Raw genomic sequence first — 72,089 nt, 5'->3', positions numbered from 1 at the left:
TTTAACGATTGTTCTTGCCGGGTATCGTAAAAGGGACCAGTTACTTTAAATGACTGTATTCGAAATTCGTAAAACTATTAGCCAAGTGTCGATACAAATTCACCTCTTTTCACATCATCCATCATTCACCCAGACTGTTCTACATTTTTCATAATTTTCCATCATTGTTGGATTTCATGTGAAATCTGCACAGATCCTCCTCATAAGGATAATTGATTGGCACTTTCAGAAATAACAGGGAGCGCATCCAGCCTCAACCTGCATTACAGCTAATGGACACACATTTATGCAACTGAGCAAATGTAACGAACCCAGGGGCAAAGGTAATATAGGCAATATAGGCACTTCTGTTCAATTCACATAGGCAATAAAGGCAATATAGTGTATAGTCGGCTGAGCAGTGACCAATCAAAATTGTTTTTATTGAATTCTGCAAGATCTTGGCTTATCAGAGACCTTCACTGCGTATGCAAATTACTGTGAATCTATGCACTTTGCATCTAACTTTCGCCTGTTTTGCAGTAGCTTTCTCTTTGAAATGAGAGTTTCCATTCTGTAAATGCTCGCATTCGCGGCACAAGTAGCACTAGGACAGGGGATGCAGGCTGGATTGGCGCTCCTGAATTCGCTCGCCTCATTTCGTCGGATATTAAGAATTCATTCCCGTCTTTGATGTGGAGCTCAGTCCCAGGTGGCGGCCCGTCGGCCCGTGCCGCCTCTGCTTGGTGGGCGCCACCGACTTCACTCTCTACCGCGAATCGCAAACGAAACATCTTAGGGCTTATCATCACTATGGAAGTAACAGCGTTTCTTTTCCCAGGATTCCTCTCTATCTCTCTCTTATCTTCTCTGTCTCTATCTTTATCTCTCTCTCTCTCTCTCTCTCTCTCTCTCTCTCTCTCTCTCTCTCTCTCTCTCTCTCTCTCTCTCTCTCTCTCTCTCTCTCTCTCTCTCTCTCTCTCTCTCTCTCTCTCTCTCTCTCTCTCTCTCTCTCTCTCTCTCTCTCTCTCTCTCTCCCTATCTTTGCCATTCCTCGCTCTCTCTACCTCTACCGTCCTCCCTGATGCGAGTCTCTAGAATAAAAAGTTCCAGTGTCGCGGTGTTCAGCATCCTTGATGTGTTCATTGTGTTCTAGTGCGCTTAGTCGCAGCCGCGCCTCGGCATCCCAACTACCAAGGCGATCGATTCAGCAAAAAACGACGGTCGCAAATTATGCACCCATCGTTGGCGTGCGGCGATAATTTCCTGGCGACGCTTGGGGAATGTTTATCTAATTACTGGCGTCATCCTACGCCGCCTCTCTGGACCGACGCTCCCTTATCTTTAGCTTCAGGAGCCGGTCGCGGGCTCCAGCCTCTCACCAAGCACCATAGTCAGACATGGCTAATAACAGTGGTGGGTCAAACACTAAGCCGGTGTCATTACCCTGTTAGTTAAGATCTTGATGGGTAGATTATGTCATTGAAATAATTGACTGACGTTCTTAACACTGCGGTAGCAGTCGCCCATTAGTTTTTTGTTGTTGTTGTCTTCCCATTTGTGACTTACCTATGTTACAAGGTTCTTCGTTCGCATCCCGGATGACATAACTATTATAACACTTCTAATGTCGGACATAACGCGAAAGACTGTCAATAGCTCCACATATAACAGTTAAACTTACAACGCAAAATATGATAAGCTATGTGATGATAACTCCATACAAGCGGGTTCGTGGACGATGGTGATTGATCATAGCGGCCGGATCCATTCGCAATGCCCATTTGGCAGATTATAGATGTGTTCAGTTGCATCTATATTTACTACATATCCATTTCTATATCAATTGATATACATATGTCATGTGAGACTTTCTATTTCAGGCTGCCATCAATCATTGCTATACCAATTATTTTCGTTTCATTAATACCTACCATAACCATTAATACCATAATAATATCGTATAATATTAATGTGTATTATCCACAGCTGGAAACTAATTTTACCAAATGATCGATGCTAGCGTGTCGAATCAGCATATGCAGCAAGCCAAAACAGCAAATAAAGAAGAACTTTTATCAATGTAACATTGATTTTCACTTCGTCGGTGGTTCGTGGATGCATGACTATTGACATGCTCTGCAAATTCCGCGAGAGCTGCTCGGCTGCCGATCTCCGTCCCAAACAACAGCGCCGGTCTGCGAGCGTTGGCGACTGTGGCGCACAGCTGCGTCATTAGTGACGCCACGCGTCCAGACAATAGAGCCGCCGAAAACAATGAGAGGCGCGCAGGACTGGCTCGCTGCCTCATTAGACCTCCCAGCTTCGGACAGAGCTGGCCGGTGCAGAAAAGTTTTCAGCGCAGTTCAATCAGCTTCTGCGAGTCTCGGGTGGACAACAAAAATTCGGGAGAGACGAATGTGATCAATACGTTTCTTTGATCTGATGTACTGAAATGAATACAGGCTCAACAGTAACACGTAAGTAAGACTGGGGCCATTGAAATATTGAGTTTTCATTTACACAGCCCAAAAAAGAATAACATCCTGCATTGACTTGTAAGTACCATGTCGCTTGATGCTGGCCCGAGGAGTCACTCCAAGAATGTATTACGTAAGCGCTAATATCTGGACGTCTTTGTTGGGACCGGGTGGCCTTTCCGGCACATGTGAAGAGGGAGTGGGCACCGGGCCCGCACTTGCCTGCACTTTGATCCAGAAACTCGGCCCGAATACCGATCACAGTCGGGTGAACAGCGGCGCTTCAGCTGTCGGCGACAGCTCGGCTAGGAGACGGTTTCAGGGGCCGCGGCACACGGAGCGGGCCACAGGTCACCGGGCGGGTCATAGGTCACCGAGTGACCCACAGATCACAGAGCGGCCCACAGGTCACCGAGCGGCAGGCAGATGGACTCCTCTGCAGGTGAGGCCAAATGGTCGCCAAATGGAGAACTGACGGCACTTCTGCGGCCGTAATGCCGTTCCATTTACGTGGAGACGACCGGAAGGCGTGCGGGTAGGTGCACTTTCCTCCAGGCAAAGCACAACTTGTAATGAATTTGTGCGCAGCCCCGGGCTTCCTGGGTTTAAAATTAGGAACTACAGAGCTACCTCCATAATGGGACGGTTAGCCAATGTTCCGTTGTGAGTGGGGCGGTAATACAACACACGCAAATTCTTTCAAACAACAGCGCATGGTAGCTCGCCTCTCTTTTTGTTTGTAAATAAGATGTGAATTTCTCATATTCGGTCAGCTGAGGTCAAGTTGTTATGTTGGGTAGTGATTCCCTCGTCCTAAAGAGTAGAGGTGTCAATCGGAACTTGAATCTTCGGAATTCCGATTTTGTCCAATGTCCAATTCGGAATTTGGTTGGACAATGGCAGCAGGCTTTGGACAACTTTGGACAATCGCTTGCTACACCTCAACATTTTTAAAAGAAGTCTTGTTTAACATTGAATGGCTATTAGAAAGCTCAGCCAGCTCAGCTTTCGATATGATTAACACTTTTGAGCTTGTAACGGTACATGAAAAGCAAATCAAATAACAGTGCTGAGTGTAAACTATTGCGTAGGTGTCGGTCATCTTTGGACAAATGGCTAGTTTGGACATTTTTGGACGGACAATCGACGTAAGCATTGGACATTGGACGGACTTGGGATATACGTTTTCTGAAATTGACACCACTACTAAAGAGACGTAGTTTATTCTTTCCCCATTTTAATGACAAAGCCGCAAGACTGGCCTGGCTCAATGAGCGACCCAAATTATTTGCTAATGCTGCCCACATATGCTAATGCCAATACCGTTTTTTCAATGGTTTTAAGTTTTTTCTCAGTATAGTTAGCATGCATTCAAGGCAGACATGGGAAGGTCAAGGTAGGTTAATCACATGAGTGAGCTAATCAACGAACAAAGCAACAATTCTAAATTCCGGCAACAATGTCATTTGTTGACTAATCGACATTAACAAATATGTTGCTACAACGGTGGCCTCACAGCCAAAGGGCAATGTGCATTTGAACAACGAGCTGCACAAACAATATTTGCACTTCATTGTATAACAAAAGCAATTTAACAAATTCAACGTGCCTTCACTTTCATAATCATTTTATAAGATAAATGGTGGCTCTGCCGCACAAACCAATCATCGATGCTGCACGAATTTCCGTCATTTCTCCCGGTGAAGCTACCTTGTGAAACATTCGACACTGGCCAGAATACTGAGGACCGTCGGGCCGCCGACGCCAAATCGTCTCCTCTGCCACTGTATCGGCTAACCCCGCGGGGAGCTCCTGCACGCCGCGCCGCCACTGGAACGTGTCAATATTTGACCAGCTCCCCAGCTCGGTGCCACACGGGTACGCCGCGCCGCGCCGGCCGAGCGGGCGCCGGCTGTGCCCGGAGCGGTGAGCCGGGTGCCGCCGCGCCGGGCGCCCCGGTCCGTACGGTGCAGCTCGGGTGGGTCGCGTGCGCCGCCAGGATCTAATGAGGACTGGCGAGACGGATGACGCGACCAGCTGGCGCTCATGGCAGGGGCGACCAGGAATATGTTTGGTGGGCGGCGGCGGCAAGGCATGCGGGTCACGTGCGAGTGGTGCAGCATAACGTGACACTCAGCAGATGACGTGCCTTTTATGCTGCTCAACATTTTACGACTCTGCCTGTTAGTGACCGAAAGTTCTTCTTATGGTTTCTCTGAACAATCTTCCGTTGAATGATTTTGGCTTGTTAAACGTGGTGTACAATAGAACGTAAACACATAGCTCAGTGATGAAGCGCGATTGGAAAAAGTCCACTTTTGGGCCACGCTTTTACCATCCCAGGAGCTCTGAACTTAATTACTTTTCCACCTCTAAAATGGCTAATAACTTATAGCAGACAAGCACACGGCTGTTTTTGTATCCCACAGAGCCGCTTGCTTCGAAACAAACGGCTGTGATTTGGCCCGTAAGGGCGGTTTGCTCAGACAAACAAGACACTATCGCACGTCTCAGCACGGCATCGCAGACTCCGATGCAACCGAGGGCGGATTCGTGTATCCGCCAATGTGTATGGTACAGTCGTGTACAGGTTGATGGTCCGCTACTCTTTATCCACCGGGTTCCTATGGCTCAGCATTGGCAGCAGCCGCCTGGTACCGGTAGGCTGTGCCGCATGACCCGAGAGTGAAGCGGCACAGCCTACCCACACTGTATGACACCGGCTCGGGTCGCATGGTAGAGCGATTTGACCGGACGCTGCGTTACACCGGCTGGGGGAGGGGGGGGGGGGTAAGGGTCAGGCCTGTCTATTTGGCTCGGCTCGGTGGATGAGGCGGGCTGGAGTGTGGTGTGGGGCGGGGGTGATGTGGGGAGGGAGTGAGCGGACCTGGGGCTGGGTGTGTGTGGTCACTTGTCGCATAGAACCGACCGTAATCCACCCTCCAAAAATTTGCTTTAGAGATATTCACAAAACCCAGGGGAGTTCAAACACCCATCTCCCAAGTGGAGTGCGGAAGGACAGGTAAGGGTCCATACGGTCTCCTCCTGAATTGCAGCAAAGAAAGAAAACAGACCTGTCACCAGATCTTTCTGATGACAGATCTTTCTGAAAAGTGGACTAATCGCATAGCCTCGGACACAGAAATAAACACCCAGCACGCGAAGCGTCTCGAACCGGGCCTCTCACTACCGGTCAGTTCGACAGTCTAGCACTCCCCGGCCGTGGCTACACCGGATGGTGGCCACGGCCGGGGCAAAGTCTGGCCGGGCGGGCGGCGGGGCCGGGAGGTCGGCAGCAAAGTCAATGAATGTTTTTGTGGTTCCGGGCGCCGGTCGCTCTAGCTTGGTGGAATGATGATGGATCATTGGCAAAACTTTTAACGTGGAGTCCCGGTTCGAGCCTCATCGGGGCTCCGGCTACTTTTCCGAGTTAGGATGTGGTTCGATTTTAGTGGTTGCGAGCCATTTATACGGTTTTATATCTACATGTCGATTGTCGATTGATTGATTGCTCCATTCATTCGTTCATTTAATACATGTCGACATTTAACATACGAATTAACATCCAGGATCAATCCGATCAATCTACCATTTTCATAAGCGCATTGCCTAAATATCATGCATATATGTGGCACAAGACCTATGGTTGCCTCGATACCGTGCCAAATCACGTTTTGCACAATGCACAAGTAAATTATATTCGCTGGGTCTTCCGTGCATTTTGCTTAGCAAAAACAGGAATGCAATTGTTAAGCGACGCAAAATGTGCAATGCAGCAAGTGACCACACACACCCGCCCAGCCCCCATTGTCCACCGACACGCCCCACACCACTCGCCAGCCCACGCCAACCACCGAGACGAGCCCCTCCCCCCGCGCTGGTCTGACGCGACAGCTGGTCTACAAAGCGCTCCACCCGGCGACCCGAGCCGATGTCAAACGGCGTGGGTAGACTGTGCCGCTTCACTCTCGGGTCATGCGGCACAGCCTACCGGTACCAGGCGGCTGCTGCCAATGCTGAGCCATAGGAACCCGGTGGATAAAGAGTAGGGGACCATCAACCTGTACACGACTGTACTTATATTGTGTGTTTATGAGCAATCGTTATTTCTTATTTCATCGAGCGGAGCGGCCAGTGGTCCAGAGCATTAGCCCTCCGCAGCATCAGAGCATGAGTGCTCTAGTCTGAGTATTTACCCGTTTATTGTTCTTTTCTCAACAACCACAATTCACATTCAATATGTAAGATAAAAATGTGCAATGTCTGTGTATTGTGTAGGTAATTGCTCATACCTGCTAGTTAATTATTTGCTATAAAAAACGTGTTGCATATTGAAATATTGCATCGATTTCAAGTGTGAGTCCAAGCCGAAATCCGCAATTTGCCTAAAACTGTGCAAGACGGATGCCTTGCTGCTGGTGATGGTTTCGGAAGCCATTGACGAAAAATCCCACTCCGATGATCCTAACAGTCCCTAGACACAAAATCAGAATGCACAAGCTAAACACTAAACCTTAGGTGAAGGATATGAAATCATGATTATGGGTTCTTGAGAAAGCATAAGATCACTTTCGGCCCTAAATAATCCGTTTTTGTTTTACCGCCGCTGACCTGTAGTGGTAAGGTCACGTGCCGCTCTGAGAAAAGGTGACTTTTATGAAAAATTCGAAACAAACAAGCTGTAGAGGCTCACGAGTTTGATACTTGAGCTTGTTACGGGAGTTTTGACCTCCCCACTCTGGCCTTGTGGCCGTTGTCTTCGCTCCGGGCGCCGCGACTGCCGCTTTTCCTTGGCGGGTGCTGCAGTGGCCGGCCGAGAACAGGACCATTACGGCTCAAACTTATCCACGCACGGCTTCGATCACTGGCGCCGGTGACGACGACCGGCGCTCGTCGGTCCGTCACCACCCGACGGGTGGCGATGGACGGGGCGGGTCGGAGGCGAGGTAGGCGAGAGGTACGTCCGCGGGTCGGGCGGACAGGGAGTGTGGCCGACTGTGTGTAACTGGGCTAGTGAATGAGGAAGGGAACATGTGGACTGTCACGACTCACATGGCAGCCTTCATTGCTCTGTCTGCGCTGTACGTGCATTTCGTTTCCTCCCCGTGTGTGAATTGTTCCATTGTCGCTGCGACACATCCTCAATCTTCATTTCCCAAATGACCCGCCTTCCTTCCTCCGGCTCCGGAGAAAAAACCGGCTCCGGCTCCGGCTCCGGCTCCGAGTAAAATGGTCCGGCTCCGGCTCCGGCTCCGAGTCAGTACATCCCCTAACTATGTGATCAGTTAAATACGGGTGGAAGAAAAAAAGGCGATTGCATTGGTACACGTCGCTTCTGTATTTGCATAACAGCAGACAGGAGGTTCATTGCGTACTCTGGGACATTGGGGATACGTTTTCAGCTTTTTTCATTCACTTGATGGCCCATGACATACCACATGTTTTACTGCCTTGCACTGTCAAACCGAACTAGGTCAATTCATGTTTTCCTCTTAAAAGTAATGAGCCGGAGCCCCCTTCTTTGACAGCTCCGGCTCCGGGTCCGGCTCCGGGCAAAATATGCCGGCTCCGGCGGCTCCGGCTCCGGCTCCAGCTCCGGCTCCGGCTCCGCACCCCTGGTAGTTAGTGTTTTTGCAGTTCACGTGTTTTGTTCCGTCAGAGTCATATGTAACCTGTAGGTATTTCGTATTCCGACATTTTGAGATCAAGTGCTTTTTCCTAAGTATGACATTGTGCTGTGTGACACAACCCTCGCAATGATATGGCATATGTTTTAAAGCAATGCATGTGTTTTAGAAGCATCTGTTTCGGTTGAGCTTGTTCTTAACACGTCATATTTGGCTGGTGGATAACCGGACAAAAGATCGTAAAGCAGAAGATCGTAGGAACTTGACCATATGCAAAAGATAGTAATGGATAAAGATTGTGCGATATAATGTTCGTAAAGACAAAAGATCGTATTCGGTAAAAATCGTCAAGGAAAATGATCGTGTGCCAAAAACTCGTGTGGCATAGTACGGCATAATGATCGTATGGACAAAAGATCGCATGCGCGAAAGATTGCCAGTGAAAATGATCGTGTGCCAAAAGATTGCATGGGATATATATCGCACAGTATAATGTTCGTATGGACGAAACATCGTATTCGCAAAACATCCTCAAGGTAAATGATCGTACACGATATGATCGCATATGGCATCTAATCATAAATATCGTACAGTCAAAATATGGTATTCGCATGGTGCAACCCAGCTCCAGCGCATACAAAGCTGATCAATTTCTGTGTCAATTTCAATTTCTGTGAGCTTAGATTGCTCAATGGTGCACCTAAAAACATAATAAAAACCTAAAAGCATGGGGGACGCATCCCCCCCCCGCTTTCGACGCCGATGATATTCACTCATAATTGTGAGCTTCTTGATATAATTGAGAGCATGGGAAGCTTGAAAGTTGGTGGATAGCGTGACGTCATAAATATCCCTAATTTGTATGACTCGGATTTTTTTTATAGGTGACCTACGTGTATAAGCATATGTACTATGTAGGTGTGGATTTGTACATCACTGGGCGTGCTTCAGCACCCCCAATGCTACTGCTTGTATGAGCACCCCAAATAAGACTTGAGCACCCCCACAGGGGCATCCCACAGGCCACAGGGGCACACGCATGTGGCGGTTGTTCGTAAAATATTTTGCGACTCACACTCTGTATCCTACTGTCACTTACCTACAATATTATTCTATACGATTATTTACTTTACGAACTTTGTGTTACGATCTTTTGTCATACGATCTTTTACAACATACGATCTTTATCTTATGATCATTTACCCATGATCTTTTTCATACGATCATTTGCCTTACGATCTTTGGCTTACGATCTTTGGTCGTGCGAACTTTTGCGACATACCGACTTTATCTTGCGATCATTTTCCTACGATATTTTCCATACTATCTCTTGCTTTACGATTCTTTGCTTACGATCTTTGGTCGTACGATGTTTTGCTACATACGTTCTTTATCTTGCGATCATTTTCCTACGATGTCCTTTCATACGATCATTTTTTACGATATTTTGCTAACGATCTTTTGTCGTACGATCTTTTACAACATACGATCTTCATCTTACGATTATTTTCCCATGGTCTTCTTTCATACGATCTTTTCTTTTGTCTTACGATCTTTTGTCGCGTAATCTAGTGGGTTGGCAGGGATTAGAGTCAAATGTTCCGCGAGGTGGCGCTGCACACAGGCTGTAGGTGACGCCAGGGTCCAGGCGTTGTGTCAATGCTGCATGGCCATGGCACCCTATTGGGGTAACCGGACAAAAGATCGTAAAGCAGAAGATCGTATGGCAGAAGATCGTAGGCAGTTGATCGTATGCAAAATATCGTAATGGATAAAGATCGTACGACATAATGCTCGTATGGACAAAAGATCGTATTCGCTAAAGATCGTCAAGGAAAATGATCGTATGTCAAAAAGTCGTAATGGATAAAGATCGTACGACATAATGATCGTATGGACAAAAGATCGTATTCGCTAAAGATCGTCAAGGAAAATGATCGTATGCCAAAAAGTCGTAATGGATAAAGATCGTACGACATAATGCTCGTATGGACAAAAGATCGTATTCGCTAAAGATTGTCAAGGAAAATGATCGTACGCCAAATGATCGTATGAGATAAAGATCGTACAGTCAAAATATGGTATTCACATGGCAGGCACCGTTCCGTGCTTCTATCCTAAGGATACTGAAATCCTTCTCCTCCACGCCGCAACCTCCCTCCGGGCTGGACAGGCAACTTTATCTCATGCGGGCTGCTCCCTTGGAGCGGCACCGCTGCTCCCGAGGGAGCGCATCCCGTAGCCGGGTGCAGTGAGTGCCTTGGGGCTGGGTGGCCTGTCCTCTGGACGGGCTCAGCCCCGGCGACTCACTAGGGTGCCTGCCCAGACCAATGTCTCCCCCTATATCCCGCGCCCCGCTGGGCTATTCAGCCATACGAGCCCTGCTGGGGGGGGGGGGGGGGTGGGGGGGGGGCAGATTCTGCCCCCTGTCTAACTTCCGAACCGATGGTCGTAGAAAGACGGGGAAAACAGCAATCGAAAGCTCTCAACAATGCAGATCTAAAGAGCCCAAATTTTTTTGCTTAAGTAGGTCAGAGGTCAGGTCAAGGTCAGGTCAAGGGTACAAAATGCAAGTTTCTACAGTATCGGCCTCGCACTGTAGTTGCCGAAGAATGGTCTGAGACTGATTGCCCAAAACGTGTTCTTAGACTACCAAGACAATATTCTTTGCAAAAATGTCATTCAAAGGTCAAGGCCAAGGTCAGGTCAGGTCAGGTCAGGTCACCAAAAACAAAATATAGAAAAGGGCATGTGCGACACATGTTTTATGGGTCATTTTACTCATAGAATTCAATAGGCACAATCAATAAGTGATATGGACCACCTCTGGATAAATTTGGGGTCGAGATCAGGTCAAGGTCAGGTCAAGTGAGGTCAAATTTTGAAGTTGGTTGTTAAGGCCTAAAAAGGTGTCTATCTGATGCAGTTTTTCACGGAGAATCGAATGATGCTATTTTTGTTTCCGTATGAGGTCTAGAACTTCCAAAAAAGTCATTTTTTCAAAAAATTTATGTGTCGTGACGTCATACAATTTTGAATAACTCTCACATTTTTGAACTGATTCTTCTAAAAATTGGTGTGTAGGTGCACATAGAATACTTCTCTGACATATATTCCGATTTTTTCGATACCCTCAAAATTTTGGATTTTAAAATTATTTTTGCAAAAAAGTCAGTTCTTTGAAAAAATTTGGGCCAAAATCCAAAATTTTCAAAAAACCGAGATAGCCATTTGTTAGGCACAGTAGAATCACGTATAACCTTTTTGTTGCGTCTTGATTCCTTTAAAATTGAAGATTTTAGCGGCGTTTGAAATTTTGCCGTTTTTGAGGCGAAAATGGCGAACATGACGTCACTAAAACGTCAATTTCTCAAAAATTTCCGACGGATTTCGCTCAAAATTTCAGGGATCGTGTCAAATTGATGTATGATAAAGTACTGAAAGTTTCACGTCGCTGGCGTAACGCGTTTAGAAGTTATTAGCGAAAAACTGGAGGGGGCAGATTCTGCCCCCCCCCCCCCAGCGGGGCGCGGGATATCCTATCATCCTCCCGGCTCTGAAATGGTCTCATTGGACCGAAAGGGCCTAACCCAACAAAACAAAACAAACAAACAATCACATGGCACATGGTGCAGCCCAACTCCAGCGCATACAAAGCTTATCTAACTTACTATTCAAACAGAATCCGTCTGTCTGTGAGTCTGTGTGTCCGCACATCGTGTAGTGGGTTCAATTAACCTCGCCTACAGGGCAGACGGTACAGCGTAGGAGGTTGAAATTTGCACACCTTCTAGGTGACAGAGCGGGTCAGCGCCTTTTCTAGGTTCCGACTCGCTGGGGTGCACGGTTCGCGCGTGGCGGGCGCCGGAAGAACGCCAATGAAATTTTGATCGGTTCGTAGATCTTCATTGAGAGCCGGGGTCGACAAACTTTGTGGACTAAACGCATGCCGATCGGTGGCGGGTGCCTCGCATTGGCGGATGGGCAAGTTTTAATTTGAATGAAAAGTGGCGAAAAAATTGTTGATTGTCGCTAAATGGGTACAGTTTGTGATGAAATTTCCAAATACATCGCGTTTGCCGCAAGGCGCCACATTGGTCACAAGGCGTCATTTTTGCCGCAAATCGCACAGTTTTGTCAAATATGGTCCGATATGGGTGTAATTTGGTGCAAAGATGCATGCTCAATTACCGGTTGAAAATGTTCCGTGTTTGCCGCAATGCGCCACATTTGTCACAAAGCTCCATTTCCGACAAATACAATTAAGGGTAATGGAATGGCACGAATAGGAGCAGGGCTAGAAGCACTTTTAGTCTAATTAAAAAAAAGAATATTTATTGGATCCAATTATTATGCGACCTGACATGAACCAGTGGTAGGTAGTGGTAGTGGTAGGGGTAGGGGTAGCGGTAGGGGTAGTTGTGGTAGGGGCAGGGGTAGTGGTAGGAGTAGTAGTAGGGGTAGGGGTAGTAGTAGGGGTAGGGGTAGTAGTAGAGGTAGTAGTAGGGGTAGTGGTAGGAGGTAAGGGTAGGGGTATGGGTAGTGGTAGTGGTAGAAGTAGTGGTAGTGGTAGGGGTAGGTGTAGTGGTAGTGGTAGGGGTAGTAGTAGGGGTAGGGGTAGTAGTAGGGATAGTAGTAGGGTAGTGGTAGGGGTAGTGGTAGGGGTAGTGGTAGGGGTAGTGGTAGGGGTAGGAGTATGGGTAGTAGTAGTGGTAAGGGTAGGGGTAGATGTAGTGGTAGTGGTAGGGGTAGGGATAGTGGTAGGGGTAGTGGTAGGGGTAGTGGTAGGGGTAGGGGTAGGGGTAGGGGTAGTGGTAGGAGTAGTAGTAGGGGTAGGGTAGTAGTAGGGGTAGGGGTAGTAGTAAGGGTAGGGGTAGTAGTAGGGGTAGTAGTAGGGGTAGTGGTAGTGGTAGGAGGTAGGATAGGGGTATGGGTAGTGGTAGTGGTAGGAGTAGTGGTAGTGGTAGGGGTAGGTGTAGTGGTAGTGGTAGGGGTAGTAGTAGGGGTAGGGGTAGTAGTAGGGGTAGGGGTAGTGGTAGGGATAGTAGTAGGGGTAGGGGTAGTGGTAGGGGTAGTGGTAGTGGTAGGGGTAGTGGTAGGGGTAGTGGTAGGGGTAGTAGTAGGGGTAGTGGCAGGGGTAGTGGTAGGGGTAGTGGTAGGGGTAGTGGTAGGGGTAGTAGTAGGGGTAGGGGTAGTAGTAGGGGTAGGGGTAGGGTAGAGGTAGGGGTAGTGGTAGGGGTAGTGGTAGGAGTAGTAGTAGGGGTAGAGGCAGTAGTAGGGGTAGTAGTAGGGGTAGGGGTAGTGGTAGGGGTAGTGGTAGGGGTAGTGGTAGGGGTAGTGGTAGGGGTAGTGGTAGGGGTAGTGGTAGGGGTAGGGGTAGTAGTAAAGGTAGGGGTAGTAGTAAGGGTAGTGGTAGGGGTAGTGGTAGGGGTAGGGGTAGTGGTGGAGGCAAAAGTAGAACAGGGGTCCGGACTGATCCCATCAGACGAGAGGTGACCTATGTGACCTGGCCTGACCCAGAGTGACCAGGGCTGACCCCTATGACCCGTCTTGACCCCGTATCACCCAACTTTCATCCAACGAAGTCCTCCGAGCAGTATTTTTTAAATTCTCTTCACATTTCCGTCCATATCTATGCTTCTAGACGACACATCGACATGAATCAAACACCATTCGAAAGCAAATTGGCTGGTGCCGCAATGTTTTCCTACCACGCAGCAAAGCAAGTGGCGCAGCCGCTTGTCTATATTACTATTTGAGGAGGGCGTAGTTTCTGTCTATTACAAAGGTCGCGACATGGTGCTACGTAGCGCGGGTTACAGATCACACCGTTGCACCTACCGCGCTGAAATTTGCGCAACTCATAGAACAAGGATGGACAACGTGCCTTTGAGCGGTCTCGGCTATATCGGATCGATAGCGAGCGCGTGGCGCGTGCCCAAAAAGTGCAAATTCACGTCATAGACTTTACATGTATAAATCGGCTGGCAAAAACGGGCGAAAATGGCTAAATTTGCCCGACACGGGTCCGTTCCCCGTGCAATATCTCGGTAGCCGTGCGCCCGATCGGCACGGGGAAAACAGCATCGTGTAGAGAATCGAACGGGCAATCGAATAGTGTGCGGTGCAGGGGTGGCACGCGCCACGTGCAAGTGTGAGGGCAATTTCATTTCAAAAAGTGCCATTTCAAACGGATTTTGGATTTTATTTTATTTTCCCGTGACCATCAGACTGAGAGAGTTGAAACAACGTCAATTGCCAAGAGAAATGTACCGCCTCTCATGGAAAAATTGTGGACAGCTAATTGATCAAAAACAATGTGGAAAAATCGCTGAATTAAAATGGTATTTGTCCATAATGTGCCACTAAAAAGATACACGGGATTTGCTGCTTAACCTGATACGCTTGATAATTGAAAATGCTATCATTAGAAAGAGCATTCAATTCTCTCCAAGATCCAATCATCACGTTTGCATGACAAGCAACAGTATTCTTAAAAATATAAATGTTTTAAACCTCTGCAAAACGATTTTTAGCGAAAATTATCTACGCCTTTTGCCGGACACCAAGACATACCATCATCACCCTCAAAATCCATCAGCTCAATCTCTACTCGCCTTATAATGTATAGAAAGATATATGAGGAAATGAGGGCAAGTTTTGTGCTACAAGGTGTCGATCTGAGCCGCGACCCTCTGGCGGACCCAGACCTGGCTCCATACCTCATGCGCGGTGTTACTCAGTGTCCTGACTTATCGTGTCTAGCTCAGCCTTAGCTGTAGTTATCTGTGCATATTTGTATACCTATTTGAGGTGCATGTTTGTACTGTTTTCTTTGTTTGAATACACTCAGCGATTTGTTCTACGCCTTTCATTTGTCTTAAAACTACGCACCTCAATTATAAAGCACATTTGACAGATTCTGAAGTGGAAAGCATGCTTATCAGACACGGGCACCTCGATGCGGTGGATATTTTTTCCACAAACCAAAACGTTTAGCCGTCAAAAAGCAATCGACCGAAATGGATAGATAACCCAACCGACACAAGAACAACCGAACACCCGCCGATCGAAAATATCCCTTTTCGCGTTGCGGAGCACGCGGGTCACCCTAGTCAATTTCTATGTTCGCTTAGTAAGTGGCTGTCGTAAGCTCGACCATACATTGATGTTATTTCAGAGCTTAGATGGCTCAATGACACCTAAAAGCAACGCGTTGTATATGTGCCGAATAAATGAATGTATGTGCTGCCGTTTTCATGTACCTATTTGAAGTGAATACAACTAAACCCATGTTCCTCCACCCCCCCCCCCCCCCACCGCCTGGAAGGTTAAAATGTTGCTTAAGCGGCTGAAGTAAACGGCGTTAAAAATACTTTTTCCTTCGCACTGTTACATTTTCATGTAGAATCGTCATCGCTTTACGAGTCATCAACAGATGTTTATCGCGTTATCACTATCGAAGTCGCAACCCTCCTAGTTATAGGATCCTAGTTTCAATCCAATCCTAGTTATAGGAGTCATTGTTATCGAAGGCCGGTTAAAGATGTCAATTGTCCATTATTGGTAATAACCACAAACAACTTGTATGCGATCATTTCTTTTGACAAAATGCAAAATACAAGCCGTTCAAACGACAAACACCCGGCCAGTTTCCCCGATAGCCTGCCTGCATCCTAACGAAAGCTCAATGCCCGCGGCCCGCAGACCATATCATGCCACTCTGTTCGCTCTGGCAGCTTCTAGTTCTCTGCTCATACTTCCAGCCGTTATATTGAAAAGACTTCTAAAAAGACTCCTAACGAAAGCTCAATGCCCGCGGCCCGCAGACCATATCATGTCACTCTGTTCGCTCTGGCAGCTTCTCGTTCTCTGCTCATACTTCCAGCCGTTATATTGAAAAGACTTCGCTTCGCTCGCTGCGCTCGCTCGCTCGTAACAACACTATTCTATACGATTATTTACTTTACGAACGTAACGTTACGATCTTTTGTCGAGCGATCTTTTACAACATAAACCTTATCTTTCGATCATTTTCCTACGATCTTTTTTGTACGATCCATTGCTTTACGATCTTTTGCTTACGATCCTTGGTCGTACGATCTTTTGCGACATACGATATTTATCTTACGATCATTTTCCTACGATCTTTTTCATACGATCAATTGCTTTACGATCTTTTGCTTACGATCTTTTTGTCGTACGATCTTTTACAACATACGATCTTTATCTTACGATCATTTTCGTACGATCTTTTGCATACGATCAATTGCTTTACGATCTTTTGCTTACGATCTTTTTATCGTACGATCTTTTACAACATACGATCTTTATCTTACGATCATTTTCGTACGATCTTTTTCCATACGATCTTTTGTCTTACGATCTTTTGTCACGTAATCCCCTATTGGGTACACCCTAAAGTACCACGGCACATACCGACATGTATCTGGTGCTGGCTATTTCATTGTCGTGTGTCCATTGTCCGGTGGCATGTGCACACATACTATACTTATATTCAGAGGCCTGAGCGAGAAATTGATGGGGTGCAGGGGCCAGGGGGCGCTTTTAACTTTATGGCCTGCCTACAGCATTTCCAGCGTAGCGGAAAACTGTAGGTACGATGATGTCTTCGCGATTGGAAATCAACATACTTAAATGTCTGACCATTGCTTTACGATGATGCCTGTAATTGTACACACCTACCAGTTGATGGTTCTTCAACTCTCGGGCATTTGTGATTCGACACAACGTTTATAATTAAAAGCATGTGTATGGCTCCGAGCAAATGGATGCGGGAACTGATCCCACGGATCTTGATTTCAAATCCGGTTGAATCATACATTCATGATGATGATATCCGCGACAAATAATATATATTTGTCGCGCGATTCATCGGAATCATGGATTCGAATATGTTTTTTGCCTTCAATTCCGGTGAGATCATAGATCCTTGCTCAATTGAATCCAAGTAGAAACATTCGAGGTTCACCTGCTACAATTCGCAATTGTTCTGTTTCAGGGATATTATGTGATTACACATTACACAATACACATAATACCTAAGTCAAGGTTTTGTTAGACATATTGACATGAAACTAGGGATGTTCACGAAAAACTGACACATTTTATTTCCGAATTACGAGAAAACACTTGCCCTCAGCACGGTGATCATGCTATGGGCAAATAGAGTGGACTTCTAAGTTTTTATTGACATATTTTGGAACATGTCATTTTCGTTTTTAAGAAGTTACAGCGTATTTTGCAGATGATGAGGTTTTTGGAGCAGTGCACGACTCAGCCCGAAACAGGAAATTATCCCCCGTTTTTGGGCACGTGCCTGGAGAATTGCAACACCTCTCACTGCACTCGTCGGGAGTTTTGATGTCCTTTGGGCCGCTGCTACAGACCATGTCACTCACGTGACCCCACAGGAATAGTCCACGGTGTTGAGGTAGAGCGAAATGGCCGGCTATGGGTGAGAGGTAATGCGCGAGACAATGCCCCCTCCCCCCTGTTCTCGTGTGAGACCGATAATCGCGGTTACTGTACGTGGGGTGGCCCTGACGTGCCAGAACCACCAAATGGTGTAGACGTCGACCCATTTCCGCTACAGTAGCCAACAGAAGCCGTTAAAAGATGGCACGGTACCACTCCACAGTGACTGCCAACATGCGGCCATGGTTTCTGGCATCAGCACTTCCAAGCCTGCCAATTTTGGCATTCCTTAGGAATTTGCCCACAATATGCTTATAGTATAAAACATAATCCATCGAAACATTAATATGCCAAATTTTAGACTAATTCGTGGACTGGTTCAGTCGTGGTGGCAGATGGTAGCCGCGAGAGCTTCATTGTTTTTCCGCTAAGTTTTGTCGCCAAGTCAAATTTCCCCATTTTAACGCTTTCTTATTTATTTGAAAACTCGTGTGATGCTACCTAAAGGCGCTATGCACATACAAAACTTTTTTCAACAGGCTTTCGAATGGCATGTAAATCAAGTCTCCGTGAGCTCTCACATGCTCACAAAGTCGTTTTAAAATGTGTCAGTTTTTCGTGAACATCCCTGTACATGAAAATGTGGTTTCACAGGTTGCATTATTGGAGATCCACTCGGATCATAGATCCCTTTCTTGATATTTATCTTCAGATCCCTTGAGATTTAACCCTCGCATGTGTACCTACCCTCATTTCTTTAGATTTAAGAAAGATTTAAGAAAGATTAAGAGAGATTAGATTTGAGAGTTTTAATCCTGATTTCTTTATTCAAGGCAATTAAACGTGTGGTTATGAATGACATTTACGATTCCTGTATATTTTTCAGACAATTATCAAGCAAGTTTCATGTACGGGCTGCGGCAATGCTAGCAGCAGCAGCACCATCCAATCGATACAGAGGCTGTATCTAACCTCTGAACAGTGAACACATATGACTAATGATAAGTTATGGTAGCCAAGCATGGGAACCCGTGGCGGGGACAACATTGGCCTGCAAAAGCACATCATAAATAATTTGACAACATCGCGATCAATTAGTTCTTCGAGTGCACTTGAGGACAATGGCATGAAACTGAGGATGCATTTTATATAAGCCACAAAATTACCCTAACGTATTGAAGCCCATAAACATATAGCCATAATAACAATAGCATCAAGGTATCAATAACTTCACCTCTAACTGGGCTGTATTGATGGCAATAATTAAAGAAAGAAAAAATCCAGACTTATGAAACTGAAACAGGCCAGCCCAATAGCATAAACGTAATAGGTATGCATGGTATAAGCACAGGTTTCGAACCTTACAAACATCTGATCGAACACCATGGTAACTTACAACATACAACAACCATACGCGTCAGTAAGCAAAAGCGGACGGCGAACTATTGAAGAGGGATCTTATAATTATTGACTATTGACAATCATCATCACAATATCACACATAAGACTTTCAAATGAAGGTCGCTGAACCACGCTGGGCACTAACCATAGCGCCGGCAGGTGGCTTGTGCGTGTTTTTTTTTTTAAACGTAGACATACTCGTATAAGCTGCAGACGCGCGCAGTGGGCGGTGAGTCTAGCGCATACATTTACCTTATCAGAAACCCAGAACAATTTCTTTAAGGTGACGCAATCGCAGAACGCTCCTTACTTGTGCCCGTCGGTAAGAATTATATGGGTCGGGAGTGCTCGTCAGGCTGATCCCAGGCGTTGACCGAAGGACCCAGTATGGCGGACGCCTGACTGGCACTTCCTGTAGCCAGTTGGGCGACCTGGCCTTGCTGTAGCTTCCCAGCTCTGCCACTGATGGCGAAGGCCGGTGGGGTGGGCTGGTTAGTCGGCTGATTGCAGCAGAGGCCGCATCTGAAGGTCTTTCTGAAGCCATCGCGGAGCTTGGTATTGGCCATGGCGTACACCCAGAACTCGATGATGATGAGGGCGAGGCGGAGCTGGTGGATCAAGCCGTTGACTTGTGGCATCGAGTACGTCAGGCTAATGCGGCGTTGCGCCAGCGCCAGAACGTCCAACAGCAGCGTCAGCAAGATCACGCGCATCAGCTTGCGGAATGCTCGGTAGTTAGCGAAGAAGCTGTGCGACTCGAGATCGCGAGATATTTCGCTGCGTCTGGCGCAGATGCGAGCCTTTTGCTTCATGCCGACAAAGGCCGTGTAGATAAAGAGGCCGGAAGCGACGGAGGACAATGTTAGGATCTCCACCTCGAAAGTATTATAGTAGATCATGGGCACGACCGTCTCGTAGCGACAACTCTTCAGAGGCTGGCTGCCGTTGGCGTCAAGGTTGTAGCGGTCGACGGCCGTCTCCAGGTCGAAGTTGAAGAGCACCATGCCGACGCCGAGGTGGACGCTCACCGCCAGCCAGGTGACGGCCAGCAGCAGCCGCACCACGCTCTCCATCAGTTCGTAGTAGCGCAGCGAGAAGCGGATGGCGATGAACTGATCAACGGCCAGAAGAAGGTGCGACATCTTTATCCCTATAGCGGCGGCGAAGCTGCCGAACATGACCCAAGCGCACGAAGTGGATTGCTGAAGCGGGAACAGCATGTCCACGAGCCCGATGGCAGCCAGCGTCAGACCCAGCAGGAAGTCGCAGATGGCCAGGTTGGCCACCAACAGCACCATCGGCTCCTCCCAGAGGATCGAGTTGAGCGCCACCACGGCTAGAGGACAGGCGAAAATGGCCATCAACACGGAACCGACGGCCATCTTGATCAGGAACAACATGATGAATGTCTATCGTTACGTTATTAAGACCTTTTCAATGTAGAATGTCTCAGGAAGCTGTTTTTGTTGCTGGTCGCTGTCGAATATTGCTGGTGTGCGTCAGGGACGTTAATTCTTACCCAACCTCACTACGGCCTGTGGTGATAAAGAACGAGCGGGACCGTACGGCTCCTGTGGAGATGGTCGACGGTCTGCCAGTCAATGATAGTCCTTTTCGTATAAATATGGCCAGCGATGCAAGCCGATCTTGCCCGAACATAATGTCAAGCAAAGGATAAGAACGTCTTTGAGAGACTTGACTCATATCGTAGATTGAATATGCGGTGAAAAAAGAAAAATGTGCTTCTTGAGCCTTGTTGACGATATTGTCATTCTAGAAGATTGCTTTTCTTGTTCAATAGCAATTATGTGATGGTCTCAGAAGTACACCTTTCTGAAAGTATTTATTATGTGACTCTAATGCAGTGCCTTAGGAACCTGGATGATAAGCCGGTTAGCCGTGCTGCCATAGACAAATCAAGTAATTGTAAAATGCTGCGACGGCAAAAGCCATCTTCGTATCGATTAAAGCTTGACATGAATTAGCATCCTAAAAATCAAATAAATGCGCTCAGCATTAGTGATGTCAATTACGGAAAATCGGAATACCGATACCAAACCAAATACCAACCAAAACCGTGGAGAAATACCGAAACCAAACCAACTTTGGAACATGAGAAAAATACAAACTTTTTTTTACCTATTTGTTAGCCTCTTAAACATTAGCGAGGGTTCATGATACCCACAAAATACCAAACACATTAGGATGGAAATACCAAATACCGAGTTGGTATCGGTTTGGTATCGGTATACCAAAAAGTTGGTATCCGATTGACATCTCTACTCAGCATCCTCAATATGTCTTTTACTTACCGTGGGCCAGGTGTTTTTTTTTCACTTTCGTATGGGCGCAGCCCTATTTTTGCTGGTGCATTATTTTGAATAAAAAACAGCGCGAAAAGTGACTTGTGTGATGCGTCCTTTGCAATCTGACTCACTGATCCTGACTAGGTTGCAGCGACTTCATAATGTAGTACATTCAAGCTCCACGACAAGCATTCAATATCGATAGAAAATGATTTAATGACTTTAATCGTAAACATCTGACATTTGTCTTTTCTTATGCAAAAGCTCAAAACATTTTTTATCTGAACCATGTGACAGTCGTGAGCACTTAAATTAATAATTATGACATTGATTAATCAGCTCATTCATTTCAGATGCAAGAGGGGACTCGAACGCACCCGCATTCCATTTGATTCGGAACAATTCCTGTGGAACGCAGGCTCCTACTTTCAAAACATGTTTTATCAATTGCACTGTTCGCATCGTTCGCATCCAAGAAAAAAAACTGATCCGAGTTCATCCGTGATCGGTATGAAGGCTAGGAACGTCATGCCGTGCGCGATTCGCCATTGCACAAATGCCAAACCCATGCCAGTTCAACGGAAATCCCAAACCAGCGCTAAAGAGGCCCAGCCAGCAATTCGTCCGGGATGCGGTTGGGGACGGTCGGGATAGGCTCCGGATGCCCCGACTTGTCCCTACCGGGTTGGGTAGGCTTGGGTTGTCCCAATCGATACCGGACCTCGATGGCCGGCGGTAGGGGCGACTCGGGATTTCCGGACCGCATGCTTAATCGGTTGGGACGCGGTACGGATAGCCCAATCGAATCCCATGTTTAGACAGGCTTGTGATTTACGTTGTTATCCCAACCGATCTGAGAAGGCGCTTCGGGCACCATATCCGGTGGCCCAGAAAGCCTGGAAAAGCAATCAGATGGGCCGCGTGCAGGCAGACGCGTCCTCTGAGCGCAGCGGCCAGTCTAGCTGCCGCGTTGGTCAAGTGTCGATCCCTCCTTTGAGCTGCTGCCTTAGGATATTGCTTTTGAACTGGCTCTAGCAAGCGGTCGGTTCAACTGTTGTCGTTGCAGGGAAATCAGTCCGTCTTTGAGAACAGGGTGAGTATAGTGCACACTTCATCCGTGATGTAGGGAGCGGGAAAGCTATAGGTAATATAACCCTCGCATGTGTGCGGCGTTTGCCAGCTTCTAATGTGTAGGGGGGGGGGGGTCGGTTGGACCCCCCCCCCTTGCCGTTTGGCCCCTGATCGAGCTAGAGCTTCGCGGAAAAAACGAGCGTGTTGCCCGTGACGAGAGGAACCCGATGATACCCGATTTTAAGGTCCTAGGTCATTGGGTGACCTTCCAGGTCAGGTCAATGACCCAAAGTCGGGAAAATCGGGACCTGTTAGAAAGTCGTAAAGTGTGGCTGCTAAGGGGTTTTTCGGGGTGCTGATCACGAATATCGTGTTAGTTTTGATCACAGATGACGTCTTTAAGCATTTAGACCAGGTCGGGTCAGGTCAGGTCAGGTCAACCAGTAGGCATCGTGACGGGTATTCGTAGTACGTGTCAACCGCCTCTGACAGCTTCGTAACGTGTTACGAAGGCACCAAAACTACTTCGTAAATGTTCAAATGGTTACTAAATTCGAATTCAGCTCCAAAAACTAGCCTAGAAACATGTACAGCTCGAAAAAGTGAACCGAGGTCACCCGAGGTCACCAAAGGTCAATGACCTGACCTGACCTTCAGGTGACCTTGACACCCACCCTAATGCATGGAAGCAACATCAAATCACATGTTTGAACGTTTGAAACCACGAAAAGCTTGCAAACGCGCGGCTAATGCGACCCGACATACGCAGAATCGCGATTCCGGCCAAACATGGTCTCGGAAAAGAGGTCACAGGTCAAAGGTCATTTGGGTCAGGGTCATGAAATTTTCAGGGTAGGTGTAAAATTGATCAATGTGAGGGTACTGAAAGTTTCGTCGCGATCGGCCGCTTTTCACGCGAGTTATTCGCGAAAAACCATGGGGGGGGCCATCCGACCCCCCCCCCTACACATGCGAGGGATAAATCTTTTTATGTTCTTTGTGGTTGTACGGCATGTGAATTACACTCGTGCTGTCGCATGTTTGATCAGTTATCATGGACAGAAGATGTTTGGTCTCATTGTCAAGTGTGGTTGGTTGCATTGTAGGTTTGAAACCTGAATTACCAGGCATACCACGTGAAATGTCAGATGTGGGTTATTTCTTAGTGATTTTTAGTGTGTCCCAGACTTTGATTAATTACCTCTTGGTCATTTTCAGATGCTCTCTTCGCACAGTGGTGAACCGCCCGACCAGATGCCAGATAGTTTCGCGGTGGCTCTCTGAAGCCCGTGACGGCACACGGACACACTGTCCGCAGAGGAGCCGACACGAACAAGGCGCAGGCCTGCTATAATGACTGTGAACACCGGAAGTGAGTCCGCTGTGCCAGCGCCTTGCAGCGGTGCTAAGATGTTGGCCGACGCCATGAATGTGCTGGCCAGGCTGTGAATTTGTAAAAATTTGACCTGTGTGCAACCAGTAAATTTGTGAATATATTTCAGTGTCCAATGTAATTCATTTTGTCGTGCAGGCATTATAAAGGTTTAATTGGAGAATAATGAAGAGGCGAAGGGGTTGCGGTGGCGCAAGCAAAGTGGTCGCATCTGCATAACAGCAATCTGCGGTTATAAGACTGCGGTTAATATGTCAGATACCTGCGGTATTCCCGAACCGGCCGTGCGGGCCGAGTTGGGACATCCCGATCGGGATCGGAGTTCATCACTTGTTAAAATGCCATAAGGCGGTTCGGATGCGTGCGGGATTTCCGAACCGGTTGTGCGGGGAGATTTGGGGAATCCCGATCGGGATCGGAGTTAAGCGCTTGTTAAAACGTCATAAGGCGGTCCGGATACGTGCGGGATCTCCCAACCGACCGTGCAGGTTAGGTTGGGATATCCGGACCGTTCCAGCCCGTACAAAGTGTCTCATTTCCCAATCCTGTCCCACTCCGGTCCCGATCGGGGTGGTGCGGGCTGAGTCCGAAAATCCCGATCGGGAACGGATTGGGATTGCTGGCTGGGGGGGTGCTATCGTATTCATATAATTCAAAGATAAGGCTCAGTTGATGACCTGGGCTGACTTTGGGCTATGCAAAGATGGAGGAAGGTTATTTACAAATATCTGGATACCACCAGTGGCATCTTAACTGGTTTCCATGTTTCTGTGCGCGACTGCAAGTGTCTGCGTCCCTGTGAGAGTCGCCGCCTCGTGTCCCCGGCGGGGCGGGGCGCCGCCGGCGGCCGCTCCGCTCCGCTCCGCTGCGGGGCGGGGCGGGGCGGGTCAGCGGCTGGGACGCGCCGCGGCCGTCTGACCAGTCGCGGGTTGGTCGGCCGCCGCGGCGCACCTCCGACCGCCCCCCTGGCGCCGACGTCGGTAGCGCCGCAGCCGGTCGTCTGTATCGTCAGCAGCCATGGTGCCACGCGGAGTGGTGCTGGTGCTCTTTCTGCTCTGCCTCTGGTGCCTGGCCCGGGGCAACAGCGCCGTCTACAGCAAAGGTCAGTGCTCATCAATAATGTGGTGGCGGTGGTGTTTTGTTCCTGCTTAGTCCATTTCGAGCGTTTCTTTATAGCAAATAGTTCCAATGCCCAACAGAGATCAGCTAAATGATTCATAAGGCGCTGAGATGGGCTAGTGTGGCTGGGAACGCTAGATCATATTATCTCGTGAATAGCTTGGCTGACTGTTTGAGTGGCTAGCTACTCGTGTGAGAATAGCATTAAAGAATAAAGGAGAAGCTTAAAGAATGGCATAAAGTTACCTGGTTTTGCGGCACCTTGCATTGTACACTGAAGTAAAAACCAACTTTGGGCGCTACTTACCGTTGAGTGGTAGGCATTCCATTGTCAAAAGAGACGTTCATTTAAGAGTATTTTTATCAGCTGTATGTCATTATCATTGTAGTTTTTGCATCAATGTACGATGTAGTGAGTCTGACCTACCTATTTCAATACAAAAAATGGGTTGGATTAAATTCAACGTTCCCAGAAGATGATTATCACGCTAGTGATGCGTAATACCAAATAAAGGTTTGCAATGCAGTACCAAATAAATAATCAATGGGTTTAAATTAAAATAAACTCATTTCGTTCAAACTCTACATAGATCAACAGAAGGTTCTGCCCAAGATAACTATGTTCTGCCCACAGTGTATATAAATAGTTCTGCCTACTACCATCACAAATTAGCTACCACTCCGAAGCGTCTAAACAATGAATTTGATCTGTTCAATTTCTGGCCATGTGGGATCCCACGCCAACATGGGATCCCTGTGGCTTATCTCCGTCAGCGCGGTTCCATCTTGACTCGCCCATGCCTAAGTGCCAGTGCCCAGATTGCGCTCAGCATTGTTGCAGTTGAGCTCCGTGCGGTCTGCACAGCCCATTGGCATATCCGCCGACAAGCATGGAGCTCGTCGGTCGTGTTTTCCGAGCAAATATTTAGCGCCGACTGGTGCGGTAGGCTGGTCTGAAATGGCGCGAGGTGAGCCGCGTTATACACACGGACCAGACCTCACAGGGAGCGAGTGGACCGCGGACCGCACAACGAACCAGACCGCATTCAGTGGACCACGCCGGACCAAGCCGCGTCCGGACCACCCAAGGACTCCCCGGGGTTTTATTGGTCCACCTGGCATCCTAACTCGTCGGATAAACCTTTGTGAAGGATTGAATTTGTCAGGAGTCGACTTCAGGAATCGCACATGTCACAGGTGTGTACCTATCTCGCTGGCAGACCGACGCTCTCGGTGGGGCCTTGCCCACCGACGGCGGCTGTGAGTGGGTGTAATTACCAGTCGTCGGTACAGCTGCGCGGCGGTCCGTGCAGCCGACAGTGAGTGCAGACCGGGCCTGTTTAGGCCATCTGAACCTGTTGACGTGGGCTTCCGTCCGTGCGGCTCCTCCCACGGTACGCAGAAGCACGCCTGGCCTTGATTCGCGGCCCAATATGGACCGGTGCGAGGGAGGGTGCCGCGGCCACCTGACGTGACGGGGCAGGTCGGCGCGTCACGGAAGTCACGGGGGCGGCACAGGTGCCCAGCCCACAGCTCGGGTGAGACGCCCAGGTCGCCGACAGTCCCGTGAGCTCACAATGCGGTTCTATGATCAGCGTACCACACCGCCCGGGTGCCGCCAGGGGTCATACCCCACCCGTCGCGTCGCTCGGTGCCAGGAGTACCTACAGGATGACCCCAGAGTGGCCAGACGCTTGGTGTGCACAGGTGACGAGGCATGTGGTACAGATAACACCCATACCCGGGTGAGGCATGACTGATTCGTGTCTGGAACATTACGGAAGCGCAAGGGGCTGAGGAAAGGGACCGCGAATGCCAGACTTGGTACAGAATCCATCCATGTGATCAAAAGGCAGAGAAATGGAACAAGAGAGAGTGAGAGAGAGAGAGAGAGAGAGAGAGAGAGAGAGAGAGAGAGAGAGAGGGAGAGAGGGAGAGAGGGAGAGAGAGAAAGAGAGAAAGAGAACGAGAGAGAGAGAGAGAGAGAGAGAGAGAGAGAGAGAGAGAGAGAGAGAGAGAGAGAGAGAGAGAGACCGACAAACCGACAGAGACAGAGAGAGGAGAGAGATAGGAACATTGGAGAGTGAAATCTGAGGACAAAGACAGAAAAACAGTCAAGGCACATGCCCAATCAAATACTCGATCTGAATGCTAAATAAGGCCGGACACTTATGGCTGTATTGGGAGCAGATATGGCACAATTTCTAAGATTGTGTAACGGAAGACAGGAGAGACTCCAGCCAGGAGACGTGGTCTGGCAGTGCTGTAGACCCGTGAAGGCCGCCCTATGTAAGTCGCAGGTAGTCGACTATCATACTTTGAGTCGGTAATAGGCGGGTGCCTGGTCTGATGTGCAGTGCCCAGCGCCGTCCCTAATGAACGCGGCAATGACCTGCTTCTGAACGGCGGCGGCCGGCGCCGGACCAGGTCAGGTCGTGTCGGCCGCCGTCGTCTGCGCGGTGGTGGCAGTGACGTGTCGGCTGCTCACGTACGGCAGTAGCCGCAGGTGGGGGGAGGGGGACGGGTCAGTGACGAGAGGGGGGGGGTGCTGGTCGGCGCCCACCGCCCAACAGAGCGACGGCTCGGAGATTTACGGCGCTAAGTGACGACACTTGGAGCTCCAGTCGGCCCACAGAGGCGATTACAGAGCGGCCAAGTTCAGAATCTGCTTCAAAGTTTTCGAGTGAATCTCGGGTAATTATCATTTGCTGACTGAGTGTATTTTGGTGTTGAAGTTTGGCTACATGAAACAGAGTTTATGTAAAACAACTTTGGGGTGAAAACAAATCGTGCTTTGCAGCAAAACATTGTGTGCATTTAACTTATATAATTGCAGCATCGATATCAATACAAACATTATTTCAGTTTGAGATCAGTCAGCGAGAGTGCGCCTCAGCCAAGGTGCACTTTCTGGAACTCATATCCTCACAAGTAACGTCCGCAAATGATTGCCTTCTTCTACAGCCTGTAGATGCTTGATGTGGTATTTCTGTGCGCATTTGGGTGGTCAATCTAGGATCGTTTAGCTTATCTTCCTCTGAGGAAGTTTCAGCCAGCCATGTTTCGACGCACATCGTCCATTTGTGTATTGGCCAGCGCAGCTTAGATCCTGCCTAAGGGAGTGGTTGAGGTGGGGTGGGATCCATATTGCGATGTAGGTGCTTACATGTAGGCGGATCAGAAGATTTTGCCGTCTTCAGTCTTTTTGATGCCCATTAGATGTGATAAGTCAGATGAGGAAGAGCAGCAGCAGTCTTCTATAGATGCATTTTAAAATTTGTGATCGCATATACGAATGCAGGCACATTCGGAATAATGAATACGTGTAGGTGACTGTGAAAGCCAAGACTGCGCAGTGCGCACGGTCATACACACGCACGTCTCATCCCAACTGGTAGAGCCTCTGAGCGATGATGAAATATTGATCACCGTCGTTTTTCGTCGATTTACCGTGATAAAATCATTCTATTTTGGTGAATGGATTAGCTATACGACAGTGCTGTGGAAATAACATTACCACTTGGTGAAATTTATGAGTGATTGTTACGAAAGGCGATTTATGAAAACGCGTCATTTCTATGCATCAGCGCTAAACTCGATTATGCCATGTCCATATCCTGTTGATCAGAGACATTGACGGCGGCGTTCCCAATGCACCCAACGTTCTCCGTTCGCAGGAGAGTCAATACACGAATAGAGAGCCGGCCGAATCAGTCTAATCGTCTCCCATGTTACTCATTATGGCCGCGCATGATCAAACATTTACCCGACCGTGTACGCCATCCATTTTAATTGGATGACTCGGCATCGGCGCACACTGTTGGGCGCGCATTATGTTTCTGGATGTGGCGATGAAATCAGTACTGCGGCTGCGGCCTAACCGGACGGTCACGCACCGAATTCAGCCCTGCAGCATGCTGTCCGCCCTGACGACATTGGCATTCAGCAACGGCTACAATGAAGCCGACCGGGCTCTCTTAGAATCCCGAGTCGGGATGAAGCCGTCATCCATGGCCACGGAATATAAAGACATCCTCCGCACATTGAAAGCCCCCGACATGAGCGACATCAAAGATACTCCGACCGGGTCCATGTCCTTTCACTTGTCGAGATAAGACGTTCGATCTGAGCGGCCACATGCCGGATGTGGATATGAGGCCGAGCCGACATCCATCGTCTATACCAGGTAATTGGCGCTTGGAACTGGATTCGGTTTCACTGCTGCTTCAAAGCTCATGAAGTTTCATTATGTTATCATTTTCTATCTCTTTGGCGGCGGCGGCGGCGGCGGCGGCGCCGAAGTTGTCTGGGCAAGGTCGAGAGGAGGGAGCGGGGGCGTTGGCGAGGGTGTGTACGGGGATGGCGATGAAATGAGGAGCAACGTCAATAGGACCGGGGTGGAGGCGTCATTGGTTTTGGATGTATCGGATGGCGCTAGGGGGCGGAGACGTCATCGGCTTCGGACGAACCTTGGGGGAGGGGGCTGTTTGATCCATCTGAATTGCTCCTGAAATCCCCAGTGCCCGGCCGTCCTATCATCCCGCTCGGCCCTCCATCTGCTCAGCGGGCTCGGTCGCCGAGCCAATTGTCCGTCCTGGTGATACGACGACAGGCCGCGCCAGAGGTCACACGGTGAGGTCAGCGCCGCTGTATCCCAGGCAGACGCCGCTGCAGCGCTGCAGCCCACACCGTGCAATCGACCGTCAACCAAGAGACTCGTAACCCCGCCGCCGCCGCCGTCCGGCCGCTCTCATGGTCCTCGCGGCTCGTCGCCCCGTCTGGACACCTTCGAGCGACTGTCCCCGGCTGCTCGGGGCTCGACGGACGGGCGCTGTCACGGAAGGGTTGAAGTCGGTCCGGCTCCGGAGGGCGTTGCCGGCGATCGGCGAGCGGTGCTGTCAGTCGGAACCAGTCCTGAGGTCACGCAGAGCGCTGAGGCACGCCGCGCGGCCAGTTGACAGCCAATTGTGTGGTCTGGTCGTCTGATGTATGCCCCTGGCCGATGACGGGTGTCACTGCAGGACTTTTGCTGCACCCATCCAGGGGGAGGGGGGGGGGGCAGAGTTCGCCGCGAGCCATACGGGACCTGCAAGACCCGTCATAACAGAGTCTAGAGACTGCACGTCTGAGACGAGCTTGTGGTTGATTTATCAATTGCGAACGGTATTATTGCTTCCAAATTAAGCTTGATCCTCACTTCGCTCCAGTACTGTAGTGAACCCTATAACTGGAGACCGAGTTTTACCGAGATACCCGGCTCGGCGAGCCGTGCGATAGACCAGAGGTTTGACATCCGGGGCCGTGTGTCATCCGGGAGTTTCAAACGCGCGGGTAGGGATGCGGACGTGACCTGTGGTCGGTCAGCGTTCGGCGATTTCGGCCTCGGGCGCCTCTGACGTCAGAAGCATGACCCGGCACTCGGGCGCAGCGCCCGGCGAGAGACGGGCCCCAACCGTGGTGCAGCTGGACGCGCGTTCGGAACGGAATTCAGCCAGGACCTGCATCGTAGGTCAAAGGTCAAGGGCCGGCGGGCGAGACCAGCGGCCGAAACAGAAGTCGCTGTGAGGCGAGGGCAGTGATCTGACGCCGGCCCCGGGCCCGGGCCTGCACGATGTCTGATAATGTTGTCTGCTCTACTGCGGGGTGCTTTGACTGCGCTAGTTTCAATATTGCGTGTAATAATCATAAGCACAGTATGATTTAAAACAATAAGGTCAATATAATCTGAACATATATTATAAATATTTTCAAGATAATTATTAACCCGCGCCAAGCAGGTGCTCGGCGCCAATCACCTCCCTCCCCCCCCCCCCCCCCCCACTAACTCGGCTCCTGCAGGCCACGCCCACGTATGCGACACGTGGTAAGCGGCATTCGAAAAAGCTCGAAAATCTAAAAAAAAAACATTGTTTGCTTGCGTCGTGCAATTGGAAAAAATAATGTCTGAGAAGGCACTCTCCTCGGCCAGCGACGTCTAGGACATAAATTGATTCCCTGCTTCAGAAAATGTGAAAAGGTTTAGCGTATAAGTCCGTGTAGCACTCAAGTTGCCAAGCGTGCCAAATATTTTCTCACCCGTAACACGCCCATCCAGCGCTCCCCCACCCGATCATCGGCCTGACCACTGCACTGTGGCGCTCTCATCATCCCTGATTGGATATACCCAGCTATGCGTCACGCTCACGAGCCCGCCATTATCACAGGTCATTCCCGTGTCCCTGCCCCAGGCGCGGACTGACAGTCGCAAGGTCCACGCACTGCTTCAGTCTGACACGCACCTCACCGGCGATACGGCGATACCCTGGCGATACGGGAGGGGTTCGGGAGGGTATTCAATGCAGTACTAGAGCCAGGCGCGAATCAAGCTTAATTTGGAAGCAATAGTACGATAGATGTGGAAGGGGCCATGCGTCAATGCGTTTTTTAATTTCAATGGGAAACGCTTCGTCATGTCACTTACCTTCAGGCCTTCAAACAATGAGGTCATTTTGATGTGTGTTTTGGAGATAATTAAACAACATCGCGTCCCAATAAAAACTTGAGCCCGTTACCATATCTTAGCATATCATGCACTTAATTCATTGCCATTCAACATAATCTCCGGGGTATTATGCCATACTAGACTTCCCAGTAATGAAGCAATACATTTAAATTTTCAGCATAACGACGTTTGGTTCCATAGCGATTTGAGATGAATTTGGGCGGCGGCCTTCAGTCCTGAGTCTGACTCTGTGATCAGCTCAGCCAGATTTATCGCTGCCGGATGCTGCGATTATCGCCAGCGGAAATGGTTTCAGGAACCGAGCCGCTCTCAAACACTGACAGACGATAACATATTGAAACGGTCCTCTGGGGATGCCGGTGGGATGTAATAAATTCAGTTCGTAACACGCATGTAAATCGGCAAGCGCGAGCTGCCCTTTCTATTTTTACTTCTCCTGTTTGTGTGTAGCCTGCTCATAAGAGTAGCAATGAAAGAAAAAAAACTGAGATGTTCTCTGGCTTTCAGGAGCATTGATTATAAATAAAGGCTGGGATATCATTTATTTGATCATGGCCGTGACTGTACGTGTATGTTTGAGCGACTGATGCGGTGGAAGCAAGCGTAAATAGGAATTCACTACTCTGTTTTTTTTCTTGATTATTGTTCTTGTTTTGAAACAAAAAGCACTGCTGTTGAAAATAGCTGAAAATTGCGAAAAAAAAATGTCCTGTTGCCACTTGAAAAGGTGGCACACCAGATTCAATCATGGAGAATGTGTCATGTTGTATTTCATTTTCAAAATGATTTACTAAATACTAATAACTCAATACCTACTCACTATGAACGAAAAGAATGATAAATGTTTGTCTTCCAATAGACAGCCTCCTGCGATAATCACACTGATCGCTGACTTCATGTGTTACATGGTAACATTGTTATAGGAATATTCACAGGACCTTGCGATATTGTGTCACTTTGCCACCACGCATATATGAACACGTCTGTGCCACACTATGCAGAGTGAGCGCGGTAAACGGGTTGCAAATTCTTTTAATCCCCTCTAACAACTGTGTCTCGGACTGTCGCCGTTCTCCTCCCAGGGCCATGAAGGCCCATAGGCGACACCAGCACTCAGACATGCTTTATTATGATTGTGCGTATTCATTATGCAAATGAGCGACGGGTTTCAATTACGACCGCTATGAACATTGAAGTGAGTGTGATCTATATCCGCATAATAACATGTTGGTGGTAAATGTTATCGCGTTCAGTTCATTATCACGGATAATGTACAGGTCAAATTTGAATAAGAAAGGATGCAAATGTAAAGCAAAATAAAGTATAGTCACCTAATGTAACAAGCTCTCAAAGAGCACCACGGCATTTCATGGTTTGAGGAAACCGTCCGCTGATGCTCGGCGGCGGCCGTCAAAGCATGAGACCGACATGGCTAACCCAGCAGCGGCCGCCGGGCCCCGCTAGACCTGACCTCTGACCTCATCGCCTTCCAGTGTGGATTGGCCATTTGTAAACAGCAGTTCCGTTTCCTGTAAATTACCATGCTGCATGCATTTATTATGGCGATGATCTCGACCACTCAGCCTGGGTGGCGAAAGCTGAAACTTGTGGGTCAGGGTCAATTTGGTCATAACTTTGCTGAAAATGTCAATGATTACAGTCACGACATGGAGGCAGTTTATCTTAGGAAAGTACATACCTACAAAACAGAGTAGACACTGCGCATTTCAGCATTTATACTTTCCAGCATCTCAAAATCGCTGCACAGCGCCCTAACCGGATGCGTCCAAGCAACTCCGTATACCCTCTCCCAAGCCCAACCGGCAACCCCACTTCACTAGTCGGTGGCTGGCTTTATAATTGAGGCCTTACCACCCGGCGACCCGTCACGGCCGCGCGGTGTCATCAGTGACATTCCGATGACGTGACGGCCGCCATCCGTCACATTCCGTGACGTCGTCACCCAAGGAGGCCCGCTGACCGCCGCGGTCGCAGATTGCGCCCAAAATGCGCCGCGCCGTGGCCCCGTTCCTCGACGTAAACACTGCGCGAGTCGGCGCCGCTCAGCCCAGAAGAACCCGGGATAAACGGGGTGAATGGGAACGGTGCTGCCATTAGAGCCACACCCAGACTCCAGGCCGCTCTGACCTGACCTGAGTCGGCCCGCCCGCACTCCAGTAAAGCCCTTTCGATATAGGTAGGGGAGAGTGGGGCAAAGCGGCCACCCGGGGCAAAGCGGCCATCCATCGTTTTAGCCCTCCACAGCTGGCGTCAGTTCCAATTTATGATTTCCAATTATACTTCTCTTTGCGGTCGTTCGAATGAGCCAGACCGGGGTTTCAGGCCCATCGCCATTGTTCTGTGAAACACGGAAAAGCATTTCTTGCCAGGTTACCAATTATGTTTACAATTTTTAAATGTTATTTTATTCCATAACCATTTGGAATTTTTATAAGCGTTTTTGTCCATGCATTGCGTGGTTATCGTACATGCCTTCTACCAATTTTAATGCTTTTTACCCCACTAATAGCTGAGCTGGAATATTTTTGTCTCGGACGGTATGCGCGGGGCAAAGCGGCCGGGGCAAAGTGGCCAGCCCCCAATTGGCCATAAGTTGTTTCCATCTGGATAAAAACATTATTTATATTCAAATGTGTCGTCATGCATTCATCTTGGCCACTTTTCGGTTACATGAGTTACCAAATTATGCAATTAAATGTTTTTCCAAGAAAATTATTTCTTTGTTTAGCAATAGGTGGGAGGATAACAAAGTAAACATCCATCTTCCCTTAAACCTTGTCACCATCAAATACCCTAGTCGTGCATGAGGCAACTATTCTGTTTCTCATATCGGGACTTGAGAAGTCGCCAGTGGCCGCTTTGCCTCAGGGATGGGGCAAAGTGGCCAATATGCTATAGGTTTAAAGTTTTGTCAATATCTCCCATATGTGAACGCCTTTGGAAATGAAACGCAGTTGGAATAAAAGACAATTTAATAGGGATCACATTGGTATAGAAAGAATCTTTCCAAGTTTAAAAATCAAGCGTCGGCATCGTTAGAAACGTTAGGGTGGCCGCTTTGCCCCACTCTCCCCTATCTGAATTGATCGCTTTGATGTCCGAAACTCTCGGGTAAAAGACGACATTCAAGCAATTAGACGTAAGTCGATGACAGCTTTATGTAATACCTTCGATGGCACACAACACCGAAAAGCTATCAGACTGCATCAGTACCTATAGGTAAATACGACACGCTTGTAATTTTATATTTCTCAGAACGAAGTAAAGACGCGCTAATCCATTACGCTACTCAGCACTTTGGACAGAAATAGAAGCTGGACTCAGCACTTTGGACAGAAACGACTGAACTTTTGGCTAATCGTATTTCCTCTTCTTGACGCAGAATTCTTGTGAACGGTATAGATATACAATCTGCACTGCAAGGCAATGATAAACACTACACATTTGGATATGACGTTGAAATCGTCAAATACCCTGGCACTGTATAAAACGTATGACAATATAAAACAATACCTGCGCAAAAGAAAATATTGCTGTTCTTAAGCTTTACATGCAGCCAAGTCGGAGCTGACATTGACCATTATCTTTTGCTTATTTATGCTACTCTTTACAAGCGTACACTAAAATAATTAGTTCTGCATGGACGGTCCAAAGAGTAACTGCATTGCCGGGCAATATCTCCGCTCAGATCCGCCGATGTATGTTAATAGTCGGGCGTCTCTCTGATGCCGCAGAGCTCAGACAGAGCCGCCGACAGTGCGGCCTTCTTCTGCGCGGCACGGCCATTTGCACTGCCATGAAGCATACCTAAACCCAAATACGTGCCCGCATTCTGCCCCACCCTTCTCGCCCCTTCCCTCCTCGTTCTTCCCGTTCGTCTGTCGCGACGGACACGGCCGCGCCCTTGCGACGATTGTCGGGCGATGTGCGACCATAATGCCTCCACAGAGTGGGCCATCTGGCCGCTCACGAACTGTCCGTAAAGTACCATTTCGTGACGTCACTGGTGCTGCAATCGGCGCCGTGGCCCGCCCTCCATGCGACCCCAAATCAAAGGAACGGCGCCCCGGCTCGTCCCTCTGTCCGCCAAGGGTGATCATCGCATGGCAATCGACCGGTTAGCCGGCAGCTGTGGCGATTGGACGCTATTCAGTTGACGAGATGTGGTCGCGTACCGTGTTGCTTTTGATTGATGGCGAATAAATACCGCGACACCTACGCTGGATGACGCTAAGTACCGCCGAGTGGTATATGGGCGGTGCTGTATTTGGCGAGTCGAGCTTGTCGTCCCACGAGCAGGCATGTATGTGCGACACCGACATGCAACGGCCATTGGGACAGTCCAGTTGAGGATGTGTGGCTGCATACGCGATCGTGCAGGGGCGGCGCCCGGTCGGCGGCTGACCCTTAGGGTTGTTTAAAAAAAAAAAACGAATTTTGGAAAAGTATACGGGCTCATGGCTCATGTGGTGCGGTATTCTTTTCTGAGTCCATTGATGCCCTTTTTTCTGAAAAGTATTAACTGTTAGGGGCTCCTCAAACGGCTTAAAGAAGACCATGTTACGCCCGCCGACCGGCCGGTGTCAATAAGGGCGAGAATTCGACGCCGCGCACGGGCGGCAGCGCCTTATCGGCACCGCGCGCCACGACATCTGCCGGGCGGCCGGCCGGGCGGTGGGAAGTTTTAAGTGCGTGGTCTTTATCACGCGATCGGGGTGCGCTATCCCTTGTTTTCGGGGCGGAAAGTTTCAGTGCAGCATCGGTGCGTCTGCCACCGGGTGGTCTGTGTCGATGGTACAGCAAATAAGTCAAACAGAGCTAGAAAAGAGTGAGTGATTCTGGGTAGTTGCCTCGAAGCAATCCTTTTTAAGAATACAGCTGCCTTCTTAACGTACCGTATCACTTGTTAATTCTTCAAAAAGCAAACTCTGAGCAATAACACACCTCTTTGCATTGCTGTTGACAATTTACGTTAGTTTTGGACGGTAGTTCGCACCCCCAATATGCTGCCGCGCAACTTTATTCCAACGGCGAAACGGCAACTTCGCGAGAATCGAAAATTCACGATATACGTACAGCAGGGGCTGGCAATGCAGTATGCACAAGGACATAATTTAGAGGAGACCCGACAGTCATCGGCCCAAGTTTGGAGGTGGCTTTGACGAGCATAGGCGTCACCAATGTCATTATTCAGATACGTTGATATCAGATGCTGGGGCAACAGAATCGACGCCAGGGTTTAACTTAGATTAGCAGGTCGAAAGAAAACATAACATGTCTGGGAATGACAGGGTGGCCACCCTGACAGTGTGACGAAGTGAGACATGAGTAGAGACATTAGCCGGAGTACCTACTCATATAAATCAAGCGCCGTTTATCCAATCCTTCGAGCATAAGCGACGCCGGCAGTCCGGCCAGGGCGGCCGTGCCCACCGATGCTGATCAAGACCCGAATCCAGACCCGGCACAGAACACAGCTCTGCCCTGACGTGACACATTACCCCGGTGTGTCACTCATGACGGATAGACCAATGCAGGAGCCTTGCCAGCTCCTGTTGTACCTACTTCGTTAAATTTTCAATTCTCGCTAAGTTGCCGTTTCGTCATTGGAATAGAGTTACGCGGCAGCATATTGGGGCTGCGAGCCACCGTCCAAAAGCAGCTTGAATTGTCAACAGCAATGCAAAGAAGTCTGTTATTGCTCTGAGCTTGCTTTTTGAAGAATTAACAAGTGATACAGTACGTTAAGAAGGCAGCTGTATTATTGAAACGGATTGTTTCGAGGCAACTACCCAGAATCATTCAGTCTTTTCTGAGCTCTGTTTGAGTTATTTTCTGTACCATCGACACAGACCACCGTGGCAGACGCACCGATGCTGCACTGAAGCTTTCCGCCCCGAAAACATGGGATAGCGCACCCCGATCGGGTGATAAAGACCACCCACTTATAACTTCCCACCGCCCGGCCGGCCGCCCGGCAGATGTCGTGCCGCGCGGTGCCGATAAGGCGCTGCCGCCCGTGTGCGGCGTCGAATTCTCGCCCTTATTGATACCGGCCGGTCGGCGGGCGTAACATGGTCCTCTTTAAGCCGTTTGAGGAGCCCCTAACAGTTAATACTTTTCAGAAAAAAGGGCATCATTGGACTCAGAAAAGAATACCGCACCACATGAGCCATGAGCCCATATACTTTTCCAAAATTCGGTTTTTTTGAACAACCCTTCTGACCCTGTTAGGTCACCGGCTAAAGGTGCTCCCCGGGGCGGCCGGTCCTCTTCTGTCGCACTCGGACGCCGACCAGTGTCCGTGTGTATACGTCATGAGGTCCGGTAGCACCGTGTTGCTGCCATTCGGACTGAGCTGTGACGGAGTATTTGGCCGCCAACTGAGAGCCGGCACAGCAAGATTTATATGACTGCAGCAGACGTTTCTTACGCTGTGCACAACTGCATAGTGCATATGCTAGGATGGGACAGAAAACAGCTAATGAAAACTATAAGTTGTTTCTTTCCCTCAGAGACAGCTGCAAAACTTCGCGAATTCAGAGTTTTACATCCGCTGCCACAAGAATGCTACAGTGTTGCAAACTTTAGGCTTTTCGAGATAAGAAGCCGGAAACTTTGGATAGGCAAGCATCCTTTATTTGTTGTTTCCCGACTTGGTTTATCCAATGCCTCATAGTCGAGGGTACTCTGGCTGGAAAGACGTGTTACCCCTCTTTTCCATTACGAAGTTCTGTGGTTACTAGTTAGTCATGTTTTCTGGGAAGATGCCGGAGGTTTTTTTTTATTCATGCCTCCCTCCAACGGGCCCGTATAGTCCCAATTACAGGAGGGCTCCTTCTCCTCCCGGCCCTCATTACCCACCCCCCCAGGCTACGGCTGAAGAGGGAGCCTACCCCACACCTGGTGACACAGCCGGGGACGACGCCCGCGGAACGGGCGGAACCGGGAATCGAACCCGAACCCGGCACCGCCCGCACCGCGGGTCGACGCCTTAACCGACTGCGCCACCAGGGCCGCAAAAGCCGGAAAAAATCCGTCACTTTGAAAAAGTGACGGATGATGATGTACTTGTAGGCTACATGCAAACGTTAAAACATCTAACCTCACAAAGATCGGGGTAATATTTCACCGTAACCCGGCACGGAAGTTATTGCTAATCATTTCACTTTATGAAGAGTCGCAAGGTCCCGTCGTGTATTACAATGTAAGTACGAACATATCGGATACACGCCATTAGACAGCACTATTTCCAATCATACAGAAGACGTTGTATGACAAACAAATCATGCACCTACGTGTCAGCTGCGTTGACCTGCCATCCCATCCGTGCGTCACCCCTCCCCAATGACCTGACACCGTGACTGTGAGCTCAATCCACGGTGACCTGATGGTCTGACCGGACACGATCGGTTCGTGTGCTGCCGCGCTGTCAGCGAGCGATGACAGTCGGCTGTCAGCCTGTCAGCTCGTCTGTCAGTCCGCCGACTCGTCTGTCACCTCCCATTGCCGGTGCCGCTGACACCTCGACCCCCGTGGCTCGTGTTTATTTGCGCTCCGGTCCGGTAACTGGCTCTGACCTGTCGAGTGACAAGGCTGTGAGCCTTTGCGCTGGACGCTGGTGACAGAGTTCAATGCGCGGCGGTGGCTGTGCTTTGACATGGTAGTGTGGTGTGACTAATTGCTGCAATGCTTGTAGTTACCGGGATGATTCAAATGCCTGAAAAAAAAATCATTGGGAGTTTATATAAATTTTATAGAAAATCGTCAGTTCGAGCCTCGTGGTTCAGAATGTTGCTCACGGATATGGAATGTGGTAGCTTTAGCTTGAATGAAAATTTATAAAACATCATGTAGAGCGCGGTTTTCACACCTCTATCATCGAATCTGAACGATTAAGATAATATATAGTCGTGATGGTATAGATTGTTTCATAGACCCCCTGTTTTTAAGGGGTCTATGGTTGTTTCAAAAAAGCTTCGTCTTCAACTTAAGTTGGTATTATCAAGATTCAACTTTTGGTGCAGATCATGAACAGCGTGCTACGTAAATTGAGAAGAAAATATTGTCCGTGGTTCCGTTACTTGTTTTCTTTACATTTTTTTTTCACCCAGGGACGACTGAGCTTGTTCCAGATCTGTACCTCTGTCAGCTGCCAGTCCACCTGAAGGGTTTGACACCACACGTCGGCGTGTAATGGAATTTGTGTCAACTGGGAGGCACGTGCTGCGACTACCGCCGGGCCTGCAACACGGGACTCGGCTCCTGGGAGAAAGGAGAAAAAATAGAGGATCCCCACCTGGCAACCACCGAGCCTGCAGGTCACACAGAAACTTAAAAACGCCTTCAGAAAATGCATTCAAATGTGCAAATATTGATAAAAGTATACTTCATTTAGAAAAAAAAAAACATCAAACGAAATGTCAACAGCCAGTCAAGACACAGCCAACCTAGGTTCAGAGTCAGACTCTCTCACTCCCTGCATCCTGACCCAGGAGATGCCGCGGCACACAGCGCGCTGGTACACATCTTTTCACCTGCCGGCGCCGACGGTGGCCGACGTATTCCGGTTTATCACACTGGCGGCTCACGGTTTACTGCCCTGCAGGCAGCCGTTCCATGCCTTTGGCGCGCCGACCGTTTATGCCCCGCGACCTAGGCTGGCTCCACCGCACGCACGCGCTCGCCGGGGGTCTGTGAGGGCCCGCCACCTCTCCTGGTGGGTGCCCAGCAGCACCAGTGGCACCAACACCCAGAGAACTCACCGGCGCTGGTGCTCGCAAAAATCACCACCAACTCATGGTGACGAGTTATCCTTCCTGGGAGTCTGTCATACCTACCTATAGCTCATCACAGACAACGTTGCTCAGCTTCTGCTTATTCTGACATTATGGAAGTCATATAGAGAGCATTCACTTCTAATGCGAGGCATCGTTGAGCACCATAAAGCAAAATATCACTTCTCACTTCCGCAATCGAATCCTGGCCATTTCCGACTGCACAGCTAACATATCTAAAAACACTGCAGACGAAGACGTGACAGTTGCATAACGGATCTCACACTTACGACAAGGCATATTCAATCAATAAACAGCGAAACGCTTCCACGTCTTCAAAACAGCCTCCTCGCGCTGTTCGCAAACTCACTTGTAAAAACTTTGGTGGTTGATGGTCGCAGCTGCTTGCCTGAGCTGTATTACTGCTGCTGTCGGTGCTATCACCGACTCGCCTGTTCACCACCTTTTTCGCTGCCCTCCGCTATACCCACGCCCCGCCGTTGACGCCCCCCGCCGTCGACCCGAGGTCCCCCCTGTTCGCCGGTCGACAGCCGACCTCGGACTTGTGTGGCCAGCAGCGGCGACCAAATATACATTACAGCGGAGCGGATCGGTCGAGACGAGACAGGCCGGTGTTGTGATGGAAAAATGTCAACACAGACGGGACGAAATGGGGACATACCCTACTGAAGGCGAAACCCAATGGCTGAGCATTTTGGCGTGCTGAAATCCTAAAAGCTTTGAATGTAGGACATTCAAGTGACAAAAATAGCACAAGCGTTTCATTTCATCACTTTGTGAGTTTTTTTTTTAATTACGGTCATTTTTTTCAAAAAAGCAAACAAACAAACAAACAAACAAACAAACAAGCAAACAAACAAAACACGTTCCTCCGTTCCTCCATGATATGCTTTTGACTCTGGGGAGGAAAATCACAGTAACAGCGTCCCACAAAAATGGCGGCCGCACTGGCAGGTGGCAGGCAGGTGCAAAAATGACAGGTGCACTGCAGTCGCACAACCTGCACCATTCGAGAAGCGGCTGCTCTGTGATGTTCCACTCCGTTTAATCCTCGCCTCGCTACTCCTCAGCCGCCGTGCTACACTTGCATCTGCTGCACCACAAGACGTTTGTGCAGCTGGGGTAGTTCCACTTTGTGGCTTCTCGTAGTTTTACTTCTGCGATCCTCTCTCTATTTTAGCCTTCCCTGCCACCGTTACTCCTCTTCTCACGCGTGAACTTGTTGACTCTACCTACAGCCCGACGTGAAACTATCGCATTTTTCTGCTAGCTACGTCACATTTCCTGGTGGCCGGACTTTGCAGGGCGTTACCCGACTGCCATTGCCGTCCTTACGTCATCGCTCGGAGGCACACATGTCTGTCGTTACACACGCGCCTGTAGTGGCAGTGATGTCAGCTCGTCCCATACCGTCTGATGATACCTACTGCAGAGGACAGACAGACAGACAGACAGACAGACAGACTTTTACACGGCCGAAATCGCTCCTGGCGGCAGGCCGACAATCACAAGGAAGGAAGGACAGACAGACAGACAGACAGACAGACAGATTAGCGGCAACGTCTCTGGTGAGAGATGCCCTCCATACGTAATGGACTTCTTAGGATGGATGACCTTTTAGTAAGACAGGCATTTGTGCCTAAAAATCAAAGAGCTGCGATTAAGGTTAAGTGAAGCATTGGAATATGATGACCCATGTTTCAAATCTTTCCACTTAGTATGGTCTGAGTGATATGAGTGTTCATATTACAAACGAATGCCCGCTATCAACGCATTCGCCAAAGTGATTCGCCGCACACAAATAACCTCTATATCTTATCTTAGAGCGATGCGTCGGGAGATGCATCTCCTCTCGTCAAGCAGCGAGCAGACAGCGCTAATGTTGCCGGCGTATGCAGAGTAGCGTGTCGAGCTCGGTCGGGGGCCTCATTGACATTCGCCAGCGGCCACTGAAGCGTTCATATTATCCTCGTTTGAAATCATTAGAAGAGAGTGTTATTGATAGCCATATCAATAATGGATTCGGGAAGTTGGCTCCCTTAGAACGGCTGTGCCAAAGGGAGATATACGGATGTCTTCTGTATGCTGTGACATCCAGATATGTGGAAATAATTTCCATCTATATTTTCACTGCATGTATTTTTGTTAAATGTGTTTTGTCGCTGCATGCCATGGCAACGGCCTTAACCCTATTCCTGGCGGGCTCCGCCGGGACAAGAAACTGGCGGGGGGGGGCCGATTCGGCCCCCCCCTGAGATCTCGAGAACGAAGCAAGATAGCGACAAGCGGTAAACGGCATCGGATACGCACGGCCAAGATCTACAATTTTTACTAAGGTCATTTTCAGGTCAGGTCAAAGATGACGTCACAGGGGTCGAAAAAGTCAAAATGGCGGCACTAGATATGGAGAGAGTTTTTCTCGAATAACTTTCGAATTAGTCAAGATAGGAACAAACTAAGGGCATCATCGTGATCCTCTCGTCAATCCGCATCGAATGATATATATGTTGACCTCGAAAGGTCAAGGTCAAAGGTTGACCTCAGGTCACGTGACCTCGAGGTCATCATGTATATCATTCGATGCGTCTTGACGAGCTGAACACAATGAGACCATCCACGCGTCTGTATCTTGTTCCTGTACGGAGTTATTGGCCAAAAACCTTTGGTGACCTTTGATGACGTCACATGACCTCACAGCTGCCCAACAGCAAAACAGACCTCAAGGTAGTGAAGGTTGATCGTATATGAAGTCATGTATCGTATATGGGGCCATTCCGACCCGTTTTAGTGGTAAAAACAGGGAGTTGATTTTTCCCCCATTGACTTATAATGGGGAGGTCGCGAAATTGACCTGACCTTAGGTCACCGATATCAAAATTCCGAGATATACAAATTGCACATACTGGTACCCTAACTAAACCCTGAAGAGAAGAAATTGATCGGTCAAAAACTCTAGCTCTGGCGTGATTGCAAACTTTTCTGAGGTAGCGTCACCAAACCGCCTCTGGTGACCTGACCTGAGGTCAGATCAACTCAAAATTTTCAGACATGTTGCGTAGAAGCCTTTTAAGAAAAGTCAGAAAATTTGAGCTTCCTAGCTCAACGTGTTTGGGAGATATAACCAAAAAACCTCAGGGGGGGCTCCTGAGGCCCCCCCCCCGCCAGGAATAGGGTTAAGGCTCATATGGCAATGCTGACATGAGGACGGCCAAGCCTCGTAATGAATTAATTTATTTCCTGTTTGATCCTAACGCAAGTGTTTTCTTTTCTTTTCTTCGGGCCTACACAAAATAATCCATGGTGACTCTCTAGCTCCTCAATACTCGTCAGGGGACGGAGGCGGGGTCGGGGTCGGGTGGAGCACCGCGTCGCCCTGCCTCAGCTGCAGGGAAGGGGAGGGGAGGGGAGGGGGAGGAGCCCGCAGCTCCGTCAGCACCCAGCTCGGATGTCTGTCTTCAGAGCGGCAATCAGCCGGTCGGCGGTCGGTGGCTGGGTCGCCAATTACAGCCGGCTCGCCACTCGGCGTGGCCTTGCAATTAATGCAGAGAACAATGAGGCGCAGCCACAGGACGGGAGGGGGCGGGGCGGAGTGAGAGATGGAGGCAGCTGTGGAGGGGAGGGCTCGAGAGAGAGGAGCGGGTAGAGGATGAGAGCGAGGCGGGGTGGTGTGAGAAGTTCAGTCAGGTGGGACGGAGGTGTGATTCCAGGGGGCAGGTGTGGAGATGTAGACTGACGGAGAGGCACGGGGGAGAGAGCTGTAGACAGGTGGGGTGGGTGGGGCAGAGCGGAGAGCTACAGACACCGCGGCTGGTGCAGAGAACCGGAACTGAGATGATGGACGGGCGCACTGGATGGGAATGACAGAGTGATTGGAGGGCGGAGCGAGGAATGAAAACTGAACAGGTGGAGGGAGATTCAATGACATTTGGTGTATGGACAGATCAATGGACCTTGCTGCTTGTATCAACGCAAAACGAAGAAGCATCAAGTGAGACATTGCAGTTTGACGTCCAAGAACACCCAGCACAGCTCTGATTTGTTTACGAGCTAGTTTGCTGGCTAACGTCGCACTCCGCTAAGCCCTCATCAGAATACCTATAATAAAATAAATGGCGAAAGCTACACACTAAGCAATGATCCTCAAAGTAATGATGTCATTTGATATATGGATGAATCTGATACAATACCTACATAATCACAATCGTGCTTCAGAACATTTCCTCTGTCTGTATACTTCAACGTTCTTGAGATTACATACATTACAGCATTGCGACCTTTTCTCTCTGGTAAGATTTAGCGATAAGCCTCAGTGTGCAGCACTGACAAAGCTCTTCGGGCCACCGTTGTTATTCGCAGGATCCATTTGCACATTACAGCCTTTTTACATTTATATATCATATATGCAGCGATAAGTAGCTTACTGAAGCTTACATCCTTCCACCATGATATTTACTGAGTGACTCCGATTCTGTGGATGTTCTCGAATATGTCCAGACAATGATTCGATGACTGTTTTCCGATCCAGCTTTTCACAGTGCTGCACAATACACACAGTATAAACTACCTTTTACCCATTAGTAAAGTGATATTACTCGTCTGACATTATAAGGTGAAGAGCAAGGAGCTTCTCTCCTCACCCAGTGTTAACACCCAGGGCAGCCACCTGCGCGCTGGGGGAATCTCACAGCTGACAGGATTACTGGCACTGTGAGCTCCCCACACTCAAAGGGAGTGAGCACTTCTCACATCTGAATGTGAGCGCGCCTCACACCTGAAGGAGGTGAGCGCTCTTACCTGAAGGCTGTGAGCGCTCCTCACGGTGCACGGTGGCCCTCCCAGCGCGCCCCACCGGGATCAGGTCACGAGTCTCCCCGTGGGGCGTGCCAAACGACCTCACCCGTCCGGACCCCCGGCCGTGAACGGCGCCCGATGGCGGCTCAATGGCTCGCCTGCCCTGCCTACCGGAGGTTATGGGATCGTACCGCGGGCCGGCGGATTAGTGCCGCCGACGTCAGCCGTCAAGGCATGGACGGCTCGGCTCAGAATCCCGAGCAAGGCAGACCGGATCCCGGCAGTATCGACTGCCAGCACACCACAATGCCCAGACGCCCGGCGCCACAAAGGCTCAGACCACGATGCAGGTTTCCGGCTACCGTGTGGTGAGAAATCGGTGGCTGGTGGGATTCGACGGTCAGAGATCAACAGTGAGCCGTGACTCTGCAGAGAAATCCGCGTCTGCGAATCTCATTACTGGCAGCAGCTACTTGTCAGCGAATGGGGTAGCTAGGTGGCTTGTGTTGGACGGTGGACAATGGACAGTGGGCGTTGGACGGCGGACGGCAGACGGTGGACTGTAGACTGTAGACTGTAGACTGTGCACTTCGGCCTGAGGGTGGTGGAATTTGGGTGGTGCGCTGTAAGCTGTTGGCGATGGACTGTGGACTGTAGACGGTGGACTGTGATCGGAGGACGGTGGACGGTGGATGGTTGACGGTGAACGATGGACATTGAACTGTTGACTGTAAGCGGTGGATGGTGGACTGTGAGCGGCGGGAGGTAAGCGGTGAGCGGTGGATGGTGACTGGTGAGCGGTGGGAGGTGAGCGGTGAGCGGTGGGAGGTGAGCGATGAGTGATGCCTGTGAGCAGAGGGCGGTGGGCCGCTCGGCAGATTGTGTCGCCTGTTGGTCGCGCCCTCGCTCTGCCCACGGCCTCTGCAGAGTCCGTGTATCGGCGGGCATCGCGATGAGATGGGCAGACCGCCGCCTGGCGCGGTCGCTGCTCTCCGGAGCTCAGCTCCGCCCTGGTTGTCGCCAAACGGCCCGCCTTTATCGGAGTCAGAGGGGTCGCCGGGAGCAGAGCCGTCCACCGAGGTCGATCAGAGGTCACAGCTGCTGTTCCAGGCAAGGCTTAACCTCGAGCTGACCCGCCCAAAGCTGCGGTAAACTAAGCGACTGCTGGGAAGCTACTGAAATCAGGAACGTGTCTGGTAACGAGTTCACGGCGAGCGATAAAGACTGGCCCTACCTGCGCCGGAAGTCTGTAAAATCGTTCACAGCGCGCCGTGCTTTCTGGCACAACAGCGCGTCTTTTCGGTCCGGCGGCGGTGATGGAGCGATATCGCCATTCCTCAAATTCCTGATCGGGGCGCGCGCCACCGCCACCAAATATTGCCGAAGGTGCTCGGAGCTTAGCCGAATGGAGATCAGTTGAGCCGTGCCGAGTTTCGCAGGTATGAAGCTATGGTGAGACAAGACGCTGAGTCCTTCACAGGCGATCTGGATTGATCTTGCGGTCGGCCAGCTGTGTTAAAAAGTCATCTTAAACCCCTCATTCGAGGTGACTGACAGAAAGGTGACGGGCTGGGAGGTGGATAGCACGCGCGCCAGGCAAGTCCCGGTGACGACCGACCTCGCAGAGCCATCTATCTGTGGAGGAGGCGATCGCTGCACTGCACACGACTAGAGTCACCAGCGTGCTTTGACGCGGTGATATTCAGATGCGACTGGTTGCTTCTGTCGCCGTTTTTCGGGTTGGTGGAGAAAATCCGTGGCCGCATCCCATCGGTTGGATGTGAGACCTTATTTCCGGAATGAACTGTTACGACAAATGCTGTATAACGATCCGATATATAGCGATATATCAATAACTTCTCTACCGCAGCAAATAATGATAATAATAAAATATAAGCAGGGGCGCGGAGCCGGAGCCGGAGCTGGAGCCAGAGCCGCCGGAGCCGGCACATTTTGCCGGGAGCCGGAGTCGGAGCCGGAGCCGGAGCCGCCATGACATTTCACCCGGAGCCGGAGCCGGAGCTGTCTGAAATTTCCACGGCTCCGCATCCCTGCGCATAGGGGATGTACTGAGTCAGAGTCAGAGCCGGAGCCGGAGCCGGAGCCGCCATGACATTTCACCCGGAGCCAGAGCCGGAGATGGAGCCGATTTTTCTCCGGAGCCGGAGCCGGAGCCGTCTGAAATTTTCACGGCTCCGCATCCCTGAATATAAGTGATTGATACTCAATAGAGGGCATTGGTATCAATAGCGGAATAATCAATAATAAATAACTCAATAGCGGGCAAAAGGAATTAACCAGAGAACGACATAACAGTTTTGAGAAAACTCTTTCTAAATTCAGACATTGTTTACCTCGTTCTCTCCCGGTCCATTCCATTCGTCTTAGTCCTCTTTGATGGATTGCTAGAAATACAATGAACGTAAAAAAACCTAAAATGTGCCGTTCACTTACTTGTATCGCGAATGCGATCCTGCTCCTGCAGGCTTATGCTTTGCTGTTACGTCTGACGTAAAGCAACTTCCAATAAGATGGCGCTCGGTCGGCGGACCGGATGCTGTCAATCACTATGATCAAACCAAATTATAGCCCACCCAAGTGAAAATGCCAGCTCCTGTTTCCGCTATGACATCACAGAGTCCCGTTAATATAACTATTTGCGCGCAATTATCGCGACAGTTAGGAATGTGCATGACATGTCAGCTGGTGTGAGGTCACCAGATGTCAGCGTGCGCGTAACCGATCCGTTCAATGACACTGAGCTCGTCTCCGTTCCGTTGCAGCGTTGACACAAGACCTGCAGCGGCATGTCAGCAACGACGAGTTTTTCGTCGTGCTCACCAAGATCAGGCCGAAGCGGTTCGCCAGGACCCACCCGCAGACGCTGGTGGAGCTGGACGTCACCGGAAGCAGGAACAAGATGTCCATCATCATCGACAGGAAGATGCACAAAGGTAATACACCCCGCGGTCAGTCCCTCATCACACAGTGGATATGGTGGGAGTAATGTAATGAACAGAGTTCAGCCTTATGTAACAGAGTAATGTAGATTATTGCCGCTGCCTTTCGGTGGATGTATGTTATTCTCCATTTCCTTATTGGCTACGCAGCCGCAAGCCACAGCTTACGGAGAAGCGAGCTGTAGAATATCCGGCCTGGGACTCGCTAGGCGGATTGGTATAGCCGCTCGTCTCTGCGTTATTTCAAAAACATAGCGCCGACGGCTCTCGGTCAGAAAATGGATGGGCTATTGAGCGGACCTCGGGGTGATGGCTGAGCTGTCTCCACCGACAACATCTGGACGGGATATTGAAGGATTGCTGGCGTATACTGACGGAATGACTACAGTGTGTCTACTAACAAAACCAAATTTGGCATCGACAGGACGCAAGTAGTAAATTGAAGAGATAGAGTTCACGTAAAACAACTCTTGCAAACATACCCACCACATGGGGGTGAAAACCATTCTACATCTAAAACAAAGATAGCGCAAAGCGTAAATAGGTGATGAAAGCTACCCCCATATATCACTGCCAGCTGTTGGTTGTTCATTGACGTAAGCACGCCCGCCGTTGCGAGGGCCGTCCTGGCGACGGCGGGGGCGTGCCGATGGTATAGTCCGAGTGGCGACTGCTGTCCTCCGGGGCGGGTCGGGCCGAGCGGGGGTCACCACCGCCCACTCCACTAAAACCGCGTGGGGACGGATTACATCCTGGTGACGTCAGCTAGTCAGAAACACGCCAGGAGCACGCAGGCCAAACACCCACAGGAAACACAAATAAAGTCCCGAGATCGGACACACCAGCCATTAGGTACTTGGTATGCTAGCGTCATCGTTTGGACGTTTTAGGAAACATGCGGCGCGTTTGAGACAGTGTACAAAGAACACTGTCCATTGTGTTATTTGCGCTCCTTCAAAGAACATTGACTCATCCAATAGTGCTCTCAAATCCCAAGACTCCTACCCATGCACGCACCAATCCTACGGCAGTGCCAATGGCTAGTTAACCACTCTCTGTTCACCCCCGTCCGGCAGTGCCACTGACCATTTGACCAACCCGTGCTCCCCCTGTCCGGCAGTGCCACTGACCATTTGACCGCCCCTTGCTCGCCCCAGTCCGGCAGTGCCACTGACCACTTCACCACCCTCCTCTGCTCGATTTGTCCGGCAGTGCCACTGACCACTTCACCACCCTCCGCTCGCCCCACACTGAAAACTTTTTTACCATTTTCTGAAGGGTAAACCCGCCATAGCATGGTAGCTTGACACACAGACGTTTTTTACCACCTTCCAGATGGTAAATTTTACTCTTTCATGAAGAGTAAACTCGCCAGGGAGGGGTAACATGACACACAGACGTTTTTTACCATCTTCTGAATGGTAAACTCTTTTGATTTACTCTTGTCTAGAGTGTAACATTTTTTGGGTTACACTCTTTGAAAGGGTAAATCTTTAACGGAACCCTTTTTTAGGGAGTAACGCATCATCTACTCTGTGCTTTACCCTCCTACAGAGAGTATATTCTTATGGCCTACCCTTTGTCACATGTTAATGTTTACTCTTTCCTTTAGGGTAAACCCCCCAGAGGATGGTAACAGACCCACAGACACTTCCTTCAGAAGCTTCACGAAGCTTCTGTTAACCGGAGCTCACCAGCTAAAAGAAATGTTTCAAGAGCAACAATGTAGGTATATTTGGCTTCCGTACAAACAATACGAGGGGCACACCAACCATGAACATTGTGAGACTCTTCACTTATTCATACAAATTTATAGAAAGCGTTCAGCAATGCACAAGCGGTAAATAAACAGCACGATACAACTTGAATGCAAGTTGAATATGAATACAAAACATTCAGCGCCCTCATATTGGATTAGGCAGAGCGCACAATATTTGAAGTGAGCGACGGCGTTCCTGGGTGGTCGCCCGTCTGCGTGAGATAATGAGACTGGATCACTACAGTGCAAGGCTTTTTCAAAGTCACCAACAAAATGCATAAACTTGTAGCATCACAACAAAATTAATGTACGTACTCACAACACTAGGCCACGTGGCCGTGCACGGGGTCCTGTTAACCAGGTCAAATTAGCACCACTCAACGGCACGCAATGCTCTAGCACATCGGTACTTACAATAAAATGTCCACAGATGCTCTATAGGCGATGAACAACACACAAGCACAATCACCAACGGCCACGCCGCGCGGCACCGACACTGCTCACATCCGCTCTCGGAGACCAACGGCCGAAAACTGACAGATGCGCGCGGCCTTCAAACCGCAAACGGCCGATCTCGTTTCTGATTGGCTGATTGTTTCCATTTCAAATATCATCTTCACGAGGGTAAACAAGATCCACGCATGAAACGACTATCTGTACCCGAGTCACGATACCCAGGAGGAAAGAGTTTTCGTGATGTTCTGGATCGCGAGAGTAATATTGATATTTACATGGTAATTATACTCTTCGCTGGCGAATAAGTTCATATTAACCACGTACCGTTACTATGCACATAATGGTAGCAGCGAGTTACCCTTTCAATATACTATTATCTTGCGGGTTTGATGAAAATGAACTCTCCAGGAGGTAGTAAAAAAGTTTTGAGTGCAGTCCGGCAGTGCCACTGACCATTTGACCACCCCGTGCTCGCATTTGTCCGGCAGTGACACTGACCACTTCACCACCCCGTGCTCGCCCCTGTCCGGCAGTGCCACTGACCACTTCACCACCCTCCGCTCGCCCCTGTTCGGCAGTGATCCTCCAGACCATGGAGCTGGGTCGGATCCGCACCCAGCACTGGTCGGTGGACACGGTGCGACTGCACAACGTGATCCACTCGATGGTGCTGCGGGTGAACCAGGAGCAGCCGTCGGCGCGCGTGCAGCTCTACGTCAACTGCCACGACCAGGGGGCCATCCACACGCCGGTCACACTGCGCGAGATGGTCGCCCAGCCGGAGTCGGGCGCCGCCGCGCTCACCGTTGTGAGTAGAGCTCGGGACCGGGAGGGGAGGGGAGGGGGAGGTCATTGAAGGATAGACACGGCCAGTGGCTGTCATCCTGCTGACCTGTCTGTCTGCATGAGATGAGTTTCGAGCTCAATTTATATCGAGAAAACCGCATCACTCGGTAGCTCACCCCGTGCCGTGAAAGATACAGCTCCGGGCAGCGATTGTCTCGAATTTAATCCCTCGAATCCTCGCCGTACATAACTCGGTCATGGTGATGTCTTATTAATCGTCGGTCAGTGGCGCGGGCGTGCCGAGAAACAATGGTGACGCCAGCGACCAGCGTGCTGGTGAAGGATTTACGGAGCGATAGTGTCGGCCTTTAGCGAACTTGAAGTGAGTCGTCAGTTGATAGTCATCTTCCCAGCTAAATCCTTTAGTCTGACAGTCCATGGCGGCTGCTATGGACACTGAACAAAGCTGATGGAGCATGTTTGACATGGTTGAGCCTGTTTAACTTCGAGTTATAGACTGGGCCGTGAATATTGACCGTACGTTATCCAGTGATTGCTCTCCTAATCAGGGCTAATGATGCGGACGGTCGTAAACACCGAGTCGAGCGCTGAACTCATCGAATGTCGGCGATTCTGTCACTATTCTAGTAAAAATGTCATGGCCAGCACGGGTGCCTTCTTAATGAAGGGAGGCAGCAACATTCCTGCAATAACTGGCGGACATTTTTTACTTTTAAATGAAAGCCTCGGCATTCATCCATACTGCGCCCAATCTCGCGGTCGGATCGAATGTCTGTTTACGTTTATCAGGTGGTCGTGTTAACCAGGCCGGTATATATTTTCGCGGCTCGGTGTGTGTGTGAGCGCTTATCGGGCCGTCAGAGGGGCCGTTTACGGGCACTATCTGCCGACCGGGGACGGCTGCCGGCGCTGGCAGCGGGCCGTAAACAGGTGACATCAGCGGACCGCCGTCGGGGCGGGGGCGGGCTCCGCCGCGGTACCCGACTAATTGGCGCGTCATCGAGACGCCGCCGGTGTGGGTACCTCCAAATGGATCACACGTATCACACGCACCGTGCTCGCGCACTATCTGTCATTTAACAGGCGTGCACTGCTGACTAAATTAAATAGGTGACCAGGACCGTTTCAACGTTGGCAAGCGACGCTCATCTCGTTAGGCCGTACAGCGCCGTCACATTTTCACTACAAGGCGTAGTAGTATTCATGCACTTGTCACTCACAGGCGTCACATACCCTTGTCGCTGTCGTTGAAGTGTCACATTGAGTGTGTAAGTTAGTCACATGAAATTATTCAACATACTACCATCCAGTCAACTCGTTTGCATTCAAGGTGTCGAAGCGATCGCCATGCCGTCGAGGGATCCCATGCAGTCACCTGCAGCCAGCCTTACTACATGGGAGTGGCACTGCTGGGTTCAAGTTATAGTGCCCCGCCAGAGTTCAAGCAACTACATAAACGGACTCCGCGCGCGAATAGATTTTAGTGCCTCTTGCGTGTCAAAATATTTATATCATTGCTCAGTGACGAAAGGAGCAATCATTTGTGACTCGCTCTCATAAAGGTTATGGTTCGTGACTTCCATTGTCGTTTGAAGTCAGAATAAGAGTAATGGTCGACTGAGTTTCATTGCGAAGTTTATCATAACACCCATATCAGGTGCAGACTCGATAGCTTTAAAATAAAAGTAATGGCTTAGAAGATTTATTTCATAGCTTTAATGGCATGAAATACTATATTATTTGCACTTAACTTGACACGATGATGTGGTACCATTGTTAAGCAAATACAAATCTGAATCCTATCTCATCTGATAAAAACTCAGGATAAAAAGATGTGACAATTTAATCAATTAATCTCCATAATAAGGATCATTATTTTCTACGAACAGCATCAGCTCGACAAGAGCTGCTTCCTAACCTAACTAATGCTGTTTTCAACTCTCTTCTAGTAGGTTATCAGCTAGACTCATTATTTCTGAGCTATAAAAGAGACCGGTGAACGCGGTTGCGATAAATTCTCGACACGCGCTCTCCTGCAGCGGCTTTTTGGGATCAGCTTGTTTTCCGCTCGGCAGTAAGCTTTCTCCTCCCTCCCTTACCCCTGAGCAGGGGCGGGTCGGTCTGACTCGGTCCCCGCCGGACCAGGTCAGGTCGGACCAGCTGGTCCTCCGGCGCCCTCCCAGTCCTCTCCGATCGCACTCGCTCCGATGGCTGTCTGATGTCTCCGCTCCGGACAAGGCCATCGGCGCGGCGGCGCGGTGGGCCGGCGGCGGCCCGATGACGCCCGATGCCGCCGCCTCCGCGCCCCTGTATGGTGCGTCTCCCGAGGGCGGCTGTCTGGTGGCGGCGCGACCAGCCGGGGCGCGGTCCGGTCCGGCGGCTCGCACGTGCTGGCGGCTCAGTCCAGCCCCTCAGTGATAGCGCGTGTGCAGCAGGCCGAATATGGCGCTCTCGAGCTGGGCGTCTCTGATGTGATAGGCGTATGCTGCTCGCAGGAGCCCAGCTGACATCCGAGGCTGGGTATCTGTGTTGAGATTGTGATGGATGGTACTGGAAGGTACTGTGATGACGCTTCGCTATATGTATGCCAGGTGACTCACCGAGGGAGAAGGAGAGAGAGAGAGAGAGAGAGAGAGAGAGAGAGAGAGAGAGAGAGAGAGAGAGAGAGAGAGAGAGAGAGAGACAGAGAGAGAGAGAGAGACAGAGAGACAGAGAGAGAGAGAGAGAGAGACAGAGAGAGAGAGAGAGAGAGAGAGAGAGAGAGAGAGAGAGAGAGAGAGAGAGAGAGAGAGAGAGAGAGAGAGAGAGAGAGAGAGAGAGAGAGAGAGAGAGAGAGAGAGAGAGAGAGAGAGAGAGAGAGAGAGAGAGAGAGAGAGAGAGAGAGAGAGAGAGAGAGAGAGAGAGAGAGAGAGAGAGAGAGCTCCCGACGCACCGCTGTTCGTCACTCAAGCCTAAATGGATCTTGGATGTATTCAAAGGGACAGACAACTTTTTGCTTCGGTGCTAATCAAAATCATCATTGATCATCTCCACTGCTGCGATTGGCACCTGCTTTCATTGGACGATAACAGTAAAATGCCGAGTAGACTCGGTGCAGTCTGTTTCTCTGTAGCCTCTTGTGACTTTGCCTTTGGAAGATGTCATCAAATGGAAAATGAAAGTCTCGACAATGCACTTCTGAGCATCGCAAATGTGCAGCGTCTCTGACGGCTGCAGCGTTTTTATCGATTCAGTTCCACTTGATGCTTCAATGTTTGTGATCAGCTTCCAGCATCAGCTCCATTGGCAGCGGAATGGCATCTGAAGGAAGCTGTCAATGGGGACCAGCAATGCGGCCATTCTCCCTCTAAATAAGATTTCTGCCTTGAACTACCATTGAGGTGCTGCTGACATAGCACGTGGACAGCAACACAGGCAAGGGGCGCGGCTTTCTTCATTTCTTTTCCATTGTTATTTGGCATGAGCGTTTTACCCACGCAAAACCTGATCATAACTATGTAGATGAAAATGAAACTCGCTTTGCCAGTGATTTGAACTCATGCAGCTCGTCCACAATATATTACTGTCACAACCCCGGTGCACCGACACCTGCACACCTATTTTCGACGTGCCAGTGGCGTATTGGCCCTCTTACAAAGCCATTCCAGAGCGGAGCCACAGGCCCATTGAACGAGAGGCGCGTAGTTCGGCCCGGTTTCTTTCGGTATCGGCGGCGGCCGTAAATTTCCGGCAGTGACAGCGTCTTATCGGCCGTATTTTCCCGTTACCTCTGCGGCCTGGCGCGGCCATTCGGCGCACGCCCTCCGTGGTGCCGGCTGCAATGCATTCGGATCGGCGCGGCCGTGAAACTGACCTGCGGCACGCACCCACGGCTAAAATGACCACTACAATGGCTATTCCGCCGGGTAATGTTTGTTTTTGTTTCGGTTTGAACCGTAGTCCGTGCCCATCCTGGGCTAGAAAGAAATGCCTTGAAATGAATTACCACAGATGGGAGCATTGGCGAATGGCCATTGAAAGTTGCTTATGAAGTTCATAAATGTGTACCGGCATGCAAGCATCCGCAATGCAAGCATCCAAAGCTAGGAGGGATATAAGTACACTTGACATCGCGCTTGCAAGTGTAACTAAGACTGCTGACGGTCAACAGCTAACCATCTAACCGCTGACCACTGACCACTGATTCCAGTCCAGTGACCGCTGTCACTGAACAGTGACGCCGGACCCCGTTTTTACTGGATAAGGTCGATAAAAACTGTTGCTGACTGTTGCCCTCTGACTGCGCCGTCAGGGAGACCTTGTTACGGTCGTCAAAGGCCGATCTGGCTTCTGAGAGCCGTTGATGGTGCCTTGTCAGGAGATGTACCGGTAGAAGCGCAGTTCACGTGGAGAAAACGACGCCGTAACATGTGCCTTAGAGGTGGACTGATATTACCTGATGATATCGTGAGCCGATGCCACTAGCGGATAACGAACAGGTATCACTCTCATAGAAAGAAACAAACAAACAGTGCTAGAGTGAGATAACAATGAGCCATTGCTTAATACAATCACCAATGTTATTAAATGAAACTGTTTTCGTGCTTATTGTTGAGGCGTATGTTGATTGACAAGATAAACCCGGTTCAAATATCACGTTAATTAACGATAATGTTGACCGAGTGTTTTCAAAGGGAATAGAAATGCTCAAGAACTATTGCTGCATAGTTATTCACAGAACATACCAGAATCCAGCACCCAGATTATTCAAATAATTGTATTGCATATGTTGCAACAGCACTGGGTAATACATATTTCTGGCATTAACAAGACAAAAAGAAGCTTGGTTTGCATTCAATTTCGTGTTTGTTTTTTTACCTGATTCTAAAATCTAACAATGCCAGCCTTCCCAAAAACAATCATAACAACGATATCCCTCTCCAGCCTTCTATTAGAGCACGGTTTGCAGCGAACCCGCCTGGAAAACCCCGGTCGGCGGCCACCCCTGCAATACAATTACGGCGCATCTATCAAACTCGGCGGTCGTGTCGCACCACTCACTCGGTAAATGATCACCTGTAGCGGCGCATTGAGGTCGAGATTACGGCTGACCATCTCGGCCTCGTCAGCGTTAGTTATCCGGCTGCAGTCAGGTGCCGCGGCCTCCCCGCTGGCCGGCCGCCAATGAATGACCGCTGGGACCGCCATGACTTACAATGAATGACCGGGAGTGCCCTCCCCCGCCCCAGCACCCTGACTCGTGACCTGCCATCTGGCGGTGACCGGAAGGGCGGTGACCTGACCACCTGCCGGGGACCCGCCCCCTCCTCTGCCGACCTCAGGTGACAGCGGCGCGGGCGGTGCCGTCCACTGCAGTACTTATCGCGCTCGCAAATAACGCTCTGCATTCTGCAGCTGACCGGCCGAGGTTGACCGGTTCAGGTCCCCACGCCACGCCCCAGACCAGGGAGCAGTGACCTGGTGCGGGTAACTAGGCGTCCAATCCAGTGTTCGTTCTCAGACGCCCCAGCCGCCGCCGCGCCGCCGGAGTCCGACCGGAACCCATCTCACCCCAGCTGGACCGGCGGCCTCTGGAGCTCTGACCGCCCCCACGTCCGGCAGTAACACAGACGGGAGCCGAGCCCCAGCGACACCCACGCGCCCCGGCGTCTCGTCGAACCCCACCGGCGCTCCGGCGGCGAGCGCGGCGCAACAAAAACAAACCATCGGTCACTGCGCTCGGCAGAGGCGGCGCCCGTTTCTGCGCTCATCTCTCACACCTTGTGAGTCGACAGCAAGGCGCGATAGTAAGTAACGGCTCGAGGCTGTGAGCAGCGCTGAATAGTTATACGGACGGCGACAGAGGCGCGGCCGCGGCGTGCACCGGCGCGCATGTGGGGAGAGCACCGCGCTAAGCAGGCCGCCCTGATCCGCGCCGTCATCACCAGGGCACCCGGCCACCATTTGTTAAGCTGCAGCGATCACCTCTGGGGCTGCGTGATCCGTTCAGGATGGATGGTCGCCACGGCGCCGGCTTAGTCGGCAATGCTGTGAGGGCAGTGGCACGCGGCGGTCGCCGACTTCCGCAGAGCTGAGCGGCGGGGCCGTCCGTCGAACGTCAGCCCGTGTTTACTCGTGAAACGCGGCGGAACGTGGCGAAACGCGGCCAAACGTGGCGCCCAGGTGGCGGCGGGCGGCACGTGTCGGCCTCAGGTGGACGGGGGGGGGGGGGGGTCGGCATATGTAAAACGTGGCCGGAGAGAGGCGGGCGCTATTCTGTCGGCCTCGACGCACCCGGTGAGATAAAGCCAGGAGATGAGGAACAGATTTAACCCTCGCCGGACCTATTGGTTTTCTACATACGCGCCGGCCGAGGGGGGGGGGGGCGGGTACGACCCCCCCCTCGCCGTTTCGCCCCTGGTGGAGCTAGCGCGTCGCGGAAAAAACGAGCGTGTGCGCCGTTACGAGACGCAGAGATTGGTACCCGATTTTAAGGTCCTAGGTCAACCGGTGACCTCTGAGGTCAGGTCAAGTGCCCCAAGGTACGGTTCAGTTTTTGGTAAATAACTTCGCAAAAAACGGCCGCAGAGCGCCGATTTTGGCAGCATCGTATTCGTCTCGCTCAGGCGCGTCGAATGATATACTTTTTGTCCGGGTCAGGTCAACTTGGGGTGTTGACCTCAGGTCAAGGTCAGGTCAGCACCCCCAGGTCACGAAGTTGGTTGAAATGGGTCATGTCGCATATCATTCGATTCGGCAGGTCTTCCTGAGTCCATTGGTGGCTTTCCCGACTCGCTAGCTCAATTTGATCAAGAGTTATTGACGAATAACTAATATGACCTTGATGACGTCATAAATGACGTCACGCAAGGTCAACATTGCAAAAGTGACGCATCTAACCTTGCAAGGAGTGCATAAAATCACGATTCTGTGTGCTTGAGATAGTTGGAGATCGTTCCCGGCGCCAGAATAGCAGTTTTCATTTTTCCCCATTGACTTATAATGGTGAGGTCACGAAAATGACCTGACCTCATATGACCTTTAGGAAAAATCCGAGATATACAAGTTGTGGGACTCATAATGGATACTAGATCCTGCAAGTTTCATTTCCCTGTGACATCTCCTCTGGCAGTGAGGGCGTTGCGAAGTTGCGACATCTGAAGACCGTGCAGAGGTTCACTTATGACGTCATAGGTCAGTGACCTGACCTGACCCAAAAATGCGGTTGGTGTCAAAAGATGCGGCTTGGATCAAAGGTCAGGTATGCCAAGTTTCAGCTCTCTATCGCCGGCGTGTTCGGAGCTATCGCGAAAAAACCCTATGGGGGGGCGGCACCCGCCCCCCCCCCCCTCGGCCGGCGAGGGTTATAACGTGCGCGAGGAAATGACTTTTGTCCCAAGAGGGTTTCGTCACTAGAAAAACAATGGGGTGGAGTAGAGGCACAACAGTGGAAAGTTCAATAACGCGATATCGTCATAAAGTCCAGCCAACGAAAATAAAGGTGAATTGAGGGTGTTAGTAAAAATGAAGCGCTGAAACAAGACTCTTTTGTTGAAAGTAAACACTTTCACTAAGTACAATTAAAGAGAGACTATTGATACAAAGTCTGATACAGTCGACATGATTCAGGTTCAAAACGTCAATCGTAGAACCAATAACTTAACCCATAACGCCAGTCAAAATGACTCTGTCTGGCTTCTTGTAGTAATTCCCTGTTGGGCGATTCCCTATTATATGTATGATCACTGAGCCACACACACATGAATACTACCGAAGGACGGGCCTCGACGAGCACAGCTAAGACACCTGCACAATATGCCAGAAACGCGCCGAGGCTGGCCGTGCGCCTGCTCTCCGCGACACGAGAATACGCCTCCCTCCGGTAATGACCTCTACGAAGCAGCCCGTCAGATATTTGCCGGTCGAGTGTCAATATCGGTCTCCCGGCAGCCGCCTGTGACTCTGTCTCCGCCTGACGCTGCCGAGCACCAGGCGGCGGGCCGAAAATATTGCCCTGCAGCCGGCAGGAGAACGAAGCTCCGGCAGCAATACCTGTGTCCATAATCACAAGAGATAGCCTGAACTGTGTCTTCTGCTCTCAGTATTGGATCGTAGATACACGCGACTGCCTTGATCAAACGGCAGTTGCGTGTATTCTTCAACTTCGCTGCCTTTTGGGATTGTGTCTGATGGCGCCAGGGCCAGTCGCAGCCAGTCTAACGGCTCGCCCCGATCTGCCCACGCCGACCAGAGCTGACCGACCTTGCCGTAAAAGGCAGCGCCGGGTCCGTCGGCCGCCGCCCACCGGCGTGCCGCGGCCGCCGCCCACCCGGGCCGCCAGGACCGATAGCACACGCTCACAGCAGCGCGCCTAATTTCCGATCATTGTCAGTTCGGGGCGGGGCGCGGGGACCGGCGGCGATCGGCTGATGGCCGGACGGAGCGGCACCGATAACATTCTCCGCCCCGTCCGTCAGCCGGCCGACATCTGAGGACCGGCGGACTCCGGGGACCCGCCGGACCGGACCCACCTGCTGACCCGAGGACCGGGCGCCGGATCCGGACCCACCTGCCGTGTCCGGATCCACCTGCCGGACCGGACCCACCCGCTGACCCGAGGACCCGGCGCCGCGGGTCCGGCTACAGGCGTCTGATCCCGTTCGTAACGGCTGCCAATCGGGAACGTGTTGATCTCGCGCTCCAGGTGCAAACATGACGCCCACGGGCGGAGGGTGCTGGGGTGGGAGGCTGGTACTCACATTACGGTGCGCGGTCCATGCCATTCCGGATAGCAGTAGCTCCCGGGTGATGGGTCTGAGTCTGGAGACCGGATAAGTCCCGAGTCCGCTATCTCCGTCACTGCCAGAAGAACGTTTTCAAGGGGCGCATTAATCCACTGACTTGTGCACGATAACGTTTTAGTTTTATGTCTGTAGATCACTGCAAATTACATTTTTCTGGCACATAACATTGTCATTTGGCCTATAAATTTGAGGGTTCTTTTTCTATGTGACTCGTATCACAAAAGTGACGGATAAAATACGCGGAAAAAAAAGGAATGAACGCCCTTAGCAAACTGCACGGTGTACTTACATACCTCTATCCTCATACATGTATTGTATATCATGTCAGGCTGCTACAAAATACCCTCACGACCTGGCGGACAATTATCGACTATCAGTGCACCCTTCCAATCACCTACAATCGTTGACAGCTGACTGAGGCAATTGCAGTAAATTATGTCGCGAGGTCACTCAACTGCCATAATTAGCCCGATTGTTAAGTGCCTGTCTTTCCCACGGTGTTCGTTTTGATTATACTGGCGTGCAGGCGATTCCTATAAATGTCAGGTGACGTCTGGTCACCACAGGTCACGCGTCCGAATGTGCGGGTTTCCGAGACGGGTCACATGCTTATCATGCTTCACCACTTGGGAACTTCTGTTCATTTTAGCGTGTTCTCGAACATTTATAAATCACTCCTATGTATATTATGCATAAAATATCAACTTATAATAAAAAGCATAACTCAATATAAACTAAACGCAAATTGCTCATCGCCTTGGGAGCCCGTCTACCTATAGGATACTCAAATGGCTCTGAGATTGCGGCTGAAAGGACCATCCCGCCAGGCGATAAAGGGCGAAAGACCCCCTTATGACGTCACAAGGGCTCGCTGTATGCAGGCGGCGTTTCCAAGCTGCGTGACAGCGATTCGTGTAGGCCGGGCTGGCCCGCGCCGAGCTACCGTGCATGTAATCCGATGAACGGCGCTCGTACATCAGCTGGCGACATTTTGGGCGGCCCACCCTGTCCTGACGGACGGTGTCCGCAGACAGGGGCTTGCCGGGGCGCACGGAGGGGCGGGGCGCGGTGCTCTCTGTGTTCTGCCTGTCTGGAGACATAGGTATAGCAGACAGTTGACACCTACGACAGCCGGTTTTTCGTACTGTCGCAAAAGACGGATAGCTCCTGTTGACTTCATTCCTTTCGTGATGCAGCATTCTTTTCAAGCGGCATGTAATGTGTTCATACACAGTAGTTATACGGCCTTGCACAGTAGCCAGCAGCCAGTTCAACAGTTGCCTGGCAGTTGCACGTGAGTCTCATGGATGCATACAATTTAATACGGCAAACCGAGGACAATGGAATTTCGAAGATATGGAAATTTCAACTATGCTGATAAAACAGCAGTTCTAGAACCCAGCATGAATCGTCGAGCAAAAAATTGCAAAACCAAGCCAAAGCAATGCTCGAGTTTTCATGTTTTGAGTATTCCGAGCATGAGTTGCATTCTCGTTCCTTTCCCGAAAGTAATCTGAACCTTACTTTTTATGAAAAATCGTATCAAAACAAAGTATTACTAATTGTAGGGCAGGGAGGTGAATATACTGATTGAATGGCTGCAACTTGCACCAATTCGGGTTAGCAACGATCCAATGTGCACTGTGCAGTCAGTATTAAGTTCGTCTGTGTACTTACATGCAAACTCCTCATTTGTGCATCTAAAACGTCGACTTCTCGACAACTTATGCGCACTGACGCAAAGCTCAGTATTCTCTCCGAGCAATCACATGTTTCATTAGACATGTTCCACGTACCAAAAAAGAAAGAAGCATAACTGACCTAGCACACAGCAGCATATTAACAACTCAATATAAGAACATATGACCTTTTGCGACAACAAAACATCCCCATTACCCACTTGCCGATAATGAATCTACCCAATCACAGTCGAATTATTCCGCACGCTCGCACGGCGCACATGCGAGCCACGTGCCTCGCCACGTGCCGCGGCACGGGACCGGCTGGCGGTGACGGCCGTGCCTAACGTCGTCACGGACTGAGCCGACGCGGCGCCATCAGCCCGGGAGGCCCGCTTCCGGCGTGACCCGGCCGGCCGGGAGGCAGGGATCGGCACCCCGGTCACGGTCCGTTCGTGATCGCTCCTCCGTGCATACCGCGGGTCCCGGCGGCCGCCAGACGGATCGAGAGCTGTGGGCTCGAATGAAACGAAGTTATTGCTGACCTTCTGAAGGATATTAGATCAAGACAGGCTCGTTTTATTCTAGCCCAGTCGGTACTCGGTTTGAATAGCCTCGGTGGGAATGTGCTACTTCGTGCTGGCAGACTTGGCAACTATCCTGAACATTGAATGCGAGCCAGGTTCTGAACCGCGCACATTGGTGTACATTAACTATACATATCAGCTAAAGCGTTCGAGCTACTCCAAATTAAAAGTTTTTCATCATCTTTGCAGTGTATTGAAGCTGCCCAAAACAAACGCACAGCTAGCATTGTAAACAAGTTAAGTTTTACATTTTTCTTGCTATCTTTTTAGTTCCTCTGATGTACGTGAATCCGAAAGGCAAATAGAGTTGAGGCGATCTTCAATGATATCTCAAAATTCCAGGAAAACAATGGGATCAGCACCGCTTCAGCACATAAGCTCATAAAATTGCCACAAGCTTTGTTGGGCTCTGACCAGACTTGCCAGGATGCCGCTACACAGGCATCAACAACTCTGGAGCCGCTAAAAAAGGTGTTCGCTGTTTATAACTGTTTGCTTAGAGCGTATTCAGTATCTTTAAGAGCTCCAACAGTTAAAAACAGCCGCGACGATTATGTGTGCCTAGTTTAATCCATTAATGCACCTGAACTCGCTGGAACTGGCAATTATATGTTTTGAATTACGACAGATTCCTGTCAATGCTGATTGATGATATAGCAGTAATGCAAATGCGTGGAAAACATTTTGTATAACTGCTATCTTCTGCCAATTTACGCTGACCTCAGTTCATCCACCGACATCAAATCCTATTCGTGTCAATCGGTGTAAGATTATTAACCCGGGGAGATCAGCACGGGCTCGTCGTGTCAGAACCGTCAGTCTGGCGCTCTTCAGGGCGGCACCGAGGCGGGACCAGCAGCGGCCGCCCTCGACGGGCAGGCGATCTCCAGGACTGGGCACCGCGCCCCCGTCACAGGGGTAGCTCCACCCGTCACGTGACCCAGCCCCGGCGCTGTGGACCACTGACACAGGCGGACACGTGACCAGTCAAACGGGTCCGCAGTGGGCACCCTGCTGCCGAGGCGAAGTCACGATGGAAGACGCTTGTATTCGCATGTCCGCGGCGGAGGAATGCAAGAAGAGCTTCCTTTTAAATACTTCGGATGAATGAGTGGCTACTCATCACTGGCTTAGATGTGATGGAGTTGTGACATAATGCGTCGGATCGTCATGCATGCGTTTATATAAGTTCCTCTAAGTTCTATTCAACATACCAACTGAAGACAATAAATGTGCTAAAACCTGCAGATGCGAGCTACTGGTGCACATATGGACACCCCCGAGCATCCTGCCGTCTCTGAATGGGCCATTTGTTCGCACTGCGCGCCGCCCTGATAGCCACCAAAGGTAGCCGCAATCGCGCTCCACACACGCCGATGATGTTGGTTAAGAGGTTCGGAAGACGACTCCACCCTCCAAATCGTTGTATCGACGCAATCAAGCATGCAATTGCACCTTCAACGACTTGCGGAGCACAATGCACAATGAATACATTGCCAGTTGAACGCACCTTTCACCGCGTACCAGGGCGCCCATGCATTAGCAAATGAATGGTGGCCACCGTTGAGTGCTGAGGTGCCCGAGTGACCAGCGTGTGTGTTGCAGTCGGTTGCTGTTGGCAGGTGTCCGGTATACAGAGGTGGGCGGATGGGCCGCCCGGGGTGGGCCTGTTAGCGTACCCCGCAGAGGTCTCCCGTGGTGAGCGACCCGACCGCGACATTAGCATTGGTGAACAGCACCAGATTCGGCCGCCCGCCGAGTGACCTCTCACTCGAGGACCGTGATAAATCCGCACCAGAATACACAACGAGCCAACTCTTCACGGATTTCCCCTCCCAGTTGCAATCCAGTTAATATGGGCGTAGCCGAAATTCCTGCCGATCCAGCTTTCAATTACGACCTCGGTGCTTGCAAGGCCATGGTGGCACAAGAGTTTATAAATAAATATTACAATCAAATGAAGATACGACTTTCAATGACAGCTAATACTGGAAAGCCATACAACAAGCTATGCAAATACCTTAACAAAAATCCCAGGCTAAGCCATTTATCTCTGTTTTCATATCTTTTTTTTTCTTACTAAAAAGAGCACCTGTAGCTAAATAATCGTATGCTGGAAATGTATTCATAAGTTACTCAATGCACATGCAGCTTTTAGTCAGCATATAGGCGGCGGAACGGGGGGGCACCGGGGCGCCCTGCCCCCCTTTGATTTTGGCATTTTAACATTAGACCTATGGGCGTTGGCGTTGCATGGAAAGAATGGGACCAAAAGTCGGCAGTGCCCCCCACCCCTCCTTAATTGAAGGTGTTCCGCCGCCACTGCTAGTCAGAGGTATAATCCTTTCTCGAGTTGAGCGTATCCCTGCTATGTGCGACTTTTGATTAATGACAGCACTATTATCGCAATTATCATCATCGAATTCGATCGTTCTTCAGCTGGTGACAGCCTGAGCCGATTAACAACTCGGATGCATGCGTGACAAAGCAAAGCAAAAATACTTCTGCTATGTTGAGAGCGTCAAGGGCTGACCATCCATGGTTTGACACTTGACAGCTCAGTGAATGAGCGCACGCTAGTGGCACGAACAATTAATAATGCTGTCACTTTCAGACAGATGATGGTGGCTTAATCAGATGCTCCGGGTGCCATTCGGTAAGATCGCGACAGATTTTCCAGCAACCACTTTCCGGTCGTACTAAATGGCTGATTCTGCTCGTTATGGATCCTGAAAGGATTTACCAATGATATGTCTTGTACTTTGATTCATTGCGAATGAAATGTAGAGCTCCGTACAATTTTAATGAGGTTTTATAAACTGCATTTGGAATAATCATGTAATGATTGTGAATTGGCCTCGCCAGTCGCCCAAATCGTATGCAATCTATAGGTACCTAACCAATATCCGTCATAAAGGAGCACAAAACATTGGTATCCCTTCTATTGGTAAGTGAGACGTGATAGCGATTAATGCTTACGATATTTGTTTCTGATTCATCTAGTTAGGTGGCATAATCCGTCCCGAAAACGTTTCCGGATGCATAAAACCAAATTATTCGAACATCATTTTATGGTGCCAATCATACATAGTTGTCATTATTTTATAGTTGTCTTTAGGCAAGCTTGAATTTTTTAAAACACATAAGAGCAATAAAATGGTTCGCATTTTCCTGGACAAGATAAAACACAAATGTATTCTTCCATTTTAGGCAAGATTAACCCACAACTTATGGTTTTGCTCTCCCACTAAGCGTTTCAATCAAAGAATCGTTCACAAAAAAACTTGAGGGCCCAGAAACCTAAAAGATATATTTGAAGATGTTTCGTGAAATATCTAAGCCCCCGGAAAAGGTGCATTGTGCATCGTGTGAAGTCAGCTCCAAATATATCCAGCACTGAATGTGCATCGTGTGACCACCGTGCCCCTCTGCGGGCAGATGCGCGAGCGGCGGATGGGTGCCAAAGTGCTGGCCGGCACCTCCATCAGCAGTATCCTGCACAAGCACGGCTGTGCCGGCTACGTGCTGCAGTCGACGCAGGCCAGACCGGCGGCCGCCCAGCGGCTACGAGACCCCTCCGTCCGCGGTGAGTTCAATCACCCAGTGACGTCATCGCACATCAGTGACGTCACCGCCTTCGGGGCTCTGTCTGCATGTGCAGTGTTCACTGGTATCTGTTTGTCCGGGGGTGTGGCGGGACTGTCAGAAGCTCCAGCGGCGGCCGACCGGTCACCTGTGTGAAAACCGTACCCGTGCTTTGCCGGCGGAGCTGTGCACTCCTGTGCCCTCGGAAAGCCGCGGCTATGCGCCGGGTTCTGAGCAGCACAGGTGTCGGGGCGGCTGGCTAGGGTGTGACCACTGCACACCGTGCAGACACATACCTACCCAGTAGTCAGTACCCACTGGGCTGCAGCATACTGTACATACAGACAGATGGGTGCGGCCGGCAGATCAGCCCCGCCACGGCAATTAGCCACTTTCATGAATGTATAATTTCCTGGATCACTTTCTAATGAGTTGTGGGATAATATTCACCAGGGCTGTCCAGTATGATAAAGTGCCGGTATTATCGTTGTCGTAAAGCAACAATGGCAGTGTAAATGATTATTCAAAAATTAATTTCCACCGTATAATGATTACGTTTTTACATTGCCTTGTAGTGATGCGTATCTTACCAAAAATCCAAATAAAGATGGCTATGACACGCTAAGAAACTAATAATTTATTCGCAGTCAAGTCAAGATAATATTTCATTCCAAGTAGTGTTTGCCAAAGCTTTCCCCTTTACTAGCACTTAGCGTAGGTATAGAACGCATATATGAAGGCAGTTGAAAGCACTTTCGCTCCGTCCTTCGTCGCTTCGTAGCAAAAAAAGGAAGTAAGAAGAGAGGCCAGTTTTACCAACAGAAAAATAGCCGCCCGCCGGAATTTTTTGCCTAAAGACCGCATCACATACGGAGCGTAAACGGTAAAGCCCTATCGGCTTACGTGCCCATCGCGCTTACGCTCCGTATGTGATGCGGTCTTCAGGCAAAAAATTCTGGCGGGCGGCTATTTTTCTGTTGGTAAAAATGGCCTCAGCTCTGTTTATAAGCATCAATTTTTCATAGGAGTAACTTCGACTCGTAATTCAAATTGATGGGTCGCGGAACTCTTGCGCAACTTTCTGCTGACATTATACGCTGCTTTGGGGTTTGCGACTGACTATGGCATTGCAATGTTGTTTTTGCTCGTGTGTTTACGCTGGGTTCGCATACATAGAATCAAGGAGGCTGGTGAATGTCTTTGGCCATGAATGCATTGCGGTTTGGTGCATCGCAACTCGATCTGCGGCTTGACTGGAGCGTGGTGCGTGAGGCAGTGACCCAACTTCTGCTGCATCTATCCCAGGGACCTCTCCTCTTCAGAACCCTCTTTCAGCCTCTTTTACCATAGCGTCCTACCGGAGCAGCAAGGGTATCCAAAAAGAGGAACCGTATTCTTGCCATGTCCTGCCACCCCGGCGGGGGCGGCGGCTCCCGTCCTCTCCGCCCCGCCCCGGCCGGGGGCGCCGGCTCCCGTTCCTGCCACCCGGCCTGGGGCGCCGGCTCCCGTCGCCGGGGGCGCCGCGCGCTGACGCGCCGCCCGTGCTGCGGTCAGGTGACGACTCGGGCGCCGCCGGCGGCGACAGGGTGCGCCCGCGGCGCCGCTCGGTGCCCTACTGCGCCCCGTCCGGCTACATGTGCCCCCAATTCTCCCAGCCCCTGAACCTGGTGGACAGAGGTGAGTCGCCAGGGCGCGCCGGCAGGTTACCGCGCATCTAACGCCGCTAACCAGGGACGAACGGGGCCGCCGGGCTGGAGTGTGCCACGACTATCGGGTGCACAGGCACCGCCAACGTATCAGCGGGTCCTCTGCGCCCCGAGTAATAAAATAAAATGGAGTTCACCTGAAATGAGCTGCATAATCAAGCATCAACTTTGATCCGCATGTCCTAAACATAACATAAAAGGTATAAAACAGAATGAACGGAGCACGCCTTTCAGTATGCTTTAATTTTCATAAACATTTAAAAAGCATGGATGTAACCTGTGCAAAAATACAACTAATTGAGATCAGTTGGGCAAAACTGTTATCTGACGATAGGTTCACAACTTTCACAGTAGTTAGCATGCCTTCAATGCTCAATAAAGAGATAACCATCGAAACATCTAACCATGAACATAAAAATGTGTCAATTCAGGGCATCACTGGGAATAGCTAACGTTGCCTTTGAAGATACACTATGATGACCTTCTGCCACTTATAAAATCCACCAATCTCTTCTCTTCGATCATCACAAAAGTTTCCGCCGAAATTCGACATTCTTACGGTTCTGACATCTGTCCTGACGAATCCATCGACTTAGACGGTAAGGTACTTACAATGAGGCCAACTTGGACGAGAGCAAGGCACCACCCGCCATATCACTCCGGTAACGACTGAGAAACGACGTTAGCAGACAACAAAAAGAGCTACAAATGAGCGTTGTTATTAGCCATGCCAGTGCAATGGGACCGTCGGAAACAGGAAAATCCTTGACTTTGCTTCTGATCTGACTCGAGACAGAGCCCACCGCTTCGCCATTTTTAGCCGCCTGTCCTTTACATAAAGTGTGTGTGCCAGCTCCGCTTCCTGTCTCCTTAACATCTACAACAATCGTTGTACGGTGAATGTCATGTCGTTTGGTTCTTCCATCTCTGTCGCTCGGGTCTTGGCTTTATCGCTCGCTGACAAACGTGCGGCAATTAGTTCGGGTTCCATTATTCATTCCTCCCTGACTCGGAGTCACCAGTGATCCTGTCTGTCGGCGCCACTAGCGTCACCGCTTCTGATAACTGATAAGCTTGTCTCCGGGTAACCTCTGGCAGTCTCTGTGATCCCAGGTGACCTCTGCACCATCCGGTGACCTCCCGTGACTTCCGCCCTGACCCGACAGGTGACCAGCCGCTGAACGACTACAGCGACCGCGACGCGCAGCTCATCAAAACTCTGGGTGCCCTGATCGAGTCGATCAAGGAGCTGCGAACAGAGATGAGCGCGCAGCGCGCAGAGACGGTGCGCATCCGGCAGGCGATCGAGAACTGCGACGCCTGTCGACCAGGTAAGAAATGTCACCCTGTGCTCTCGGCGTTGGCAAGCATGTCCGGCTACGCTGGCTGGGATACAGGTTTGACAAAGGAACTTTCCATCGTACCTAAGTAGTCTTGCCAAGTGACAAGTGAGGATGGTGTCAATTGAATGTATAAATGGATGATATACCTATTCCCTCAATAACCAAACACACAACTATGTTGCTTTGGTCATTTGCTGCATGCTGATGCAGCGCTATAAAGGTGATGATCATCATTTGTGACTAATACGTGACGATATCGTGGCGCCCCACGACCCAGGCGTGACTGTGAGAGAGAGGGCGTGGGCGAGCGCAGTCCTGAGAGTGACCTCACGGACTGAGGTGACACACCCACGCCACGGTATCACGTTGCAGACACCTACCCCTGTGTGCGCGGGATCGGTCACGCTCCCACATCCCACTCGACCGTCACCATAATCCCACGCATCGATAGCGGCTGGACAGCAGATACAGTCCTGGGAAGGCAGCCCGGTGCACGCCTGCCACAGCTGGGAGTGGACTGCCCGCACTCTCACACAAACTCTGTCAGTACAGCGAGAGATAGTATATGACTAGGGGAGAGTGGGGTAATTTGGCCGGTGGTGTAAATTGGCCGCCCTTACCTGTACGAAAGCTGATAAAAGTGAATTAAATAACTTAAGTCTCTATTCATTTGTCATTGGCAGAACTAACTCGAGAACAAATGTCAAAATTTTCCCCCTCTTAGTTTTATTCCAAATTAATAAAACGTGAATTTCGTTAGAAAATGGTAACTTTTACTTCCGTTTAAAAATTTGTATAACATGTAGTATTTGGGCTGTAAACGAATTCCAACATTATAGCGCCATTCTTGAGGGTGTTCAATGGTTCCAAGAGCAATTTCACCTAGTTCTGTACAGCCATGACGACTTTATAGACAAAAATTTTCAGAATGGCAATGTGGGGTTATTTGGCCGGGACTAGCGGGGCAACTTGGCCGGTAGGCTCAGAGACACTAAGCTGGGACGGTCGAGTTGTCACGGTCAATTATACCATAAAGGACATAATTCATGACCAACTTTGACTACCTTGATGCCATATTTCCTATTGCACAGCTGTAAGGGCATGTGACGTCATCAACGGTTACCTAACGTTTTTTTGCTAATAAATACTTACAGAAAAAGATACAGCCGCGCAAATGGTCTCATTGCGTTCAGCTCGTCAAGGCGCATCGAATGGTATACATGATGAACTTGAACTCACGTAACCTTGAGGTCAAGCGACCTGAGGTAACGTGACCTGAAGCCAATCTTTGACCTTGACCTCTCGATGTCAACACATACATGTTTCGATGCGGAATGACGAGAGAATTACGATGGTACTTTTAGTTTTGGCCTAGCCTTATTACTTCAAAAGCTATTCATAAAAAAAACTGTCATCGCATCTAGAGCCGCTATTTTGACTATTTTCGACCCCTGTGACGGCTGAGTCAACCTCCAAAATGCTTCAAATGCGTCGTAGGACACGCGTCATTGCTGAATGTGAAGCTGACTCGCCGATAACAAAAATCATGGCCTCAAACTAACACCGGCCAAATTGCCCCACACCCCCGGCCAAATAACCCTGCTAGTGGGGCAATTTGGCCGCTTTGCAGACCTTTGTAATACGTCACAATTTCAATATAAGTAGTTACCCAATCATTTCAAGTTTACTGTCCAGGAATGTAAATTGTATGCCACACCTGTCAGCGTTGAGAAAATGCAGAAATGTGTGGTCGATTTTTAGTGACATCGTTTTCTAAAAAAAAGCGGCCAAATTACCCCACTCTCCCCTACTGATGTAAGCTGTTCGTCTCACAAGGATTTCAACAAGTCAGCGATGTGCCGTCCGGCTGATATGTGCCATTGCACCTCATAGACCGACTACATCGATGTCACAAGCAGCGATGTACCTATAAACAGGTTTCCAGGTCGATTCACTTCCAAACAAGCATCTGTAGCATGCTGATCAAAAACATCACCTCAGCGGCAGATGTAAAGGCGTTGGCATGCCGTTCTCTGCTAACGACACCTCTCTCGCTACACGGTGTAATTCACTGTTCGACCGCGCCCTGCTCTCGGTCCGGCACCGCCCGCACCAAATGGCGGCCTCAGCACGGGGACCGGCTCACAGTGGCCATTTAATTCTGCTCGGTCCGTTGGCCGGTCCGTCTCCGCCTGAGATTTAGACACAGCACTCCCCACTGGTCTGTCTTTTCCTTGGAAGGCGAGTCCGTTTATCTTCTTTAGGTGTATGACTGATATGGGCTATGGCTGCACCTTGCTCCCTCTCTCCCTTCTCTTTTACCATACTTTTTCTCTCCCAGCTCTTTCTTCCTTTCCCTCTCTCTTTCTTTCTCTCTTCTTTTTCTATCTTCTTCCTCCCTCACACACCATCCTTCTCTCTATCTATCTCACTCTTCTTCTGAAGCCCATTCATCTCGATTTACATGTCCCTTTCTCCTTCTCCTTCCTTCCATCCACTCCCTTCATCTCGCTCTTCTAACCCTCCTTTCCTCCCTCCCTCGCGCTCACTCCTCTCTACCGGCCATCAGTCGTACGGAGGCGGTGTAATGGCACGGTGCCGGCCGCCCTGTCCGCTGGGTGGTCCGTGCCGCCTCCTCTCCCCGAGTCTAATTGGAGCCATCAGAGGGACATTTAGGAGGCCATGCCGCCGACCCGCCCTGACCCAGTCAGTGATACGACCGGTGGCTATCTGATGGAGCAAAGCACTCCCCACAGGCTTCTCATGGCGTCAGGATATGTGTACGCAGATGTTTCACAGCACTGCAGAGCTAACTAGTCGAAATCGTTGCTTGGTGCGATGAAAGCTGCGATGCATGCAGAACCACGCAGCAAAACCCTGATGCCCTGAGCAGGTGGGCATATGAAAGCAGAAAGTATGGACGATGAGTCATTAATACGTGTCGCAAAAGCCATGGCCGTCGCCAAGCACGGGTCGCTGTGACATGAATACAATGAAGGCGATCGTGCACCAGATAAATAGTCATCGTGATGTGGGGAGACATACGAATCTTGGGACTGTCGGGCGTCCAAGTGCTAGCCTTCTACTAGCCGGAGAAAGAGGAAGAGGAGAAAGAGAGAGAGAGAGAGAGAGAGAGAGAGAGAGAGAGAGAGAGAGAAGAAGAGAGAGAGAGATAGAAAGAGAGAGAGAGAGAGAGGGAGAGAGATAGAAGAGAGAGAGAGATAGAGAGAGAGAGATAGGAGAGAGAGAGAGAGAGAGAGAGAGAGAGAAGAGAGAGCGAGAGAGAGAGAGAGAGAGAGAGAGGAGAGAGAGAGAGAGAGGGAAGATGGAGCGAAGCATCATTTGCTTATCGATCATCGACCCTTATGACCTCACCGTAATAATAATTAACTGCTGTCGTGACGACGCCAATGACATCACCCTTTGATTGGAGTTTACAGGCTCGTGGCGTCTCAGCCACTGACGCGCCTGCCAACCGACAGCTCGTGACCTCACCGA

The 72,089-nt window shown here is 50.1% G+C and overlaps 1 protein-coding gene across 1 annotated transcript; it reads left to right on the top strand.

Annotated features, from left to right (window-relative positions):
* Positions 1-24,615: 24,615 nt before the first annotated feature.
* On the top strand, positions 24,616-68,579 carry LOC122391263 (the record flags this gene model as incomplete). Its single annotated transcript, XM_043385016.1, has 6 exons — positions 24,616-24,797; positions 47,710-47,880; positions 50,680-50,909; positions 65,396-65,543; positions 67,097-67,219; positions 68,415-68,579. Coding segments are annotated over exons 1-6 (922 nt in total), but the record flags the coding sequence as incomplete, so codon positions are not given.
* Positions 68,580-72,089: the final 3,510 nt, after the last annotated feature.

Source organism: Amphibalanus amphitrite, unplaced genomic scaffold (genome assembly GCF_019059575.1).
Source record: "Amphibalanus amphitrite isolate SeventyFive unplaced genomic scaffold, NRLGWU_Aamphi_draft 000428F_arrow, whole genome shotgun sequence".
Taxonomy (NCBI): Eukaryota; Metazoa; Arthropoda; class Thecostraca; order Balanomorpha; family Balanidae; genus Amphibalanus; species Amphibalanus amphitrite.
Note: the sequence above shows the minus strand (reverse complement) of the source record. Positions and strands in the feature narration are given on the sequence as shown.